This window comes from Engystomops pustulosus, chromosome 3 (genome assembly GCF_040894005.1).
Source record: "Engystomops pustulosus chromosome 3, aEngPut4.maternal, whole genome shotgun sequence".
Classification (NCBI taxonomy): domain Eukaryota; kingdom Metazoa; phylum Chordata; class Amphibia; order Anura; family Leptodactylidae; genus Engystomops; species Engystomops pustulosus.
In genome coordinates this window covers 87,278,301-87,350,389 of record NC_092413.1, presented here as the reverse complement: position 1 = coordinate 87,350,389, position 72,089 = coordinate 87,278,301, and the positions used below count along the sequence as shown (strand labels likewise).

Sequence of the window (72,089 nt, the reverse complement as noted above, 5' to 3'; positions counted from 1 at the left end):
ATTTGTTGTTCATTTTCTTGGCCTCAGTGCACACTGCATTGAGGGCTTGGTTGCCCTTTTCCAAGATGTCTTCTCAGCAGCCTTAGGGCTCCACTGCACATGTGCAGGTTGGATCCACAGACGCTAAGATTGTATCAGCTGTGGACCAGAAGCTTCCACCAAGAAAGTTCTCTCCAGAGCCTTTTGGGTAATTTTAACCTCTACTTTACACGCCAGTCTTTGCACTTGCACACTTTATGATTACACTTTGTACTGTATAATTGTACAGAGAACGACATTGTTATATACATGTACTTGAAACTGATGCACTTTATCTTTGAATGTATTTTTTTATATATATTTGTACAATGATGAATAACGCAATATTGCACAGGCACTTTAAGACACGCCTCTTTATGCCAATCACTTACCATGTTTTGCTATATATATCCCATGTGGGTCACTTGTTTGTTGCTTGATGAAGGTGTTACACACCGAAACGTCGCCACTTGTTCAATAAAGTTCACCTTTTATTTTGAAATTTTGAACCATGGAGTGCTGCCCGCTTTTTACTTTATTTATCTACAAGAGGATCAAGCCAGAACCTTTGGGGGCGCTGCACCCCTCCTTATTAGGAGTCCATAAGATTGTGCTGACTTGGATTTTACTTCTTCTATATATATATATATATATATATATATATATATATATGGCCACAGACTGCTGTCATATGTGCTGATTTGATGGAAAATTCACCGGCTTGATTCCATGTAACTTTGTTATTCAGTGAGCCCAACAATACACTGTGCCCTACATACCCCCTGCCGAATTGGATTCACCAATCCTTCATATTGCCCCTGTATGGCAGTAGTGTCCCTCACTGTATGACGGTAGTGTTCCATCACTGTATGGCAGTAGAGTTCCTCACTGTAAGGGTGTAGTATTCCTCACTGTATGGGTGTAGTATTCCTCACTGTATGGTGGTAGTGTCCCTCGCTGTATGGTGGTAGTGTCCCTCGCTGTATGGCTGCATTCTTCACTGTATGGCGGAAGTGTCCCTCACTGTAAGGGGGTAGAGTTCCTCACTGTATGGCTGCATTCTTCACTGTATGGGGGTAGTGTCCCTCACTGTATGGGGGTAGTGTTCCTCACTGTATGGCAGTAGTGTCCCTCACTGTATGGCTGTATTCTTCACTGTATGAGGGTGGTGTCCCTCACTGTATGGCTGTATTCTTTACTGTATGTGAGTAGTATTCCTCACTGTATAGCGGTAGTGTTTCTCACTGTATGGCTGTATTCTTCAATGTATGGTGGAAGTGTTCCTCACTGTGTGGTGCTATTGTCCCTCACTGTATGGCGGTAGTGTCCCTCACTGTATGGGGGTAGTGTTCCTCACTGTAAGGGGATAGTGTTCCTCACTGTATGGGGGTAGTGCTCCTCACTGTATGCAGTAGTGTCCCTCACTGTATGGGGGTAGAGTTCCTCACTGTATGGCTGTAGTGGCCCTCACTATATGGCAGTAGTATTCCTCACTGTATGGGGTGTGAGAAAGTGAGAGGTGTCGTGTGGGAAAACCGCTATCTGTCTTACAGGCAGATGAAGGGTGTGTGGTAAAAGCCCTGGGTTTGTCTGCAGTAACCCAAGGGTTAATGCAGACATGATAAGCAGGAATAGTCTGTTTTGTCTGTGTTGGCCTAGCTAACACAGACACATTTGTAATGTCCGTACTGGGCCTGCTTATTATGGAGTAGGGGTAGGCTGGTAGTGGGACTCCTACTCCACCCGGGCTTCGGTCCTGGGCTTTTGTATAGCCCACAGGTGCAGGTCACAGGTCTCCTTAGGGCCTGATTTAGTTTGCAGGCCAGAAGCAGTAGGAGAGGCAGTACCTGGAGAGCTGAAAGCGAGATTGCATTCTGACAGCAAAGGTAACTGAGGGTCTCCTGTCTTGCTGCTGGCCAAGAGCGGGTGCCAGGTAGCCTGGTACCCGGATAGCTAGGGTCCGTCAAATGTGTTAGACAGCGCCTAGCCGGGCAGGAATTACTTTTGTAACGTTTTTGCATGTGCCTAAGCCAAGGCTGAATTTATGTTCTGTTTTGCAAGTGTGAATAAAACACTTAAGTTGGACTTTAACCGGTTAAGGACCGGGCCCTTTCCCGTTTTTTCATTTCCATTTTTCACTCCCCACCTTCAAAAATCTATAACTTTTCTATTTTTACACATAAAAAGCTATGTGACGGCTCGTTTTTGCGTAACAAATTGCACTTCATAGTGATCGCATTGAATATTCAATGCCATGTACTGGGAAGCGGGAAAAAAATTCCAAATGCAGTGAAAATGGTGAAAAAACGCATTTGTGTCTGGATATTACGGCTTTCACTTCACGCCACTAATGACGCATCTAATTTATTCTTTGTGTCAGTACGATTACAGGGATACCAAATTTGTATAGGTTTTATAATGTTTTCATACATTTACAAAAATGAAAACCTCATGAACAAAATTTTTTTTTTTTATTTTCCCGTCTTCTTGTGCTTATAACTTTTCCATACTTCGTTGTATGGAGTTGAGGGTGGTGTCATCTTTTGCGACTTTTGATGATGTTTTCAATGATATTATTTTTAGGACTGTACGACCTTTTGATCACTTTTTATAGAATTTTAAATTTTTTTTTAAATGGCAAAAAAGTGCCAGTTTTGACTTTGGACGCGATTTTCCGTTACGGGGTTAAACGCAGTGAAAAACCGTTATTATATTTTGATCGGGCATTTTCGGACGCGGCGATACCTAATGTGTTTATGATTTTTACTGTTTATTTATATTTATATCAGTTCTAGGGAAAGGGGGGTGATTTGAATTTTTAGGTTTTTTTTTTATTATAATTTTTATTTATTTATTTTTTTTCAGACTCCCTAGGGTACTTTAACCCTAGGTTGTCTGATCGATCCTACCATATACTGCCATACTACATTATGGCAGTATATGGGGATTTTACTCCTCATACATTATAATGTGCTGATAGCACATTGTAATGAATGGGTTAACCCGAAGTAGCTACGGGTCTTCGTGAGACCCGAAGCTACCATGGCGACGGATCGCCACTCCCCGATGACGTCACGGGGAGCGGCGATCCTCGGAAAGATGGCGGCGCCGATCGCGGGTGTTACCGGTAAGCCTTTGCTTACCGGCTATGGAGAGGGCTCGGCCCGCGAGCCCTCTGCATGCATCGGAACACGACCGCCGCCGTGAATACACGGCGGGCGGTCGCGAACCGGTTAAACCGTCGTGTGCCCCTGCTTCCTGCATTGCTACCAGTCAACTACCAGAGCAATTCCCCACAGGGGGTAGTGTTCCTCACTGTATGGCGGTAGTGTTGCTCACTATGTAGCGGTAGTGTTCTTTACTGTATGGCAGAAGTGTTCCTCACTGTATGGAAGATAGTGTCCCTCGCTGTGTGGCGGCAGTGTCCCTCGCTGTGTGGCGGCAGTGTCCCTCGCTGTGTGGCGGCAGTGTCCCTCGCTATATTTTCTTCTGCTTTGTGATATAATTGGGGATGTTGGTCTTTTTTAAGTGGTCTGTTTATTATCAGTATGGTGGTATGTATCTTGTTGTACTGATAATGGTCATCATGTGGCAGTATTATATGTCCCTTATAGAGGGATATTGTTGGTAAGTTTAGGCTATATAGCCATGTTGGCACTTTGAGATGATAACATAGACTTTGGTTTGCAGTTTGGGCACTTGGTCTCTAAAATGAGATATAAAAATCAAATTTCACAATAAAAAAAGTGAAAAGCACCAAAAAACACTACATATTGGGTATTGCCACATCCGTAACAACCCGTACAATAAAATAAAATCGTTACTGAACCTGTATGGTGAACACCATAAAAAAAAAACATGCAAAAATTACGATATTTACTAATAACATCGCAGTAATGAATACACCACATATAGAAATATATACCAGGTGGGGGAAAAAAACTTCACATTAATATACAGCACCAAAAAATGACTGCCATAAGGCAGGTATAGACATCACTTACTGTATAACGCAGCCGTAGCTCCAGAGCTTCTACCTCTGATCCGCCCTGGTCTTCATCTTAGTGGTTCTTCATAAATGACAATTCTTCTCCATCAATTACAGAACTTTGATAACTTCTTTGGCAGTAATTCACCACAAGACATCTTCTGCTCTGGGCAGCACAGCCTGAAACGGTACCCCTTAAAATACCAGTCACTTACAGTATAATGTCACAGGGATAAAAACTGTGTCCTTATTACATACATACAAAGACCTGAGACTGTCTCGTTTTAACCGATTCATTTTAATGTGCCATTTGCACATTGTAATTAATGAGGAGGAAAATTCCCATGGTAGGATCAATCAGACAACCTCGGGTTAAAGTACCCTAAGGGGGTCTGAAAAATAGCAAAAAAATTAAATACCTAAAACTGATATAAATAAATAGTAAAAATCATAAACATGTTAGGCATCGCCGCATCAGGAAATGTCAGATCTATCAAAATATAAAAGTTTTTTCTCAACGTTTAACCCCGTAATGGAAAATAGCTCCCAAAGTGGAAAATGTCACTTTTTTGCCATTTTGAAAAATATCAACAATTCAATAAAGTGATCAAAAGGCTGTATAGTCCTTAAAATGGTAGCTATGAAAACGTCATCAAAAGTCGCAAAGAATGACACACACACACACACAGATCCGTACACCGAAGTATGCCCTCCTGCTGCTGATGGTTTACCTCATGAGTATGCCTTCCCCCATACCCTGCTGCTAATGTATGATAACAGGAAGATCTCATAAGGGAATGATACAGTATGTATGATGCCTCCTGTTGGGATATAACTACCCCCATAAATTATTGACCTATATAAAACAAAATTTACATACTAAAAAGACTGCTAGTCACCCCAACCTATATCACCAACTCCTATACAAATTCACAGGACTGCCAGATCCATGCCCACCGATAATCAACCCTTATATTAAACAATATTTTCATTATTTGACAGATGGATAGTGCTTGGCATAAAAAAATTTTTTTATATCTGTCCTGCATCTAATTTCAGAATAAAGTCAGAATGTATTGTCCAAAAAAATTACAAATTGTAAATTCCACCTTCACAATTCTAAGCCCCATTAAGCCGTATGTGTGCTGGGATTGTGTCACACGAAACAGATTTTTGGCTCTGCTGTCCTGGCTTCTATGCGACACAAATTGTGGGGCTTGTGGTCGGACGGTCCAACTGATCCGGACTGAGAGTGGTATTTTTGCATTCAAATGCCCAATGTTAAAGATGCACCACAAAAAAGATGGTGAACTCTGTCGGACCTGAGCAGGGAAGCGACACATTCATGATATCAGGCGCACAATCTTAGCGAAAGCCGCACGCTGCATTATAGACAGACAATGCACTTTCTGTGAACTCGAGTGACTGGGTAAGTGCATGTACCCCAATGTTTTCAATGTTGTTGACAATGCTGACAATGTTGTTGAAATGCCTTCTGATAAACAAGATTGAGCAGTGCCGTTCATGTTTTCTAGGGACAGTGGATAGCAGTGGATGTTATTTTGCCACATCTGCCTGAAAATTGAGAATTTTTATTTATAATTAAACGCAAAAAATATCATCCAAATTTTTCCAGTAATTTGAAGTACAATCTCCAAATTACCTGGCTATGTTAAAGCATTTTATAGGTTATAACCACTTATAGTGACAAAGGGCAGATTAAAACAGTTGTACTTGGTCTGAAAGTCCTAAAGTGGCTTGGTCCTTTAGGGGTTAAGGAGCACTATGGTGACAGTGATATTTTCAGGGACACAGTGTGGAGATGTGCTCCAAAGGCCAAAATCCCAAGGGTGATACGTCATGGCCAGGAGTAGTAGCAATTATGTTCTGTACCTGATGGCGAAGGGTTGTCAATTGTGAAGGTATATATTTAAATGTACAGTATTTTCGCTGGAAGTACATATTTTTGTGTGCTATATATACTGGAGGTAGGCCCTAATTGTAAATGACCTCATCACAGTTGGCCCATTTATTTATTATCTTTAATGGGGGAGGGAACCATTTCATTTTTATTCTCAAGATTTGCCCTGATTCCCTTCAGCTACTGTGCGGGTATCTGTGTTGATATCTGTGTGTGTGTGCGGGAAGGGGGTTGGGGGGTGGCGCAATTTTGTTTGCCAGCCTGTTGCAAAATATGGAGCAGATATTCAGTATTACATTTTTGCTTCCTGGATTCCTTTAGCTCAGAAAAATGCTTTGTATAATACACTTTTGTCATAACTCAATAACAAAGTATCTGAAAAGGGAGCCTGTAACCAGCCGCATGGCTGTTAAACACCCAAACATAACTTATAGGGTGTATTAAATGTTGTCCAGGCATGTCCTTATAATGATTCTAAGCCTGCCTCACGCTGAAATATCAACTTATATTAATGGGCAGGTACCAGTCAGTATGAAAACTACACCTACTACTCTCCGTTGAGCCGAATCCTGCCCTGCCTCCCACGCCTTCCTGCTCTTGTTTCAAATTTCGCCCGCGCTACCTTGTTTACATCATGGCAGTGGTACGGCCCACTAGTTTCCAGCACCTCAAGCTCCCGCTCTATTTAGTAGCAGGTAAAGACGTGTTGCCATAGTTTTCTTATCAATAGACAGCAATGGCTGAAATTAATACTATGAAATAATGGGTTTTTTAAAATGTATTTAATTTTTTTTTCATGGGGCTTATTTGAAGTAAAGTGTAAAGTAAAACACACCACCACTACCATCATCTTCTCTTCCCTTCCCTTAAGGTCATATGAATGATAGTAGCATACCTCCCAACTTTTTCAGATGAGAAAGAGGGACAAAAAGGCGATTTTTTTTTTTTTTTTTTTTTTTTTTTTTTAGCTATAAGCCACACCCTAGTCAAGCCCCTAACCTCACCCTGGCCATGCCCCAAATCTGCTGGGGTTCAGTCGGCAGTCATGAACTCCTTACACAGCACCTCAGGATGAGGAGGTCAGTAATAAGCACCTACCATCAATAATTCTGATGGTAGATGTCCTATAACCCCTTGCTGCAGCATAACATTCCCCAACGTCATGGTACAGCAGCCAGTGTATGATGCATAATGCAGCAAACGCCTACGATCCGTATTGGCACCGATTGCAGGTGTTAACCCTTTACACGCCACCGCCAAAGCTGTTGGTGGCATGTAACAGCTGGGGTACATGATGTCATCATGGAGCAATGGGGGTCTTAGTAGTATAGCAGAATATGGTAGGATCAACCAGTCAACCTAAAGTTTATAGGGGTCTAAAAAAGTGATATAAATCATAAAACATGTTAGGTATCGCCACCTCTTAGTAGTCTCGATCTATCAATATTAAAAACCGGTTATTCCTGTCGGTGAACTCTGTAATGGAGAATAGCGCCCAAATGTTTCAAGCACCACTGCTTTGCAATTTTAATTAAAAGCGATTTAAAAAAAGTAGGGCAGCACGGTGGCCGAGTGGGTAGCACTACAGCCTTGCAGCGCTGGGGTCCTGGGTCTTAATAGTCCACCCAGGTCAACGTCTGCAAAGAGTTTGTATGTTCTCTCCGTGTTTACGTGGGTTTCCTCTGGGTCCTCCGGTTTCCTCTCACACTCCAAAACATACTGGTAGGTTGTTTAGATTGTGAGCCCCATGGGGACAGGGACTGATTTGGATAGCTGTATGCAGCGCTGTGTAATCTGTAGGCGCTATATAAATAAAGAATTGATTATTATTATTATAAAATGTCGTACAGTCCCAAAAATGGTATTAATGTAAACGTCATCTCATACTGCAAAAAGGACACTTTAAACAGCTCTGTACACTGATAAAAAAAAAGTAATTGGTCTCAGAAGAAGGACATCTATCAGTGTTCTTTGGGTTTTATACTGTTCTCTAACTAATGCTTGTTACCTGTTCTCGCTTCTTTTCGCTAGTTTCCTGGCTCCTGCATCACGGCAAAAATGACTTTATAATCTTCACTGAGCTCAGTAAATTATGCAGTCCCCTGGGTACTCGCTATCATGATGTCATGCGGCTCCCCCAAAATCTTGCGCAGCCCACAGGTCACCACTGCAGCTGCGCAAGGGAACAAGAATACGTCAGAATTTAGCAAGGTTGGTTAGTATAATTTTTCCCCACTGTGCTCACTGCCCGTACCTCCAACGTATCCACTGCCACTAATGTATATACAGCAGCATATATACACACACATATATTGCTGTTTAACCCCATCACCAATGTATATTTATATATATAATTGGGGGGCATATTCCACTCCCCCTAGACAACAAGCATGCCCCCCCCAGACAACGAGCATGTCCCCCCCAACAACGAGCATGGCCCCACCATGTGGCTGCGTGCCCTTTTTTGTGTGTGTGTGTGTGTGTGGTTTTTTTTGTCTTCCAGGACTGTGCCTGCAGTGGATTACTTTGGATCCGAAGGATTACGTTGATGACCTACATTTCTAACAAATAAAATGGTCAATGAGGGTGTGTCTGCGTTTTTTGTTCAATAAAATTTTCTACTTGTTAAAAACAGTGTGATTTTTTTTTTTTTTTGCAACACTCTTCATAGTTTGCCATAGTAAAATTCACAATAGCGCCCATACCATTACCTCGGTACCCAACGCCACCAGGGGTTCCGGGAAGAGCCGGGTACAAACCAGTACCTGACCGTCTATAGATGGGCAGGTAGTGGGGCGGCCGCAGGCTGTTATTGTTGCGCTGGAATGGCCCCCTAACAGTGGCCTATCCCAGCTCAGTAATGGCAGGCTGCTGCTGCTGCTGCTTTATTGTGTCTGGCTGATTTGCACCATAACCCCCCATTTTTGGAAAAAAAAAAACACGTAGGGTCCCCCCTTTTAATGGGGGGACCTCTCGCCGTTTTCCCATTTTTACAAAAAAATGGGGAAAAAAACGGCGTGGGGTACTCCCTATTCTCCAATTCAGCCAGATACAATAAAGCAGCGGCAGCCTGCCATTACTAAGCTGGGATAGGCCACTGTTAGGGGGCTATTCCAGCGCAACAATAACAGCCAGTGGCCGCCCCACTACCTGCCCATCTATAGACCCCTGGTGGCGGTGGGTACCGGGGTAATGGTATGGGCGTTAGTGTGAATATGCCAAAAAAATAAAGGCAAACACTAAGGCCAGCCCTTAGTAATGAGCACCGTCATCTAGCCGGCACCACTACTATGGCAAACTATGAAGAGTGTCGCAAAAAAATAAATCACACCGTTTTTCAGCAAATAGAAAATTTTATTGGACAAAAAATGCAGACACACCCTCGTTGACCATTTTATTTGTTAGAAATGTTGGTTGGTCATCGACGTAATCCTTCGAATCCGAAGTAGTCCACAGCAGGCACGGTCCTGGAGGACAAAAATAAAAAAAACCCACAGACAAAAAAGGGGAGGACATGCTTATTGTCTAGGGGGGGGGCATGCTCGTTGTCTGAGGAGGGGGAGACATGCTCGTTGTCTAGGGGGGGGAAGACATGCTCATTGTCTAGGGGAAGGGGAAGACATGCTTGTTGTGTAGGGGGAGTGGAATATGCCCCCCAATTATATACATAAATATACATTGGTGGCAGGAGGGTTAAACAGCAATATATGTGTGTATATATATGCTGCTGTATATACATTGGTAGCAGTGGATGCGTTGGAGGTACGAGCAGTGAGCACAGTGGGGAAGAATCATACTTACCAGCGCACACCCCAATACAATAAACTCCGACGTCCTCCGAAGATCGCCGGCTGACGTCTTTGTTTCCCTTGCGCAGCTGCAGTGGTGACTGCGGGGGCTGCGCAAGTGAAAAGATCTCCTGCGTGGGCGAGATTTGGGGGAGCCGCATGATATCCGGGGGGGGAGGGGGGATTTGTCTGGAAATTGGAACGGAGACAATATGAATAGCAAGCAGCTAGGGGGCCACATCATTTACTGAACCAAGGAGTTCAGTGACGTCACCCTGAGCGCCTCCATATTTGCAAATATTATAAAATCAATTTTGCTGCAAGCCAGGAAACTAGCGGAAAGAAGTGGGAACATCCCCTGCAGGTAACGAGCGTTAGTTAGAGGACAGTATGAAACCCAAAAAATGGTGATAGATGTTTTTTAATTTTTTAAATCTACTTAAACGTATTGCTGTGATTGTACCAAACTAAAGAGTAAAGGGGAGGGGTCCTATGGAGCGCAGTAAAGGGGAGGGGTCCTATGGAGCGCAGTAAAGGGGAGGGGTCCTATGGAGCGCAGTAAAGGGGAGGGGTCCTATGGAGCAGGCAGTGAGAGCCATAAAAAACACATTTGATATTTTCCTTCCCGCTTCCCAGTACAGGACCTGGAATATTTAATACAATCACTAGGAAGTACAATTTGTTACGCAGAAACAGGCCGCACACAGCTCTGTACATGGAAAAATAAAAAAGTTATTGATTTTTGAAAGTGGGGAGTGAAATATGGAAACGCAAAAATTAAAAAGGGCTGTGTCCTTATAGGGGTTTTCCTGCAAATACAAATTAGGCCCTATCCACAGGACAGAGACTAACTTGATGATAAGTGGGGGTCTCAGTGATGAGACCCTCACAGATCATGAAAACGAGGGATCCCACGTACCTCCATCGGACCCCTCATTGCTCCAGTAATGGAGTAATGGAGCAGGCGACCGCACATGACCGTTCTGCTCCATTAATCTCTATGGAGCTGGCGGAGATCGCCTAGCGCTGCCTCTGGACATTTTCATTTCAATCTCCGCCAGCTCCATAGAGATTCATGGAGCAGAATGGTCATGCATGGCCGTCTGCTCCATTACACCTGAGGTACATGGGACCCCAAGAGACCCCTCGTTTTCATGATCTGTGGGGGTCTCATCTCTGAAACCCCCACACATCAGCAGGTTAAGCCCTATCCTATGGATAGGGCCTAACTTGTATTTGTGGGAAAACCCCTTTAAGGGATTAAGTATATGGTACAATAAAAACAGAATAGAAGGGCACTGGGGGGATTAGGGACGGGACAGGGGGTCTATGGGCGAAAGTGAAGTGTTTAACCCTTTAGCTGCTGCCTCCAGGCAATGTAGAGTACCTGTCATCACACTGCAGCAGCTGCACACACTCTGCTCTGCTTCATCAGACGAACTTCAGTGAGTAGCAGGAGGAGGAGGAGGTGGGGTCAGGGAGCTGCTGCTGCTTCTGCATGGAGGGGATGATGTAGCAGGGCTGGAGAGCTCCTGCCTGCACCGAGGCTGATGATCCCCTGGGGCTGCTGTGCAGGGGCAGTGCATATCACACTCTGCACTGCTGCTCCATCCATCCATCCATTCATGTGGACAGACACTGGAGCTCAGCACAGGATGCAGCCACATGGTAGCACTGACCTGTGGGGGCCATGGCAGCCTGAGGAGAGGGAGGGCTCTGCCTCCCAGGGGAGGGGATGGGGGAGGTGCCGGCCCTGCTACAGACAACCCGGAAGCTGGAGAGGAGGAGAACGCTGCACCCCGGACAAGCCAGAATAATCCGTGACAGCGCAGAAATAACCGGGACAATCTCTTACCGGCCCGTGGGTGCGGGGCAGGGGTTAAAAAGTGGGACTGTCCCGCCCAAAACGGGACGGTTGGGAGGTATGATAGTAGTAGTAGTTTAGATTAACTCCCAAAAATCAAGTTAGGTGTGGTTGTATTTACAACACCCATATCCAGCGGATAGGAGTTTTAGTAAACCGTGCATCGCCTATATATTCAGGATAGGAATTGTACTACACTGCGCATTGCCCATATATTCTGGATAGGAGTAGCACCATCTAGCATCTATCACATACTCTGGGTAGGTTTTAGGGGGTACAGATACATAAAGAAAGCTAAAATATAGCTACATTTGGTACAACAACATTGTTTAGTAAGTATTTTTTTGGCGAAAAATTGTAAAAAAAAAAAAGAGAATGTTGTGGTGAGGTGGACACTTCAACTCTACTGCTCTACAGTCCCCCTCTCAAATGTAACAGTCCCCCTCGTGTCAAAAGCGGTGTTCATGTGCCCTCGATATACACTCACCGGCCACTTTATTAGGTACACCATGCTAGTAACGGGTTGGACCCCCTTTTGACTTCAAAACTGCCTCAATTCTTCGTGGCATAGATTCAACCATGTGCTGAAAGCATTCCTCAGAGATTTTGGTCCATATTGACATGATGGCATCACACAGTTGCCGCAGATTTGTCGGCTGCACATCCATGATGCGAATCTCCCGTTCCACCACATCCCAAAGATGCTCTATTGGATTGAGATCTGGTGACTGTGGAGGCCATTTAAGTACAGTGAACTCATTGTCATGTTCAAGAAACCAGTCTGAGATGATTCCAGGTGTATGACATGTGTATTATCCTGCTGAAAGTAGCCATCAGATGTTGGGTACATTGTGGTCATAAAGGGATGGACATGGTCAGCAACAATACTCAGGTAGGCTGTGGCGTTGCAACGATGCTCAATTGGTACCAAGGGGCCCAAAGAGTGCCAAGAAAATATTCCCCACACCATGACACCACCACCACCAGCCTGAACCGTTGATACAAGGCAGGATGGATCCATGCTTTCATGTTGTTGACGCCAAATTCTGACCCTACCATCCGAATGTCGCAGCAGAAATCGAGACTCCTCAGACTAGGCAACGTTTTTCCAATCTTCTACTGTCCAATTTCGATGAGCTTGTGCAAATTGTAGCCTCAGTTTCCTGTTCTTAGCTGAAAGGAGTGGCACCCGGTGTGGTCTTCTGCTGCTGTAGCCCATCTGCCTCAAAGTTCGACGTACTGTGCATTCAGAGATGCTCTTCTGCCTACCTTGATTGTAACGGGTGGCGATTTGAGTCACTGTTGCCTTTCTATCAGCTCGAACCAGTCTGCCCATTCTCCTCTGACCTCTGGCATCAACAAGGCATTTCCGCCCACAGAACTGCCGCTCACTGGATGTTTTTTCTTTTTCGGACCATTCTCTGTAAACCCTAGAGATGGTTGTGCGTGAAAATCCCAGTAGATCAGCAGTTCCTGAAATACTCAGACCAGCCCTTCTGGCACCAACAACCATGCCACGTTCAAAGGCACTCAAATCACCTTTCTTCCCCATACTGATGCTCGGTTTGAACTGCAGGAGATTGTCTTGACCATGTCTACATGCCTAAATGCACTGAGTTGCCGCCATGTGATTGGCTGATTAGAAATTAAGTGTTAACGAGCAGTTGGACAGGTGTACCTAATAAAGTGGCCGGTAAGTGTATATGTAACTAAAGGCTTTTTCAGGCCTAAACATTAAGGAGTAAATGTTAATTGCTGTTACTTATCTATTTGCCAGGTAAAGTTTGAGAAATTTACCGAAACATTTAGGATAATGTTAACATTGGCTCAACCCATCATCAGAATTTAACTTCTCTTATCTTTCTTTACTTTTTACAAATATTGCAACCATATAGGAACTGTTACTAAACAATGTGACCAATAGATGGTGCCAAACCCAAGTGATACAGTACCAATGAAAGAAAATCCATGCATTGTCTATGTTACATATTGGATGAAAAATTAGTTTGGGTGTGATTATAGTTTAAAACATTGTTAGTATATGAAGAAATGCAAAGGGATCCTATCGCATGCATCCAGTGTATATACAAATTGGGGAGGCTTAGGAGTTGTATAACATTATGTTGTGATATTTACACCATAGTAAATGTTTCAATTGTGATGTATTTAGGCAATCTAATAAGGTTTATAACTTCTTTGAATACAAGTCTTGAATTACAAGTCTTGTGGGACTATATTTCAGGATGTTTCATGTGTATGTTAGATTATTTTTGGATTGATATGTGGTACCAGGCCTTTTTGGATATCTATTAAATTTTTAATGTTTGATTCAGATGGTTTACTAATATGCTAAAGAGGTTTTTAACTGGACCACTGCAGTCACCAGGTTATTGAGGTTATCAGACAAGCAGGTTGATTACTCAAATTGTATAGGGTATAAAGCAAAGTTAGAAGGACGCGCTACCCACAAACTTTTTGACATAGTAGATTTGATCATGAGGTTTCTTTTATTTTTGTAAGAATTGGACAACGCGTTTTGGGGGTGGATCACCCCTTTTCTCAGGTCTGTAAAATACACTCTAAAAATAATTACAAAGTACCGTACAGGTAAAAGTTGGTCAGGATAAGGTAGGAGTAAAAAAGATAAAAAAAATGAAAAATTGGGAATAGAAGAAGTTTCATATCTCATAGCACATGATTGTAGTTTCATATAATTTTTATAGTTCATTTCTCATGGTGCATAGTTGTGATAGATAAAAATTGGTAAAAAGGTCTAATTGGTTGTGTGAACATAACATTGATACATAAATAAAATGGAATATACCATAGATGCATAAACAAATTGAATATAGTATTAACCTGAGTATAAAAAATATATGTATAATCCATAATTGATAGATATAAATATAACATAAATTATTTGATTACAAAAAAATAGGTGTTATATTAAATGCATAAGCAAATGCATGCATGGTAAAGGCCCATGCGATCAATTGGATAACACCTGTGATCGGTTCTACCACGATCGCTGGTGTTACGGGTAAGTCTTTGCTGTTAAGGGGGTTAAAGAGGACCTTTCAATACATCACACATTCCATTAACATACCATCACAAATTCAGAAACACTTAGAATTTTCTTTGTAACCCCCACATTTGGGTATATATCTGCATCTGTATCTGACCATTGTAATCTTTTCAACTATCAGCGGGAGGTGTTAAAAAAGAGGCAGGGGAATGTGTTATGCTAATCTTACTGTCCAATCAACAGCAGGTAGTGTCAGAGAAGCTACTATGAACATTCACAGTGTAATCTCTTTATGCTCATCTAGAGGTTCTGTTCACTGATTGCATTTACTTTCTAGTAATATTCTGTTAACAATGAGTTTACAAAAACACAGTGTTTCGAAAAATGATGTTAACAGCATGTGCACACAAAGTGAACACTACCGAGATGTGAACACAATAACAAATGCAAAGTTAATGTGACGTAAATGCAAATGAAATATAAACGCAGTGTAAATGCTAACAAGATGTAAACGTGAATTAAATGCAAAGAAAATGTTACCGCAAAAGAATGTATAAGTAAGTGCAAAGGTGCCTTTGCATTCACATCGCGTTTGTGTCTTCATCAAGTTAACAGCGCATTTACATTGAAGTTATATTGCATTCGCGTTAACATGTTTACATCGCAGTTGTATATGCATTAACATCGCATTTAGATAGTGGTTGCATTTATAATGATCAGATACTGGGCGTGATATCTCTGCAACTCTGGGGGCTAGAGAGAAAATCCCAAGTGCCCCTGAACCTGTGTAGCAGTCCCTACAGAATGGTATGCTAATCTACACATGGGTAAAGTGGTGAAAATTCCTCTTTAACCAGTTCTTGACAACTGCCATACTATTACAGCACAGGGTCAGGTCAGATGTAGGAAGAGGGCTCCTGGTCTGAGTGTTCCCTATACATGGCGAATTGCAGTAAACACCCATCGTTAAAACCAATCATCGATGCGAGCACTGTTCATGGGGGTTAACCCTTTGCATGCAGCTGGCAAAGCTGATCTGTCGCCATGACTGCCTCGTGTCTTTGTAAAACCTGAAGATAATTATTTCTGAAGATCTTTTACAATGTGCCTATTTCACATTGTAATAGATCATTTGCAAAATCCCCATATAAGATAAGATAATCCTTTATTAGTCCCACAGTGGGGAGATTCACAGTGTTACAGCAGAAGAGAGAGAATACAGAGTGCAGTACATACAATGACAGAACAATAATATTAGGGATAAATGAACAAAAGAAAAAAAGGGATAAAAAGACAATAAAATGAAAAGTAATGATAAGCAGTTTGGTATTCAGTCTGTGGATGGGACCTGCAGGGACTAGTTAGGTGGGGGCACTGGTTACTTCTGTTTGGGCCTTGCTTGTTGAACAGCCTGATTGCAGCGTGGAGCAGCGGCACAATCACAATGTCAGCAGACTGTGCTGCATTTCCGTACCCGGTCCAACCGCCGCCCATTCCCTGCTATACGGCACATTAAGGTAAACGATCAATCCCATGGCCTGTCTCCCTCTTTGTCCCGCCCTGCACCGCTGCTCCCGGCCAGCATGCTGCTCCCACAGGTGCCCGCCCCTCCTCCACACTGCTCCCGCGGCTGCCCAGCCAACATGATGCTCTCGCGGTCACTCTGCCAGTACACTAGTCCCGCAGCTGCCCGCCAGTCCTCAATGCTACTCTCGCAGGTGCCCGGCAGGCATGCTGCTCCTGTGGCCGCCCGGCCATTACCTCGGTCCCGCGCCGTATTTGCTGTATGTGTGTATATGCTGTATTTGCTGTGTGTGTGTATATGCTGTATATATTGTATGTATGTATGTATATACTGCATGTATATGCAGTATGTGTGTAAACGCTGTATATACTATGTGTATATATCTGTGTTTGCTGTATGTATATGCATTTTGTGTGTATATACTGTATATAGATTCAGTATGTGTGTATATGGTGTCTAAATACTGCATGTTTGTGTATACACATTGGTTGTATACCAAATGTAAAAGAATATGATGTATGTATGTTATATGTATGTATATAAACAGTATGCATGCAACTTTGATGCATATATACTGCATGTACATACAGTGAGTTTGTATATACTGTATGTATACTGTATGTATTAGTGTATAAATGTATATATGAGTACATAAATTTGTGCATACGAGTGTATACGTATGTGTGGACGAGTATATAAAAGTGAGTGTGGAATGTTATTTTGTGTATTTAAGTGTATAAATGTGTGTGATTGTATAAACGTGTGTGTATGTATGAATATTTTTAAGGGGTGCCCCCATGCAAAAATCTGCTATGGGGCCCTGCCTCTCCTAGTTACACCACTGGCTAGGAGGAATGACTTACGATAACACTCCCTCTCACACTTGGGCTGAAGCAGTCGGTCACAGAAGGTGCTCCCCAATGCCACCACAGTCTCATGCATGGGATGGGAGCTATTCTCCAGAATAGATTTCAACTTACACGGTATCCTCCTCTCAGCTACCACCTGCACTGTGTCAGAGCTGGCTTTCCTTATTAGTTTGTCCAGTCTGCTCCTCTCTGTAAAGACACAATATTAGAACAGGGAAGATGGGATCATTACAGTATTGTTTAACACTAGTGTGGATCCCTAGATGTTGCACCTAAAGTTGTGGCTAAATAGCTATGCATGAAACCAATTGTCCTCAAAGGGAAAGTCCCTATCAGGAAAAGAAAGCCAAACTGAGAAGTATATGCAGATGTAGAAAACTTTATTACATACAATACATTAAAACTTTAAAACATCAAGGTGATGGCAGAGGAGGAAACAGGGCATCACCGGACAGAATATGGAGGATAGTGGGTACATATATAAAGGGGTATAGACTTAACTTGAGTGTGGGCAATCAGTATAATAATGTCACATACAAGGTTAAGTACAAGTGTCCAGCCGAACAAATGCCCATCACAGAGTTACAATGTTGTACATGTCTTACCCTAGTATTAGAAGTCACTCTCCACTGTCTGGGATGGCACCTTCCCCGACGTGCGTTTCGGCTCGTCTGGGCGTCATCCGGGTCAGGGGTTGCAATTTATGGGCACTTTAGACCAATCAGGGTTATTGTAGCGATCACAACATTAGACACCATAGGAAAAGAGATCGAACAAGCACGTACACTATTGAACACACTGATGACCCAAGACGAAATAAGAAATTTCGAGCAATCACTCGAGCCAGAATTCGTAACAGTATGGAGATCAAAAAATCTCAGAGACCTGCTAGTCAGGAGCCATTATGACTCCCGTAAACCGAAGACAATTTTTGGAGCTAACCCTCCACCATGGGGCTGCAGACCCTGCGGCAAATGCATTGCATGCCCGAATGTTGAATCCACAGACACATTTACAAACTCAACAGGTACAAAAACCTACACGATCACCCAGAGCATAACATGTAACACGCGAGGTGTGATTTACTACGCAACAACCCCCCAAAATAAAATATAGATCGGCCTCACAAGCCGAGAAATGAAAATCCGCGTTAGAGAACATGTACGGGACATCATTGCCTCTAAAAATATTGATTATAACATTGAAGGAAAACCAGTAGCAGCACACTTTAGAGACAAACATGATTCAGACCCAAAGGGCCTAAAAGTACGCGGTATTGACAGAATATTGCTAGGCATCAGAGGTGGACCGATCCAGAAAAGACTGGCTCAAACCGAAACACGGTGGATATGGACCTTAAATACACTTTCCCCAAAGGGATTAAACGAATCATTGAGTTTCGCTCCATTTCTCTAGTTAAATAAGCCTCCTATTCTCTCCGATCGTTTGACCCAATTTTGGTATATGATCTCTGAGCTATGCACGCTAACTTTACTGGTGTCAATCCAGTCACTGTATTGTTTTAAGTGTTTTTAACTAATTATTTTCTTTCTCTTTCTTCATATCTTTTTTAGCATGCACACTTTCTGGACCGTGAAACATGGATCTAAGAACCAAACAACATTCCTATTAACTTTTAAGATCATCATATTTACATTCCTATCGGCGTTTGGTATTATTATATTATCTTTATATATTTTTTATATATGGTGTTCTTTGGACCAATCGTTATATCACTGCATATTTTACTGTATTGCATATATCGATCTTCATATTTATTTGTTTTCTTGATATAATATGATAGCCTTACCAAAGATATAAACGATTCAACAATCCGTTCAAATCATATAGATTTTATTATAGAAAATCATAGAAAATGTAAGATACAATTGCCGTTTAATATTATCAATGTTTATTATATCCTATATATATTATTTGTAGAAGTCACTCCGCCTGGTTCACACTATCTCCTTTCCTCACTTCTTACCTTCACTCGCCCACTTCACACCCCCCCTCCATCCCACACTTCTGGTCCCCCATCCTCCTTCTCACTCCCTTGCACGTTGTTATCATTAATTTTTTCACCAATTATTATTGTATGTTTTCCATTAGTCCACATTAGTGGACCTTATATATTTCATAATAGGTATGTCAGCAGATTTACATCCGTATTGACATAATTGTCATAATAGATAAGTTTAAGGTAACACACTTTATACTGTTTATAGATGTACTTGCATACAATAGCGTCATATACTCTATCAAAGTTATACTAATAAGAATTGTGTAAAACAATCTTTATGAATCTATGCATATTGCACTTTATTTGCATCATGTTTTTCATTTTTATTTTCAATATATCAGTTTTGTAAAAAATGTATTTTCACTTTATTGGTTATAGATGTATCTGTATGTAACAGTACCATATACACTCCACTATGTAAGAGAAAGTTGGGCAGGATAATTCTTATGAATTTATGCATACTGTTTCTGAATTTTATTATGTCTTATTCCTTTCATATTGTATACATCAGCTTTGCACGTTGTGAATTTACAGGCATATATTGAGTGTTGATTTTATATGTAGGGATGGGTTACTTACACAAGTTGATGTGGCTTTTTCTAGATCCATGGGGGTAGATAGTCCTTAGATGCGCATCTTTGAGTAAGTGCCACTCTTTACTCTGACACTGAAGTTCGGGCGCCGAAGCACTGTTGTGTTTATCTAAATATATCTAATAAAATATCTAATTTTATCTAAGTACTAATGATTGGCCCACCGCGTACACGCCTACTCCCCGAGCGGGTTCTAATATGCGCATGCGTCAGCTTGACATCATTCGCGCATGCGCACAAATTGCGATCATGTGATCGCTACAATAACCCTGATTGGTCTAAAGTGTGCATAAATTGCAACCCTGACCCGGATGATGCCACCCGCAGACGAAGGCTCAATCGAGCCGAAACGCGCGTCGGGGAAGGTGCCATCCCGGACAGTGGAGAGTGACTTCTAATACTAGGGTAAGACATGTACAACATTGTAACTCTGTGATGGGCATTTGTTCGGCTGGACACTTGTACTTAACCTTGTATGTGACATTATTATACTGATTGCCCACACTCAAGTTTAGTCTATACCCCTTTATATATGTACCCACTATCCTCCATATTCTGTCTGGTGATGCCGTTTCCTACTCTGCCATCACCTTGATGTTTTAAAATTTGAATGTATTGTATGTAATAAAGTTTTCTACATCTGCATATACTTCTCAGTTTGGCTTTCTTTTCCTGAAAGGGACTTTCCCTTTGAGGACAATTGGTTTCATGCTCCTCTCTGTAGCTGAGATGCTGCTTCCCCAACAGACTACACCAAAGAAGATGGCTGATGCCACTACAGAGTTGAAGAAGGTCTTAAGAAGTGCCCCCTGCATTCCAAATGCCTTCTGCCTCCTTAGCAGGTATAACACATTTATGTTTTATGCTCACACCAGTTTATTGTTAAGGAGGACTTCACTGCCTCAATGTGTGTCCCCTCGAGGAGGAGGACTTTGCTTACGGAAGTCCACCACCATCTCCTTGGTCTTCCCAGACGAAGGCTCATTCCAAGCAGAAACGCGTGTCAGGGACGTTGTCATCCCGGACGGTGGAGCTTTAACCTTTACATTTAGGAAAGACCCTCAATCTTGTGGTGCGACACATTTATCACTCTGCAATACAATGTCTGTAGTATGTGGTTATATAGATGCATAACTTTATAGTGTCCCATCAGTGCAATATGTTCCTCTTTTCCTTCTACATTTATACAGGATTCTCCATCTTGTGTCTGGTGATGACCCCTTCTTATCTTGCCATCACCACTTGTATGTTCTTACATGTATTGTCAACAAAGTTTTTTCTATTTTTTTTTCAAAATGTTCTTAGAGTCTGGCTTTTTCTCCTGAGGGTATCCCTAGAGGTACAATTGGATATACATTTTGTTATATTTAGCCTGAGACCAAAGGGTGCAATAATAGTATGGGGTAACATGCTTAGTCAATAGTAGGACCACAACCCCATCTTTCCTGATTCCATGATATTTTCATACTATAGATGTGGCAGATCTTACCAATTCCATCTTGAATCGCATTTAGGAGATGAACTGGTTGAGATTCTTCAGGTTGAAGATTAAACGATATGCTCATCTTTGTTTTCTTAGAAGCCCAGGTTGCTTTGATAGCAGCCTTCAGCTCATCTGCATTGTTGAAATTGTTGTCAACATGACCAGATGTATTCTGTATTTTTACTGTTTGTATCTGTATTTGTGATTATGCAGATGGAGGTGTTATTGTTGTGACACTACAACTTCCCCTGTGGGGACAATAAAGTATTCTATTCCATCTTTCTCTTAGATTCTCTATGGGGTTAACCTCAGGCAAGTTTGTTGGCCAATCAAGTACGGCGATACAGTGGTTGTTAAACCAGGTATGGGTACTTTTGGGAGTGTTGACAGGTGCCAAGTCCTGCTGGAAAATGAAAATTCCATCTCCAAAAAGTTGGTGGATTGGCTTTGGCCTAATCACGTATGCGTTTCTATGGAAACGCAAGCAATTGTCATCCAGAACCCAATGTCTTGCATTGTTTTAATGCAAAACACCAGGTTCTGGTTACCAATCGATAGAAACGCATACACAATCAGGCTTGTTACCTTTACAAACAATTAGGAAGAGATCATGACTTGTGGGTTTTCCTGTTTGTAATGACTTTATAATATCTAAGTTTCACTTTTTGAATTGAATTACTGAAAAGAAAAAAACTTTTTGCTGATATTCTTATTTATAACTTGGGCATTTTGGGTGTCTATTATATAATTTAGAATAATATGATTTACATAGGGGGCACAGCATTGTGGTGTCAGATATTATACTATAAGCAATTATGGCATTTTTAAAGGCACAGTGTGGAGACGTTGAGCAAGAAGCCACAAACATTAGATAGTGAATGAATTCTGCAAAGATAAGTCATGCCTGGAAGAAGATCTTGTGAAGTTCCGTATCCTGTGGCATATAATAATCCACAATGAGGAGATGCTGGAAGACATAACATCCTTATGCAGATGATTGTTACACTTAGAGTGGTTTCACACTGGCATTTTTTTTCACTTGGATTTCTCTTTCTGGCTTCAGTACTTGTTCACTGATGCCATACTGACCCAGTGTTTGCAATGGGCATTTTCACACTTCAGTTTTTTTTTCACCCCATTAAAGAAAATGGTTCAGTAAGGTATCAGTGGGAAAAAAAAAAATCATTGAAGCCAGAAAGAGAAACCCAATATGTATGTGTCCATAAGCCAAAATTGGTTCAGTGAAACCCCAAGTAACCCCAAGTAACAAAGCATTAATTCCTTTGTAAACTAACAATTTTTCTCAGTGTGTACTTACAGAACTTGGGCGCGTTTAAAAAATAAAAATAAAAAACCCCGCCATCCTAGTGTTGTCACGGAAGTTTTTCACGGATGTAGCTCAGAGCAATGAAGTTCAGTTGTGTTAATTAATGTGGGTATAGTGGGGGAAAAAAAAATATTGAATGCTTTTTTTCCCCCTTGAATGCTTCTTTAACCTCTTACCAACGTGCTGCATACTGCTGCAAACACCCACTGGTAACCCCCGCAATCAGTGCTAGCACTGATTGTGGGTGTTAACTCTGTTGTTGGCACCGCCATATTTCCTTAGTTCTTCGCTGCTTGTGCAAGGAGCAACAATCCGTCACTGACAGCCTCAGGTCTTTAACCGGTTAAGGACCGGGCCCTTTCCTGTTTTTTTCATTTCCATTTTTCACTCCCCACCTTCAAAAATCTATAACTTTTATTTTTACATGTAAAAAGCTATGTGATGGCTCGTTTTTTGCGTAACAAACTGCACTTCATAGTGATCGCATTGAATATTCCATGCCATGTACTGGGAAGCGGGAAAAAAATTCCAAATGCATTGAAAATGGTGAAAAAACGCATTTGTGTCGTATTCTTGTGGGCTTGGATATTACGGCTTTCACTTCACGCCACAAATGACGCATCTAATTTATTCTTTGGGTCTGTACGATTACAGGGATACCAAATTTGTATAGGTTTAAGGACTGTACGACCTTTTGATCACTTTTTATGGAATTAATTTTTTTTTAAATGGCAAAAAAGTGCAAGTTTTGACTTTGGACGCGATTTTCCGTTACGGGGTTAAACGCAGTGATTGATCAGGCATTTTCGGACGCGGCAATACCTAATGTGTGTATGATTTTTACTGTTTATTTATATCAGTTATAGGGAAAGAGGGGTGATTTGAATTTTTATGTTTTTTTACTATAATTTTTTTTTTTAACTTTTTTAAAATTTTTACTATTTTTCAGACTCCCTAGGGTACTTTAACCCTAGGTTGTCTGATCGATCCTACCATATACTGCCATACTACAGTATGGCAGTATATGGGGATTTTACTCCTCATACATTACAATGTGCTGATAGCACATTGTAATGAATGGGTTAACCCGAAGTAGCTTCGGGTCTTCGTGAGACCCGAAGCTACCATGGCGACGGATCGCCGCTCCCCGATGATGTCACGGGGAGCGGCGATCCTCGGAAAGATGCCGGCGCCCATGCATTGGAACGCGACCGCCGTCGTGAATACACCGGTTAAAAGACCCGAATTGGTGTTATTTCTGAAGATCTGTTACAATGTGACAGTAGCACATTGTAACAGACCATGTACAAAATCCACATATACTGCCATGGCAGCATATAGTAGGATAGACAACACAAAATGTAGCGGCTACCCTCTTACAATGGTCCCTGAAAAATAAAATTGTATGCCCTGCAAACAGTACATATCTAACCCCAACCCATATAATGTGCCATTTCCTGCAGCCCTGGTCTAAAATGCACCCTGTCCTGCAGCTGCCCTTTTTTGTAGCCCCCCCTCTAAAGTGCTCCTTTTTCTTTAGCCCCCTTTTAATGTCTTCATAAGAAGACATCGACAGAAAAGGGGACCCCTTTTTCTATAGAAACCCTCACACACATATAATGGGCCCCTTGTCTTTGGGCTTTTCAAAGTGAAGAAAAAAAAAAAAAATACAACATATACGCAATTATAAACCGAGGAACCCCCCCCCCCCCAATTTTACCACAAAATAATAATAATAATAATAATTTAAAAAAAAAAAAAAGCTTGGCCTCTAGTATAGGCCTGAGTTGGGAAATACTGTTTAAATAAAATGTCCCAGGCAGCGTCCCCCCCCCCCCAATAAAACATCCCCAGCAATGCTGCCCCATAAAATGCTCCCAGGGGTGCTCCCCCCAATAATGAAATATCCACAGAGGAGGCCCAATAAAAATATTGAAAACGCATACCTCCGGTGCTTCTCTTCAGGCCACGGCTCAGAGTTAATCTCTCCTCAAATTCCCGGCAGTGCGGGCAGAAGCAAGTCTACGCTCTCTGCCATCACGCACTAGCCATGATGTGGCCCTGTCACTGCTTGATGAAATCATCAGAGCGGGTGTACGCGGGCAGAGTGTATAGACGTATCTCTGCCCGTATTGCTGGGAATCTGAGATCAGAAGAAGCCAGAGCCGAGGATGAAGAGGAGCGCCAGAGGCGAGTACCGTCTTATAGCAGCCCGGGATCGGGAGTTCCAGGCTCAGTGGTAAAAAAGCAAAACAAATAAAAAGTTCAAATCGCTCCCCTTTTTCAATAACTAACAAACAAATCATAAAAACATGTAAAGTATCACCACGTCCCAAAATGTCAGATCAAAATATAAATGGCTATTCCCAAAGAACCCCGTAATGGGGTTTAATATTTGAGTAAAAAAGTTACACAGTCCCCAAAACGGTAGCAAAGAAAATGTCAAATTGTCTCGCAAAAAAAAAAAAAATTACAACTCACGCAACTCTGTACACAGAAGTTTGAAAACATTTTTGGCGCCAGAAGATGGCGTAATAATGTTTTTTTGTACAGGGTTTTTTTTTTTCCTCTTTAAATGTATTAAAACACAATCCCTACATAAATTTGGTATCCCTGTGATTGTACTGGGCGGGGGTGTTTCCGGAGCCCCTCAGTGATTTCTTACTTACCCAGCTACTTGGCACCTAACTTAGCTCCACCCCCTCTCCAGCTCCCCAGGGCTGATTGCACCATCTATGTGAAGTGATCGGTCGGGATCCAGAAGTGAGGTGGCAGACACTGTCCTGCATTATAAATATATATAATAAATGTGTCAGTGCCTCCGATGTAGCGAACCCTTCCTGATGCACTGTCTGCCAGAGATTGCCCTCCAGGAGGGTCTTACAGCTAGAGGTTGGGAGAACCCCGCTGTTCCCGATTCCAGCTCCCTACTCAGCCCTCCAGACACTACACATCTGCAGCGCCGGGACCCAGGTAGTGTGCAATCGCATGCTCCTGAACCATGGCATTGGCGAAGCAGCATTCCACATATACAAAGGGACCCTCTTATTCTGCTCCACATTGTTTCCTGACCCTTGGAGGCAGGAAATCCCTACCCATCAGTGCCGTTGGAGGCTGTGACTTCAGACAAGAGCACAGGAAAGAAAATTATACTAATGGAAAGTTTTCCACCTCATTACCTTTTTGCATAATAATTCCCAACCATGAAGTTTGTGAATACATTCCTAAAGCATCACAAGGACCAATGGTAAAAAGCACTACTGTAATATAATTTTCCTTTCATTATTTCAATCTCAATATACATACAATTCAGCGAGTACACTGCCTCTTCACTTCAGATTGGTCGTGTATTCAAGCCCTCTTATAATAACATGCTTTTCTATCGTCTCGAGGTGGATCAGCATCTCTGTCCTGTCCTTTTTGGGTGTAGTAATATGTGGGCGAATGTGCAGTACAATATAGGGGTCTGGTGCCAGGGCTTATGGAGCATATATTAATCTTCCATGGTATAATAGAGAACATTTAAAATCTCCAGGAGATGGCAGGCCAGGCAGGGTTGGTAGTGGTCAGGTGGCAAAAGAAGCGATGCAAGCACAAAAACGCATGTAGTCAAACTCTGTTTTTAGACATTTTGAGGTTTTGTTGAAACTGCCCAAGCCTATGAGTATTCTTAAAAAAAGATATGCTACACTTCAGTAGAAGGTAATCACAATGTACTATTTTATATTGTTCAAACTTTCTTTTATGCTACTAAAAATGCAGTGCTTTCTCGTGTTAAAATAAACAAATTCACAAACCAAAAGAAGTATTTAGAATATATATTTTTTAATTTTTATAAATAACTTATCTGTTACAAAGACTGTTTACCCAGCTAAAATCACAAAACCATCAGCTCAAGATATCCAAATTAGGTTTTATTATTAAAACTAGTAAAAAATTTTCAAATCTTCACAGAAAACTGCGGATGAAGCTGAAATGGTCTTTTACTTGTAAGCATTGTTTGTAAGTGCTTTGGTTCTGCCATTTAGCCCAATTACAGTGCTGGAAGGCCCAAAAACATACCAAGCCTTTGCAACACTTTGGTTACCTAGAAATATATTCTGCGACACAATGAATAGCCTCAGGAAACAAGGCTCATCACATTTTAGTTTCTGGTACAAAAACCTTAAAAACAATGTATGATGTCGAGTCATTTACAGTGGATGTCTTTACAAAACCAATGGCTACTTAAATATCAAAGCCTAAAAGAAAAGGTAAGCCACTGACTGTTACTATTTTTACCTCTTAATACTTAAATAAAAGCAGCAATAATGCACATTTCTTTAAGATGCCAAGCAGTGTATCAGTTTAGTTCTTAACAGTGATTTGCTTACGAAATGCGTGGTACGTCTTGAAGACAAGGATTTTTCTTTTTAATATGGCCACTCTTTGTTGGTTGGGAATGAAGAAATGAGAATTACCCAGATTTATGTTGACATAGGAGCATCCGTTTTAAGATACAACAGTCTCAAACAGGAAAGTCACAGATTTGAGACCAATGTAACAAAAGAACATGGACCCATGTGCATACAAAAAAGAAAAGAAAAAGGAAAAAAAAAGAAAAGTTAAAACAGAGTCTCTTACGCAACTTTAGGGTATTAACCAAGGTTTTCTCATTCTTAAATTTTGACAAATACAGTACTTGCGTATTGCTGAACATATACCGATTTGGAAACGGACTTCTTTTGCCATACCATTATTATGCCACTTACATTTCTAAGACTTAGAACAGGCATTAGACATTTGGCACATTCAGGAAAATAGGGCACGTCTTTATGAAAGTCAGTATGAAAGCCACCCACTGTAAATTCATATATGTCTGCAGAAAAAGATGGTAGAACATTGTGCCTTTTCATGATTTTCACAGGACATCAAGATATGCAAGATAAATAGGTTTTGTGGTGGAGAGATGACCAACAAAACCATTTCTATACACAATACTTTACTCCTTTCCACCACCCAGTTACAAGGCACCAAATTTTTGATAAAAGATCTAAAAAGGGACACTGTGGCAAAAAAAAAAGAAAAAAGAAAATTTTAAACAAAAAAAAAAACAAAAAACACTATTACACTATACATACAGGAGAACATGACATTAATAAAGGTGAGAAGGGAATAAGGTCACTTGGAGCAGGCTTTAGGGTTATTTACAACTGGAAAAAAAGCTTTAGGTAATTTCACTGTATCATACAGAGACAACACATGCAGTTTTTCATCATTGTTGCACTTGATTGTATGGATGTTGGTTTCACAAGCCATGGGAGGTTCCCGAGAGGCACTTAAAACACATGAACCGCACAGTCCTTCCTCCGTTCATGTGACAGCAACAACTCGCAGCAAGTTGCAAATCCTGTGTGTTTTTAGTGTTTGTGTATGGGTTGCTGGTTTGGTTTATGGAGAACTTAAAAGCCAATGAAATTTCTTGCGTTGCTTCTTCTCCAAGTAGCCAAAAACAATCCAGTAACTTTCACTGAGAAAAAGAAGTAAGGACCCAAAACTCTGGGTACAGTGAGAAATCTTCTTTAAGGGCTAATACTGTACATGGTACAGGCGGTCAGCTGGGAACCAGACTTATCAGTACTACACTGATAGAGAATTTAAGAAAAGGGCAAAAACCCAACTGCGCACAATACAACATTGAGGTATTATTCTGTGGGTTAATGTTTACTATTTGTAAACAACCACAAGGCCATTTTTTTCCTATCATTGAAAAATGTGGTTATTGACGATTTTACGCGGATTTCCATTGACAAAATTGACCTACTGGCTCAGTAATTCCTCGGCATATCGCACTGTTCACATCGGTTTAAGAGAGGGTGGTTCAGAAAAGTACATGCAGTGCAATTCCACTGAGCTCCCTCATCTTCCTCCGTGTCAGGGACCTTTGTTGACGTTTTGACAGTGGACCGTTGATCTAAATGGGGACACAACGTTAAATAATACGGTTACATTTATTTGACCCAAAAATAATAATTTTCAATGAAAAGAGAATGCAACATATGGATAAAAAAAAAGGAAAAAAAAAAAAAAATTAATGAATTGTATTGTCCGGTATTTGTACTACTAGTATTTTTACCAATAATAATTTACCATATAAAACAGTGCAAAATGTTTATAAATATTGGTATCAATTAGAGAATAAAAAATAATGATTTAGTAGAATTGTGTTTCACTTTGAGAAACACGATAAGATGTACAAAACATTTCCTAGTGCAGCTTTTACACTGGAGTTTATTTATTGCATAAACAATATAACATATGGAGTTGTCTACTTCGAGCAAATAATGGATATTGTTTGTGTAATGAAAAGCTATACATAAACTTAGAATACAATAAGCTTAGAATACAAAACTGCAGCTTTTTTTCAGCTATTTTTAGGAGGTTTTGCATGAACTTAGGGGCAGCACAGTGGCTTAGTGGTTAGCATTTCAGCCCTGCAGCGCTGGGGTCCTGGGTTTCATATCCAATCAAGGTCAACATCTCAAAGAGTTCCCTCTGTGTGCGTTTCCTCCCACACTCGAAAACATACTGGTAGGTTGATTAGATTGTGATGCCCATGGGGACAGGGACCGATTCAGCAAACTGTGTAGTGCTGCGTAATCTGTGTTTGCTATGTAAGAATTATTATTATTTAACTTACCAACAGATTGCGTACCTCTTGGCTTTGGGGGGACAGGGCCTAAAAATCCAATGTTATCATAGAAATTATGAATAGCGCTGGGATCAAAATGAGGCCCTAAATAAAACAAGAACAATATAATAAACAATAGCCTTGTTTCAAATAAAAAAAAAAAATAGCAAAAATGCACTGCAAATCTGACATTTTTTTTTAGAAATATTGTATAACACTAAAGAGTAGTTTTACTATTATGATGAATTAAGGAACTCTAGGAAAAATATGTTTGACAACAGTAGGCACAACAAAAACCCCTTCATGATTGAGGGTCATTGATTGGTGCCTGCATTGCCCAGGTAAATTTTTGCAGTTCTGTTAAAGGGGTTGTCCGAGAGTTCCGAAAAAAAAACCCCACACTATTAGGTGGCCGGGAGCGGGCTGCTTAAAACAATAAAGATGTACTTACCTTCCTGTGCCCTCCGGTATCAAGCGCTGCTGTTGCTCCTGGCGCCATGTAAACAAACATGGCCGCCGGAGCACCACTGCATTCAGCTTCCGGCCGGCCATGGCCGGGTACGCCTATCCGTCCCTATTCACATTGTGAATGCGGGCCAGAAGGTTGTCAGGTCCGTCCAGAAGCTGAATGCAGCGCTGCTCCGGTGGCCATGTTTGTTTACATGGCGCCCGGACCGTAGCCACAGAAGCGCTTGATACCGGAGGGCACCGGAAGGTAAGTACATCTTTATTGTTTTAAGCAGCCCGCTCCCGGCCACCTATAGTTTTTTTTTCAAAACTCTGACAACCCCTTTAACCCCTTAACGCTCTGCGCCGTAGCTCTACGGCGCAGAGGTATAAGGGATGTATGAAGAGGGCTCACGGGCTGAGTCCTCTTCATACAAAGGTGGGGGTTTTTGCAAAATGCATAAAACCCCCACCGCTAATAACCGCGGTCGGTGCTAGCACCGATCGCGGCTATTAACCCCCCCCGTTGCCGCCGGCAAAGTCGCCGGCGGCATTTAAAAGACGGCGGCGCGCGGGCGCCGCCATCTTTTTTTCGATCGCCACGCCCCCGAACGTCATCGGGGGGGCGGCGATCGGTTGCCATGGTAGCCTCGTGTCTTCTTTTGACACGAGGCTATCTGGCAGCTGCAGATTCGTTACAATGAGCCAGTGGCTCATTGTAATGAATGTGCTGCAAAAATGCCATATATTGCAATACAGAAGTATTGCAGTATATGGTAGCAGCGATCTGACCATCTAGGGTTAATGTACCCTAGATGGTCTAAAAGATAGTGAAAAAAAAAATAAAAAAAAAAGTTTAAAAAATAAAAAAAATTAATAAAATATTAAAAGTTCAAATCACCCCCCTTTCCCTAGAACGGATATAAAACATAATAAACAGTGAAAATCACAAACATATTAGGTATCGCCGCGTCCCAAAATGCCCGATCTATCAAAATATAAAAACGGTTACGGCCGGCGGTGACCTCCGAGGCGGGAAATGGCGCCCAAATGTCCGAAATGCGACTTTTACACCTTTTTACATAACATAAAAAATGAAATAAAAAATGATCAAAATATCGCACAGACCTCAAAATGGAAGCAATGAAAACGTCGCCTCATTTCGCAAAAAATGACACCTCACACATCTCCGTGCGCCAAAGTATGAAAAAGTTATTAGCGTCAGAAGATGGCAAAAATTTTTTTTTCTTTTTTGTACACATTCGTTTAATTTTTGAAAATGTATTAAAACACAATAAAACCTAGATAAATTTGGTATCACCGCGATCGCACCGAACCAAAGAATAAAGTAGGCATGTTATTTGGAGCGAAGAGTGAAAGTCGTAAAAACTGAGCCCACAAGAACGTGACGCACGTGACGTTTTTTTTCAATTTTTCCACATTTGGAATTTTTTTTCAGCTACGCAGTACACGGCATGTTAAAATAAATAACATCACGGGAAAGTAAAATTTGTTACGCACAAAATAAGCCCTCACACAGCTCTGTACACGAAAAAATGAAAAAGTTATGGATTTTTGAAGTTGGAGAGCGAGAAATCGGCCGAAAAACCCTGCGTCCTTAAGGGGTTAAATTACAATATCTTTAGAACCTCTTTTCATATACAGGCAGCCACCGGGTTACGTACAGGATAGGTTCTTTAGGTTTGTTCTTAAGTTGAATTGGTATGCAAGTCAGAAGCATATATTTTACAATTGTAGCTCCAGACAATTTTTGTTTTTATCCTACTGACAATTGGCTTTTCAAAATTTTTGGCTGTAATGGAACAAAGGATCATCAATAAAGCTTCATTACAGACACCTTACAGCTGAGCAATGAAGCATGGGACTATGGTACAGTATGCATAGGTCACAGTCAGGTGTCCTTAAACGGGTATTCCCATCTGGGCATTTACATTTAATTTCATTCATTTGCCATATGTAATCATTTCTTCAATTGGATATTACCGTATATACTCGTGTATAAGCCGAGATTTTCAGCACAAAAAATGTGCTGAAAAACCTCACCTCGGCTTATACACGAGTCAACTAAAAAAAACCTCACCCTCCGGTGTCCGGATCCTCGGCGGCAGCTCCCGATTCTCGGCAGCGGCTCTGCTCCTCTCTTATCGTCGTCGGAGGGTGAGTATTAAGTTTGTTTTTTTTAATAGCTTGGCCTACAGGGGGGACAGGCTGGCTGTATACTACACACTCGGCTTATACTCGAGTCAATAGGTTTTTCCAGTTTTTGGTGGTAAAATTAGGGGTCTCGGGTTATACTCGGGTCGGCTTATACTCAAGTATGTACGGTATTTAAAAAAAAATGTTCCCATGTGAAGATAATTTCTCATAAATGTAGTCATGTTGTCCCTCAGAAACGAGATATCTTCCTCGGATACGACCACCTGACATTTTGGCAGCACTGTTAAAATTATTGTCAGAAAAGAAAACCTGTACAGGCAGGCTCCGGGTTACGTACAAGTTCTGTAGCTTTGTTCTTAAGTTGAATTTGTATGCAAGTCAGAACTGTATATCGTATTTTCCGGGCCATTAGGCGCACCAGAATATAAGGCGCATTAGTCCGATGCGCCTTATGTAATAATTCCATATATAAGGCGCATCGGACTATAAGGCGCAGGGTCCGGGGGCGTGGCGGAGGTCCAAGGAAGGAGCGGAGACCCGACGGGACGAGACGCGACGGGGAACGCGGGGAAGGTGAGGGGGAGGTGGAGGAGGGCAGCGGACCATACTTACATAGGTCCCCGCTACCGGAGACAGCAGATCTCCAGCGGGAACTGCAGACCACGCGGCAGAAGTTGTTCGTGCCGCGTGGTCTGCAGTTCCCGCTGGAGATCTGCTGTCTCCGGTCTCCGGTAGCGGGGACCTATGTAAGTATGGTCCGCTGCCCTGTGCCATACATAGGGCGCACCGGACTATAAGGCGCACTTTGGATTTCCAAGGAAATCCAAGGCTTTTAAGTGCGCCTTATAGTCCGGAAAATACGGTATTCTATATTTGTAACTCCATTTCTTTTTGGTCTCTGACAATAAAATTTTCAAAAATGTTGGATTGTTATAAGAACCAGTATTAACAATTATTAAAGATGCTTTTTATTGTTACATCTGTTTATTGTAGCCTAGGGCTAAATTACAGTAAATTACCAACATAACTAGGGGTCATCTGCAAGGTGAGGACCAAATAAATAAATATCTGTGCGGAGCATGTGCATATGGGATATATAGCTATATTGCAATCGCGAAGGAAAGTGCAATTTAAAAAAAAAACAAAAAACATTCACCTCTTGCCTGAAAAAGATCTATTTCTTTGGTGAGACAGTCTATATCAATTTGTAACTGCCTGTTAGAACTTCGCAATTGCTGCATTTCTTCCAGCTTGAAACATAAAATAAAGCAAAAAATGGTTATATGGTTATATACACTTAGCAGTGAAACTAGAAGAGAACATTGCATTTTGTACATTGCATTGAGCTAGACAAACCATTTAGCACCACTTCGATAACAATCGTAACAGCCACAGTCTCTTGAAAAACATTTACAGGGATTGTCTACTTTCAGTAAATATTGGATTTAAGAAATCTAACCACAGTCTTGTGATGTCACACAGGTAGATGGCTCATAAGTGCCAGAGTGATCATAGATGCTGTACTGGGTCATAAGACGCAATCTAGAAAACCGTGATGAATTGATAGAGAAAGGATATCAGAAATAACACAATCTAACTTAATGTTACAGCATATCCCACCATAGATCTTCTGACAATGGTCTGGCAGGGCAGATTCTTCCCCTGAATAGCTTCTCCTGTCTGTACCATGCAGTGCTCTCTGCCTCCTGCCCCTCTCCCCTCCATACCGCTCTGTGCACAGGAAAAAGATAGGATCTTTCCCCATGTTACAGGCCGTATGTAATGCATTGCAATGGAGATGGGATGGTCACCCCTCCTCCTCTCCATCATGGCTGACGTATGCCGACCCGGCCGCAGCAGAGCGGGCATACAACAGTGTGAATGCAGCCCAAGACACTTCCTGCCGGAAAGCAGCAGCATGCGAATAATTACTCTTCAAGCTACAGATAAAATAAGATCTTTAAAGCAGGGGAAGGAGATACACCAGCTGACTGTGTTATAGCCAATATGTAGCAGAGCTGAGTGTCATTATGTTTTATATACAATCTCATGGATCTCATCAGCTCTCATCTATCTTTTTCTATGTGTCAGACAGTAGCAAAAGTTCAGAAGCTAAATGAAAGTGTATATAAACCTGTACCCAGATGATCTAAGCACATTATCAGCACACAGTATTTCATAGCATTAGAGGGATCACAAAGTGTCTGCAAAGAGTCCCCGTCCACACTCTGGAATTTGCTACTGACCACTAACTTATAGAAGCTAAAACAGCAATAAAACTGAGAAAAACTGTAAAGTAAGGGGGTTAAAAATTATCTTTATTATGTAAACATCACTAGGGGATTAAAATTTGAGTACTTTCTTTCATGACCAAACCCCCTTTTGACCAAATATAAGTTACTAGGTAAACTGTGTAGTGCGGCCACCTCAGCTGTCATTAGATGTTCATCAATAGGGATTAGAAAAGCCGTACCAACAGTATATAAATTGTGTAAAACGTAAAAATTTACAATAGTTTAATAAACTTTATAATGAGAATCTCAATAATAAAGTAAGCTAAATATAATAAATTTTCACATGAATACAATTATTCATATTAACATTACTTTTGAAAGTCTCGCATCTATACTGAATTTTGAAAGCATCAGAGAGCTAAGCAACAAGCTACAGCATACACTTACTGATGGAATTTGTGAAACTGAATTCGACCTATTTAAGCGCCTCTGGGTGAGATTGTTTTCCATTTCATTGACCTCGGTTTTAAGTTTGTCCAGCTTTTTCTTCTGTACTTCTAGTTCTCGATGAAGACGCTCCATTCTTGCTTTCTGATGTATCAGCAAAGCTTAAAAAAAAAAAAAAAAGTTTTAACCAACTTATTTTTTATTGTTAAGTATAAATGGCCAATATTTCTTAAAGTTAAAAAAAGATACCATTAAGGCTTTCTACTGCTTGGATTAGGGGAAACTATTTGGGTTAGTAAATGGCTTAGTGATAGAAAACAGAGGGCGGTCATTAACCCCTTATCACCGACACTAGTTTTCAGCTCAATGACCAGACTCGATTTTTCAAATCTGACATGTCTCACGATAATTGGTTATAACTTCGGAACGCTTTAACATATCCGGGTGATTTTGAGAATGTTTTCTCGTGACACATTGTACTTCATGTTAGTTATAAAATTTAAGTGATAAGTTTTGCATTTCGTTCTGAAAAAAAGTGAAAATTTGGCAAAAGTTTGTAAAAATTCTTCATTTTCCAAGTTTGAAATGTTCTGCTTTCCAGACAGGAAGTAAAACTACCCAAAAAGTTTGATAAATTACATTTACGGAATGTCTGCTTTATGTTGAGATGATATTTTATGCATCCTGTCATTTTTCTAGGATGTTATGAGGTGCAGAACTTTAGGTGCGATTTTTCTCATTTTCATGAAAATTGCCAAAACTCACATTTTGAGGGAAAACTCAGCTTCCAAGTGACTTTGAAAGGCCTAAATAATAGTAAAACCCCATAAATGACCCCACTATAGAAACTTCACCCCTCAACGTATGTAAAACAACTTCTATTAAGTCCATTAACCCTTTAAGTGTTTCACATGGGTTAAAACAATATGGACCTGCGATTTAGAAACTATGGAATTTTTTTGGAAAATACATTCATTTAGGCCAAAACTGACATTTTCAGAATAAATTAAATGATGAAACGCACGGCAACGTTTGATGCCCAATTCCTCCCGAGTGTACTGATACCCCATATGTGGTGGTAAACTGCTGTACGGGCGCACGGCCAAGTATAGAATGAATGGAGGCGCCATTCACAGCAGATTTGTTTTGTCACATTGTACTACCTATACATTTTTATTTTTTTTTGGTAATGCGAACATATGAGGGCTTATTTTTTACGGAATGAGATACAATGTATAGATAATTCATTTAGGGGGTCTATAGCTTATTCATGAGATTTTATTAACTATTTCAAGGGGGACACAAACAAAATCATCAATTTTTATTTAGGATTTTTAGCATTTTTTTCCCCCGCTCACCGTAACGTAAAAATAATATTTTATCTGTATTCTCTGGTTCACTACGATTGCGGTGATACCTCATTTATATAGTTTTTCTTATCTTTGCTCAATTTTCCTGAGCAAAACCAATATTGGAGAATATCGCATTGTTTTTACTATTGACAACTTTTTAGGGCCATAACTTCTGTATTTTTCTGTTGTCAGACCTGGTTGAGGGCTTATTTTTTGAGAAAAGAGTTGTTCTTCTCAGTCATATCATATTAGGGAACGTAACTTTTTTTGATCACTTTTTAGAACATTTTTTGTGATGTGTTTGATGAAAAATTGTATATTACGGGAAGTTTTTCGTAGTTTTTTTTCATCGTTCACCGAGCGGGTTCAATATTGATTTAGATTTATTGTACAGATTAATACGGACGCGGTGATACCAAATATGTACATTTTTCGTGTGTTTTTGTGTTTTATATACTGTATTTGCATTATATGTGTAACTGGGGAGATTATGGGACTTTATTTTATTTATTTAATTGTTATTATAAAATGATTTAATCTTTTTTTTTTTACTTTCACATATTTTCCACCTTTTGGCTTGAACAAGCGATCATCTGATCACTTATTCAAGCCTTTACACTGCAATACACTTGTATTGCAGTGCATAGTGTAAGTAACTGAGCATGCCACGCATGCTCAGTTACTTACAGCAGGGTCCTGCCAGGACCCGGCGAGAAGAGGAGCCGACAGCCTCGGGTCACTCGTCGGGACCCGGTGCAGCGGCAGGAGGGATCGGATCCCCCGGTAAAGGGGGGGGGGTCCAATCCACGGGGGACACACTTGCACGCCGCGGTCATTTTCCCAATCCCGGGTGTTAGTGCCGGGTCTGGGCTGTGATATCACAGCCCGACAACGGCACTATACTGACCCGATGTCCCGAAATCTTCTTCTGACGCGGCGCCGTAGAAAGGCGTCGCATCAGAAGAAGTACCCTTAGTGACTGACGTAGATTCCCGATAGGGAGGTCATAAAGGGGTTAATGGCACATTGTCAGATTGGGTTGAAGTTATGAGTGCCACAGGGGTCACTTTTTAATATTTTTATCATTTAACTCATTGAGAGTTTACAATGTAGAGTTTCAATATCTGCAGATACTAAAGTACATAATTACTATAGAAATTAATACATAAGATGACAGTATATTACAGAGGGATTTGTGGAAGCTGGAGGAATGGGTCAAGAAGTGATAAACCCCATGGTAAAACTGATGAAGAAAAATAATAGGAACTATAGCAAGCTCAATTTTACTGATAATTGCCAAAACAAATGATATGAGAATACCTGAGTGAAGTTGGCCCCCCCCATCTTGTTGAGATCAAAACTTGTGCCGAACAATTCTGCTACGTTTGTGCTGCTCAAACTTTTGTTTGTGCTACTTTTGAATAGATGAACAAAAAATTTTAAAAAGCAGCCCCCCCCCCCAATTAACCGAGTTGAACAAAAATGGTGTCAAGCGTTAGTGCAGCAAAAATTTTCATTTGTGCCGCTATCATTTTTAATATATTCACACTTTTTTTTTCCAGAGGTCATCAGAGTTAATTTCTGCCAAAGTACAATGTGTTTGCTGGCTCCCCCTGGTGATCAAACCAGGGAAGTGTCACTAGGTTCAATTTTTACCAGTTCATCCTAAACACCTTTAACCTATGCAAACACCTGTACATACCTTAAAAATGATAGCGTCACTAACGAAAATTTTTGCTGCACAAATGTTTGACACCAATTTTGTTTGATTTGAACAAGGTGGGGGGGGGGGGGGCAACTTCACTCAGGTTAAGAGAATCTATTCCTCTCTTGATGTCTCACAAGGACATATAGTTTTACCCTTACACAAAATCACTGGAGAGGCCACAAATGGAATATTGTGTACAGTTTTGGGCACCAGTGTATAAAAAGGACCAACCAAGATTATTAGGGGAATGGGGGAACTTAAATACAATGATAAATTACTAAACTTGGGGTTATTCAGCTAAAAAATAAAAAGACCACCACTCCAAAAAGACAATTACTTGGTAGAACTAAGGCCGCATCCACATGTCCATAGGGGGACCAAGTACAGCCGCAAGCTTGTGGCTGTACATACGTCCCTCCTAGACGGGCAATGGCTGCATATGTGGCACCGTACCTCTCTGTACACGAGGAAAAGATAGGACATGTCCCATCTTTCCCCTGTTACGGACCATGCGCCCTGGAACACTATAGAGAGGGGTCACACCTCCTCCTCTCCATCACGGCTGACGTGTACCCGCCCAGCCATAGCCATGCAGACATACGTCAGTCTGCACGCGGCCTAAAGCTGAAAAAAAAAAAACTTAAGGCAAATAAAGTTATGGGAAGCATAGATTCCCGTGATAAGGACATAGTTTGGCCTTATACAAATCACAAATGGAATATTGTGTACAGTGGTGGGCACCAGTATATAAAATGGGTGCAGAGGTGAGAAACCAAGCTTATTTATGAAGCTGTACTTCAGTCCTTCCATCCTTTAATTACATAGTCTCCCACATTCAATCGGGCCATAAGAAATCATATGAAAATATTTATTTTATCATAAACAAGTGAGCATAATAGACACAAGGAGAGTGCAATGTGTACCTATTCAGCATATAAATGCTTTTAAACTCTTACAGGTCAAGGATTCAAGAAACTGGTCCTATTCAACATGGTGTAAGCAGAATGATATATTGGTCCTGTATGCTCACGAAAAAATACAATAAACAGAGTGAATGCAGCATGAATATCAAACTCTGTTGAACAGAGAAGTAATTTCCTTATATTGGGGTTTAGCAACTACTTCTATACACCTCTATATCATGCAAAAGTAGTTATCCCTTAACAGAAAGCCTAAGTTAAAGTCAAGGGTCCACTTTACAGTGGACACCAGCCATGTATGAGGAGCGCTCAGCAACCCCCCCCCCAAAAGAAAGTATACTTCATATACTTTAATTAAAACCAAAAAATGTTTTATATGGATTCCCAATTATGTTACAGTTGCTTTAACTCTTCTGCCATGGAAGTATCTCATACATCTGTACGGCCACAGACGTGACACGTCCTCTTTTCAGAGGGCTATAACTCCGGACCTGTGGCACCTATATATTCGATTCTTCATCTAAAAGAAGAATCCCCTTTTCCATATGAATCTAAAATTTCTAGGTGTCATGGAACCTGAGATATTGATATTTATATTGAGCATTTTGGTTCATATCTCTGGTTCCCTGGCACTTAGAAACATAAAGTTAAATTTACATGAAAAGAGGAGAATCAGCCCTTTCCTAGAAGTGAAATTATATAAGCCACAGCTCCGTGGTTATAGCCCTCTGGCTAGTGGTTATTAGCCAGAAGGGACAATTTGGAGGAGGCTACGTATATTTTCATTGATTTTAAAATAACTTGTTTTCGCCACAAAGTTGCATGGTGGTGGTACAGGTCAAGTGCAAATGCAAATTTGCTTGCTTAAAAAAAAAAATATATATATAATTATAATATAATATAAAATATAATACAATATATATACACACATCCTCATCTCGGCTTATACACGAGTTAATAAAAAAAAAAAATTAATACTCACCCTCCGGCTCCCGGTCCTCCGGCTTCTCTCTTCTATCTTCACGTGCCAGCAGTCGCGTCTATGCGACTTGCCAGCGGGTGCACAATATGATGCGCGGTGTAGCACTGTGCGACTGCCGGCACATGAAGATAGAAGCCGCCGCCGAGGATCGGGAGCCGCCGCCGAGGACCGGGAGCCCCCACTAAGCATCAAAGTTGAGTATCGTCGGAGGGTGAGTATAACGTTTATTTTTTTATTATTCGCTAGGCATACTGAGGGCAGGCTGTATACTTTTTGGGGACAGGCTGATTGTATACTACTTCGGACAGGCTGTATACTACACCCTCGGCTTATACTCGAGTCAATAGGTTTTCCCATTATTTTTTTTGTGGTAAAATTAGGGGTCTCGGCTTATACTCTCTATATATATATATATATACACACATATATACATATACACACGTTTTATGGGCATCTTTACTTTTTAATCTGTTTTATTGCTATATTTTGCTGGTTGTGATTTTTGGTTCTCAGTTTTAGTGATATTATGATGATTTATTCATGTGAATATATGACTGAGGTACTTGCAATAGTAGACAGAGAATGACACTCACCCCTTAGTATTATCTTCCTTGTGTTATGTTGTTCTCTCTCCACCATGTATATTGCCTGTAGGAGTACGATCTACAAATGTCACAAATTAAAATACTAAGGGGCGAGTGCCATTCTCTTTGTGTAGTATTATTGGATTCTACTTTAACCGGTTAAGAACCGGGCCCTTTCCCGTTTTTTCATTTCCATTTTTCACTCCCCACCTTCAAAAATCTATAACTTTTTTTTATATTTCCACGTAAAAAGCTATGTGACGGCTTGTTTTTTGCGTAACAAATTGCACTTCATAGTGATCTCATTGAATATTCCCTGCCATGTACTGGAAAGCGGGAAAAAAAATTCCAAATGATAGATTTTAGGGCTTTCACTTCATGCCACAAATGACATGTCTACTTTATTCTTTGGGTCAATACCATTACAGGGATACCAAATTTGTATAGTTTTTATGTTTTCATACATTTACAAAAATTAAAACGCTAATAACTTTTTCATACTTCGTTGTACGGAGTTGTGGGTGGAGTCATCTTTTGCGACTTTTGCTGATGTTTTCAAAGATATTTTTAGGACTGTACGACCTTTTGATCACTTTTTATAGAATTAATTTTTTTTTTAAATGGCAAAAAAGTGCCACTTTTGACTTTGGACACGATTTTCCGTTACGGGGTTAAACGCAGTGAAAAACAGTTATTATATTTTGATAGATCAGGCATTTTCGGACGCGGTGATACCTAATGTGTTTATGATTTTTACTGTTTTTATTACATTATATTTTTTTTAATTTTTTTTTATTTTTACTTTATTTTTCAGACTCCCTAGGGTACTTTAACCCTAGGTTGTCTGATCGATCCTACCATATACTGCCATACTATAGTATGGCAGTATATGGGGATTTTACTCATACATTACAGCAGTGGTGGCGAACCTATGGCACGGCTGCCAGAGGTGTCACTCATAGCCCTTTCTATGGGCACCCGCGCCATCACCCCAGCGCAGAGTTTGCGCGACATTACTCAAGGCCTCTTACAGTCTCAAGAACACTAGAATGAAGCTACAATGATAACCAAAGCTTTTTCTCCTTTCTACTTTATTTGTGTCCTCAGGTGCCTATACAATTTAAACATGTGACAGAGCAGGGAGTAATAAGCTGTCTGCACTTTGCGAAAAATATGTGGGTTTTGGATGTAGTTTGGGCACTCGGCGTCTATAAGGTTTGCCATCACTGCATTACAGTGTGCTGATAGCTCTGTGCAGGGGGTGGGGCTACAGGCTCAGAGCAGAAAAAGACAAATCTCATCTGCACGATCTTACACAGAAATCCAAGAAGGTGGCCGCCCGACCTCATGTCAGATGTTAGAGGGTTGTGTCTAGGGGCTACTGAAATTGTTTGCAGCAGGACTGAGAGACTGGTTGAAATTATAGCTGTGAAATGCTGTATTTTTGTTAATAACAGTGAATTAGAGAATGTGTTATTTTGATGTCCCGAGTACATATAAGAAACTTGTCTTCGTGGGAATATCCCTTTAAGTCATTTTATTAAGCACGTGTTTTATCATCCTTTAGCACAATGTGTTTGCAATACATTACAGGGTAACTTCCCCACATTAGAGCAGCTTTTGGCCAGGAGAGAGACAGGGGGGCTTGGCTGCAGGACAGCTGCATAGGAATTGTCCAATCTACAAGGACTTCCATTAGCAGCAAAGTGGATGGTATGAGCACTGGGCTCAGTCATTGGCATCTCACCAGCACATAGTCCCGTTTCCACGGACCAAGCAAATTTGTGAGCTGCTGCCACATTACTACAAATTTCATTCTTTTCCTTCAGTAAAAATACTCATCACATTTTTAGTTGTCAAGGCTTAATTCAGATTGCTCCATGACAGGTCTGGGAGTCTCAGGGAGCCTATTGGCTATTATAGCAAAGGATCTAGAAGTCTAATTAAGCTACGAAGAGGAAGGGGGTGGGTTGGCGCAATACGAATCAATATTGCCTTGCCAGTACCATTTAAATAAATTAGCCAAAATCAGCATCATCCATTAAAGCAAAAGCCTGCCTCCCATCAAGGACCTTATTTAGTCTTTGTAGTCTAGTACGTATATCATAGGCAGACATTTTACAGTCCATATTGCTCTGTAGTAGTGTGTTGGCTTACAGACTGACATAAATAGGGATAAATCACAGCATGCTGGCAGTTTCAAGTGACTGCTGGCAGGAGAGTACTGGAGGAAAGCCTACCAGCCTTGTATTAACATTGCACAAAAATATTCTATAAATCAGGATGTCAAAATATGGAGAACCACAAGGAAGGGAAAAGCAGAGGCACAAAAAGGAAGGAGATATGAGGCAGAGGAGAAGTCTTCATTTGGGACAAGGAGGGAAAATAGCCCCTAGACTTGTCACCTTTGAAATAAAATTTAAAGAAACATTCAATACGAATAGTTACCTTGTGTATAAGCTGCATCATCTGAACCAACGCTTAACTTCCTTGCATCATTCATTCTATCATGTGCTAATACAGGATCTGTTATATGGATGCCTTCTGGCTCTGCAAATGGAAGAAGATTTGTCGGCTCAAAGGTTGGGGACACAACACCCGGAGAAACTGAAGGTGGTTTGTTTGGGGATACAGTTATTTTAAAAGTATATTTTGTATTGGGCTGAGTCACTACAACACGTGGCGACGTGGCAGATATGTTGTTTCCAAGAGGTCGGCTTTTGGGTGGATGATGATGTATGAAAGCAGGTCCCATGCTTACTTGCCCAGAGACATTTCTGGCTGTACTGGCTGCACCAGGATTAGCGGAAATAAAAAGTGTTGGCTGATTTCTAACCATCTGGTCATCACCACTAGGAGCTGAAATATAGACCTTAGGCTGGCTACGGCCCAAGCTTTCATCTGTGCTTTGAGGACCGGCAATGTAAACAGTAGGCTGGTTCCTTGACTGGTTGTTCAAAACAGAAGGGTTAGTGGAACTTCGAGAACTTGATGAACGCAGCATTGAGTTACTTCTTTGGGGTGGTTCAAGTTTAATTTCTATTTGGTTTTTCCTGGGACCAGTTGAGATATTTTGAATGTTGTACTGGGTTGAAGGCTGGGAACCACCTGATGAATGAAGCATTGGTGCTTGAGGAGTGGTGGGTGAGCTAATAGGCATGTACACATGAGAGGTCTGGTGACCTTGCTGATTCGGCTGTGCTGAGGTATGTGATTGAGTGTAAGATGAAGGAAGGGTTGTCCAAGGATTTTGCTGCGATGAATGATAAGCTTGCTGTTGAGTGGGATTTGGAGACATCCAGCCTGATTGCTGAGGGGTTTGTCTTGTTGTGCCACCTTGAGAAGTGATATAAGGTCTAATATATATTGAATTTCCATGAGGACTGTTAAGTACAGGTGGCGGACCACCATGTATGTGCAAAGATGTAGGGGTATTACGATTAGACTGGATATTTGGAGCCAAGGTAACCATGATAGGATTGAACCTAGTTTGCAAGCCAGAGGAGCTTTTGCTGCCCAACTGAAGTCCAAATTGATGACCCGAGTTTGAAGCATTAATAACATTTGTCATCCCAAAGACATTAAAGTTAGAAGGCACAACAGGCGCCGTTTGTGGCTCCTGTGGATACAATTCATTGTTTGTTTGACCTCCCTGAAGGTGTCCATCACTTATACTGTGACTTAAAGTCCTGCTGTTTCCATTTATTCTGTTTCCATCCCTGCCCTCATGGTATTGAGACTGCAAATCCAAATTAAGGGAAGTCATGTGATTTCTTAAGCCTGCAATGCTCGATTCTTCAGGAGACACGTCACCTTCACCATACAGATATTTTGTACTTTCTTGAGAGAGGACTGCGCAGCAAGCATCCAGATTGTTGTTGTGCTAGAAAAAAAAAAAACAGAATTAATAAAAAAGGAGAAGAGTTGCAAAAAAAATAATAATAATAAGATCTATTTTCTATACAGTGTACAGACACAGTCCCAGGGTTACATACAACATAGGTTCTTTAGGTGTGTTCTTAAAGCAGTTTTTCCACAAACAAACTTGCTGATTGCTGGAAGCGGCAGTGAGGAGACCCCAACAAATCATTAGAACAGGGGGGTTCGAAGGAGTCGCTATGCTTGCCAATCTCATCAGCTCTTCTGCTCCTCTCATCTTGAGCAGCGGCAAGTAGTCTGGCGGAGATGCCTCATCAGAGACCACACCAATAAGTTAGGCCCTTGCCTGTGGATAGAACCTAACTTGTTTCATGGGAAAACCCGTTTAAGTTGAATTTGTACACACAAAAAATGTATTAGTTTGCTCCCCTGACAATGGATTTTCAAAATTTTTTGGTACTATGGGAACAAGGATTATTAAAAATAAAACTTCATTACAGACACCTTACAGCTGATCATTGCAGATTACTAAACTAAAACATCCAGAGAGCTTCACCAGAGGTCACAGTAATCAGAGAGGTCCGTCTAAGTCGGGCACCACCTGTATTACATTCCCTTGTGAGGAGTTCCTTTGGGACTGTTTGCAGTTGTGGGTAATTATTGATAAAAAAAAATTATAATTTGTACTCAATGCTTCAACAATTCCACCAGAGGTGCCTAACAAATAAGGCAGCTTTATGCCCTTAGCAAATAGTCATGGCTGTTATTGGTCAGATGTGGCCACCAGGTGTCCAGCTAGCCAATCAATGCCATGCCTAGTCCAAGTTGGGTGGAGATGCCGAAACTAAAGTTCAGTTCCGCTCATCTCTAGTTATGACAATCCTTGCTTGGTCTATGAATTCCTATGAAGTTTCCAAGGTTGCAGAAAAGAGGGAAATTCCTTACTAACCTACATCAATGGCCTCTCACCTATACTGATAAGATATAATGACATGGAAACACCACATTTTATGGTTGGGAGTCAATTATTTTTGGAAAAGTCTTACTGATTTGGCAATTATCCCACATCTTAATACTAGGCTTCTTAGAAGTCAGACATTGAAGTAGAATCTATAAAGATAATGCCTTAACCCCTTAGCGCTCTGCGCCGTAGCTGTACTGCGCTGAGTCCCGCGAATAGCGCTCAGCGCAGTACAGCTACTGCGCAGAGACGATGCCGGTTCAGCGCTGTATAGCAGCCGAACCGGCATCGTTAGCCGCGGGATTTCAACGGTAATCTACCGTTGACATCCCCGGCTAACACCCGCGGTCGGAGTGGGCTCCGATCGCGGGTGTTTAACCCGTTAAATGCCGCGGTCAACGCGACCGCGGCATTTAACATGCCTTCTGGGGGTCTTTACATCACAATCGGCCCCCCCGCACCGTTTTCGGGGGGGCCGATTGCCGTTTTGCCACCTCTGGGGTCCGATCGGGACCCCAGAGAAGCCTGGAGGGTTTACCTTTAAGATGGCGTCTGTGACGTCATCTTAAAGGCAAAGTGTCAGCCTATGCATCTGCATAGGCTGGCACTGATAATACCCTGCAATACATTAGTATTGCAGAGTATTATCAAGAACAAGCAATCAGATGATTGCTTGTTCATATCCCATGGTGGATCATGTAAAAAAATGTAAAAAAAATGTTTTTCAATAAAAAATTACTTTATAAATCACTAAAAATGCCCATAAGCCCCAAAACATATAAAGAGACATATAACACTCAAAAAAGTCTAAATCATAACACAAACCCCACATATATAGTATCATCGCGTCCGTAACAATCCATAGAATAAAACTAAATAACTATTGAACCCATAAGATGAACGCCGTAAAAAAAAAAACGTTAAAAACCCGCCAAAAATTATGATTTTTACCTATTATATCCCACTAAAAATGCAATAAAAAGTGATCAACAAAACATATGTACTCCAGAATGATATTGCTGCAAAGAACAACATGTCCCGCAAAAAACAAGCCATCAACCAGCTCTGTAGCCAAAAACGTAACAATGTTATGCCACTTGGAAGACGGCGATGCAAAAATGATAGATTTTTCCCCACATTAGGGTTTTATTTGGCAAATTTAGTAAAACATAAGAAAAAATATTCATGTCTGGTATCCCCGTAATCGTATCGACCCATAGAATAAAGATAACAGGATTACTAGGCTATACGGTGAACACAAAAAAAAAAAAAAAAGTAAAAAATCCAGTACAGAATTGATGCTTTTCTACTCATGACCTCAAAAAAAGTTCCAAAATTTTCAACAATAGGTGATACCAACCCCAAAATGGTAACACTGGAAAAAGCATCTCGTCCCGCAAAAAAAATGCCGTCACATGGCCCAAATAACGGAAAAGCGAAAATGTTATAGCCTTCAAAAGGGGGCAACGAGGAAACTAAAATCCTGGCAGCTGCAGGGTGCTCCTTCCCTTCTGCGCCTTGCTGTGCCCCCATAACACAAGTAATGGCCACATGTGGGGGGTCGCTGCACTCAGGAGAAATTGTAGAACAAATTTTATGGTGAGTTTTCTCTTTTTATCTTTTGGAAATGTGTAAATTTTAGGGCTAGATGAACGTATAACCGACAAAATTTGACCATTCTAAATTTCACCGCCATTTTGATTCAATTACTATGAAGATCTCAAGGGGTTAACAATCTTTGTAAATGCTGTTTCTGATAGTTTGAGGGGTGCAGATTTGAAAATGGGTTGGTTATATAGGGGGTTTTGTTGCTAAATATGTAAAATTTGATTTCAAACAGTATTTATCCCCAAAATAGTCAATTCCGAAAATACGGAAAATCGCTATTCGATTTGTAGGCCGCGTGACGTCAAAATAAATTATCCAAACATTTCAAAAATTATGAAAATGTAAAGTAGACAAATGGGAAATGTTATTCGGCAAGTTATTTAGGTGGTAAATCTATCTGCCTGAAAACGCGGTGATTTTGAATTTCGAAAATGGCAAATTTTTCTAAAAATTCATCACTTTTTTCTTTTTTTTGTAAATAAACGCAAAACGTATCAGCCAAAATTTACCACTAAAATGAAGTACAACATGTGGGGAAAAAACAATATCAGAATCGCTTTGATAAGTAACAGTGTTCAAAAGTTATAACCATATAAAGAGACGCAGGTCAAATTTCAAAAAAAAGTTGTGAGCCTTAACCTGCAAACAGGCTGCGTCCTTAAGGGGTTAAAGAGATTGCCCCAGATTTCTTATTTCCTATTCATATGACTGCCACCAATCACAACAATGGGGGGTCCATGGGAGTGCTAAAAATAGGACATTTGGCCATCAACATTACCTTGATAGAGAATAATAGAGTATTTCTAATACTTGCATAGACAAGCTTGACCAGCTACTCCACAATTAGAGGGAACATGACCCCCATTCTAGGGATATGTGGGGTCCTAGTGTTTGAACCACCATGGACATGAATGTTATCCTGTGAAGTTGTTTTTTTAAGTTAAATTTTTATATATTCAAGTTTATTATATATTTCTCACTCTGCTCCTTACACCAGTGATTTTCAACTAGTGTGCCGCTACACATGGTCAGATGTGCCACGGGGAAAGTTCCCCAAACTATGGTGCCCCCTGTGTTTTGTTTCCCGGCAATGCACAGTCACGGCTTCTTACAATGTAGGAGACGTGTACAATAACACATGCGCAAGCTTTGAACCTCGCGCGACAAAATGACATCACCGAGGCCGGCGCATCATCCTGAGAGCAGAGAGACTCTCGCATTTGCCCACCGCCAAGGTAATGCCCACTAATAATGCTGACTATATGAGCTTTTGCCTGAGTATATTAACTGTTGGCAGCATATGAGCTGGAACTTTTAGTACTCCAGCAGTATACTGCATATAACAATGAGAAATGTAAAATGAGAAATACGATAGTCATGAGGCTGGAGTACTACAAGTACCAGCTCATATGCTGAGTATACGAGCTGGCACTTGTACTCTGGCCTCATTGTACCCCTTTATATTGCAGTATATGAGCCACATAATAATCAGCACCATATACTGTGACGCTGTACAGTGCATATCACCACAGTATATGATACTGATAATTATGTGCTCATATATACGTGGGACTGTATTTATGAGGTTACATGGGATTGAATATATGAGGGGGTTATCCTTTTTTTATTAGAATCTATATTATTAACTATATGTATAATATGACTGTTTTAGTGTCATTTTGTGCTATTTTGGTTGGTTGTGTCCCAGGATTTTCTAAGTATAAAAAGTGTGCCGCGGCTCAAAAAAGATTGAAAATCACTGCCGTAAGTTTTAGATTTTTCATATGCAAAGCTAGAGGAGGGCTTCTTGTCCGAGAGAAATTATATTTTCTAGTGGCACCATTCAATATTCTGTGCCGTGTACTTTATTTTTATGACTTTCAATCTGCACCTCTTTTTAGAATTTTTTGGGCAATTTTCTATATTGAGTGTGGTGGTGTGCATAGATTATGAGATGCTAGAGCCAGGAGACGCTCTAGTGGCAAAAGCCAGAGTACCTCAGTTTAATTTGCATTTTTACGAGAATGCGGCTGTTCCAAACCTAATCAAAAACAGTGATAATTTGAGAATGTGCACATAAATTAGAACAGTTTACCAGTCAGTAAAACCACTAGTCCAAAAAGTAAATACCCACCTGCTGCATGCACCGGGAAACAACAACTTCAGGCACCTCTGGGAATTTCTGCCGCAGGTCATTTAAAACCTTAAAGTCCACTTGCGAGCTTCCTTGGGCCATTCGTATAGTGCCTGTGCAGAACTGTTCTCAACAGTACAGTTCTAGGCCTTGGTGGAACCCGACTTCATCCCTTTATAAGCATTTTCTGCAAGTAAACAAGTAATAAAATGAGAACACAAAAATAACAATTATACCTGGCACTACTGGAATAGTCACGAGATTCCCTTATGAGGGGTTGTCAGGATAATTAACTTGCAAAGAGAAGGGGCTGATGTTGTCTGCTAAGAAAATGAAGTTGCAGATCACTTCCTGCAACAATTGCCTATGCTCCCTTTTCTCTTCCACTCCTGCAGCATTGTTTGCAAGTTTGCTCTTGTTTCAAACAAAATTATTCAGCCTGGTCAACCCATTACTTCCAGGTTAATTAACTCAACTTCCCACCTGCACCTCCAGAACTCCTTCCGAGCAACACCAATTGTCTGGAATGCCCTACACATTCCCAAATTGCATGTTTTTGAATTTCTATTTTCTAGTCCACACCTTCAAAAATCTAAACTTTTCATATATTTCCACGTGCACAGAGCTGTGAAAAGATTTTTATTATTATTCCAAGCCATGTACTGGGAAGAAAGAAATAATTCCAGATGCAGAAAAATTGGTGAAAACAGTTTAGTGAGGCCTCTGTTTTTACAGTTCTCACTGTGCGCTCATAGCACACATCTCATTTATTCTTTAGGTCAGTGTAAATCACTGTACAGGCGGTCCCCTACTTAAGGACAACCTCTAGTTATAGACGGACCTCTCTGACCACTGTGACCTCTGTCAAAGCTCTTTGGATGCAATAATCAGCTGTAAAGTGTCTATAATGAAGCACTGGGGCAAAAAAAAATAAAATAAATTATCTGGAACTACAATTATAAAAATACAGTTTTGAGTTGCATACAAGTTCAACTTAAGAACAAACCTATGGGGCCCATCAGTTACATAATCCAGGGACTGGCTGTAATACCAAATTTATACAGGTTTTATTGTGATTTAATAAATGTTAAAAAATTAAATACTGATGCAAATAACTTTTTCATACTTAGGTGTACAGAGCTGTGTAAGGTGTCCTTGTTTTGGGAGATGAACTGAAGTTTACATTTCTTCTATTTTGAGTACTGTATGCACTTTCATACTTTCATTTTCAAAACATACGTTTGGGTATTTTGAGCTTCAGTATATGGAGAATTTGCTACAGGTGTGTAACAATGTGCCACTGGCACATAGTTACAGATCTTCAGCAATGTCAGGACTTGGAGTCTAACACTCCAAGCTATTGTGGTGACCGATAGCCACTCTCCGATGTCACAGGGAACAACAAAGCTAAGATAGCAGCAGGTTACTGCAGCATTATTTATAAGTGAGCAGGTTCCTCTATCCTATTGATTCATTTAACGGTTTTGTTACTCAGTAATGCCATGTTCCGTGAAAAGATTCAGAACATAAAAAGGCATATTCTAATTCTAGTTTTTATAAAAATTAGTTTGAGTTTTCTACTAGTTTCATTTTATTAAAAAAAAAAAAACCCAAAAAAACACAACTGGCCTCACTATTATGTACAAGTGTAATAAAGGGCTGTAAAAAATGTGCTGAAAAACCTCACCTTGGCTTATACACTAGTCAAAAAAAAAACAAACAAACACTTACATTCCGGCAGCCCCGATGCTCGGCGTGGTTCCTCTTCTGTCTTCTTTGCAATACCCCGGTCCCCGCAGCTCCTCTTCTGTAACAATCGGCAGAGACACAGCCATGCCCTCTGCCGGCTGTTAAAGCAGACAGAAGAGGAGCCGAGGGGGAGCCAAACATCAGAACCACCCGAGTGCTAGGCTAATTGGGGGCGGACTGGCTGTATACTACAGGGGATGGCTGGCTATATACTGGGAAGCTGTGACCAATGCATTTCCCATCCTCAGCTTATACTCGAGTCTATAGGTTTTCCAAGTTTTTAGTGTTAAATTAGCAATGTCGGCTTAAACGCGGGTCGGCTTAAACTCGAGTATATACGGTACATTTATTCACTGTTTAATCTTCCATCATATATTTTCAGTTCAACCTCAGCAAAAAGGGGTTAACTGCTTAGAAAAATGTATGCACTATGCTTTGTTACTACTGCTGAGGGGATTTTTTGTCAATACTTGCTTTCATTTACATTAACTATATCAAATGTGCCTCGGAGGGACGTATGTACTTTGTTCAAATTTTTTTACTTAAGGAAGATTCAAGAATCTGCTGACTACAGGTAAGCTCTTTGTTACTTCCCTTTGGTGATTGTTTAACAGGATGTCAAATTAACACTATGGGGTACTGCAAAAGTGACTACAACATGTTACACAAAACCAGTTGGCTCAAAAATAAATAGCATATTCACAAACCTCACCTAGATCATCCTTTTCTATGCTTCTCAGTGCATACTTTTTTCGTTTTGGCTGTCTATTATTTTTTTTTAATACAAAGTTTTAAAGTTTAAGCAACAAACCAGTTCTCAAAACAAAATTTAAAAAGTTATGAAGACGGGAATCGAAAAATAGAAATGCAAAATGGAAAAAGGGCAAGGGGTTAAAACAAACAATAACAAAAAAACAATTGTTATAAGAAAACGTACAATTCAGATAACCCACAAAAATCTAGAGATTAGGGGTACTTTATTAGGCACTTGAGCATTAAAGTTGTACAGCATTTAAAGCATAACTGTAAAGTTGTAGTGATTTTACCAAATTATTATATGCAATTCTCCCTTGGAAAACAAACAGAACGATGCCTACTTTGTACTGCTCACCATTTTCTTCCAAAAGTTAGGGAAATTTCTGCTCTGAAAGTGTTTGACAAAAATCTCTCACTAATATCTGTCTGTCTATACCCTCGAGCTGAGGCCAGTTAGCTTGCCCATAGATGCCATGTTGCCTTGTGTTCTCTCGCAAAGTAATGAATTAAATCCATTTACTTTTCCACAAGTAAATCCACTAAAAACGGCACAGTGCACATACAGGATGTATATGGTGACCAGCCTGGCAGCTTCCATCACATCGAGGATCAGGGAACATGTAATAAGTGGAAGAAAGTACACCATTACATGAAGTCTATAGCATATGTTGTGTGAGCACTAAGGGTTAATAGCTCATTTCCACAGAGCTGACAAGGTGGGGGAAGTGAGCTGCATGAAGAGAGGGACAAAGAGAGTTCTGTAGAATCACAGACTGAGATGGAGAAACTGATAAGGAACAGGGGAGAACTTTTACCTCACTATTCTGTGTAGGAGATATCTGTATTCACTGTCTTGGACACATACAGCCCTGCTACATTCACCGTCACAGGATCTCCTCCCTGTGACCATGGAGCAGCAGCTCCCCTCCTCCCATGTAACAGACTAAGAAACAAAGTATAAACAAAGTACAGATACACAGGGCTTATCAGCACATGGAGAGGAAGCAGCTATTGCAGTTCTGAGGTTATCTGAGGGGTAGAGCAAAGGAACTGCTGCATATAGGCATCAAAGATAATAGGTAAAGTTGTTTTACATCCCAAGACCTATTGATTTGTGAAGAAAAAAAAAAACAACAAACCTTTACAGTTACTCTTTAAGCGAAAAAAAAATTGATGTAGAAAGAGACTTTAAACTACTAATACTGACACACTGGGAAAATATAATCCAACCAAACTGAATCTATTTAGAAAAAATAAAAAAATAACCACGTAATTAACAGATTGGTCCCCATGCCTGCAGCCCCTTCATAAACCTTGTACTTATGTTGGTGCAGTGTGCCCTTGATTCCATTTTATTGTGGAATAAGGCAATCATACAAAGCCCCTAATATTAGGGCTCTTGCAGAATGATGCTTCTGCATTTATGCAGATGGGGAATGCTGTAACATCAATAAGGACATCACAGGGAATTCCTGTGCAAAGGGGAGACGTGGTGTATGTGGTGGCAGGTATACCATTTATGTATTTGAGTGGAAAACCCATTTAAGTTACATTCTTTTAAAGTGTTCTCTATATGCAAGAAGCTCTAAATTTAGAAATATTGAAGTCCTTTTATTATGGGAACTCTAAGGAAGTATAGTTGCCAAAGAGCATACATAGCTTAAAGAAATGTACAAGTAGTTTGGGAATGAAGCCAAGTGTATAACAAATGAGCATTTCTCACCAACAATATTTAGGTTACAGGAGTTACCTCATGTGCCCTTGTAGACTTTTAGATCCGTGCCCTCACCGCATTTTCTGCAAGGATAAAAATTAAAAAAGCACTGATTGGTCAAATAATTTTCCACGCACATGAATTAACAGATTTTTTTCATACAAATGTACCCATGTACATGTACAGAAACTTGCCATAATGACAGAAGAGCTTAGACTTAAAAAGTAAGAGTTCAGATTTTTACAATTTATTATGTTACCTAAACCCAATTTAGATAAACTAAAGAGCACAGGACGGAATAAACACCATTTGTTTCACTTGAATTGGAATGCTGCAGTTTTTCTTCTGATATAGATATATATCCATTTCTTTCTAATTTAACAAACACTACTAAATCATTCATTTACAAAAAAAAAAGCCAATGCATTTATAATATAATACATAGGGGATAAGAAACCAATCTAATTCATAAAATAACTAGAACATAGTTAGCTGTCTGTGGTTTATTCTATTATGGAATAGAATCTGTTCCCTTTCACTTGCATATAAGCAAATATCTCTAGTTATTTATGACGGAAAAAATAGCCATACAGCCAGCATTAGTTTTAACATGACAAAAAATGAATTTGACAACAGACACCACTATCAATGGTGTGAATTGGGCCTTACAAAAGGTTTTTTCTTGCAGAGATCCCAATGCTGTTTTGTGGCACATGTATAAAACGGAGAAGGCAGACAATCACATTCTGATTGGTGGAAATAGAAGTAAACAAGTTGTACACTGTTAAACTGGCCCCCCTTGTTCAGACATGCCACTGTTCCTGAATAAACATCACAGGGCTGTGACACTCATATCAGCAGTGTGGTCCTGTTATTCCACTTATAGGTGGGTGTGGGAGGAAGGCATGTTAGACCCCAAATGCAATTAATGTGCTTTCCCAGAAAACTTGTTTAACTGGTAAATCTTGCGGTAGGATTAGACTCATCTGGAGAAGATTTTCACACAAAAAAAAAAAAAACAAAAAAAACAAAAAAAAAAAAAACACTATATTCACTTTGCCCACTTCATCAAATATTTTAGGGAACAAGAGACTTTTAGTTTCCTAATTTCTAATGCCACCTTATGAGTTCACTGCCAAAAGGGCCTACTGAAACCTGGAGCTGACCCTGGGGTCACTCTTTGGGGGTTTCTATTGTTTGGGCATCTCAGAGGCTTCTTAAATGTGACATACAATCTAAAATCCGTTGGCAAACCTTCCCCTCTGGGCTCCACTGGGCGCCAGTACAACAGTTTGATATTTATATAGCGCACACAGATCACGCAGCGCTGCACAAAGCATGTCAAATTGGTCCCTGTCCACAGGGGGCTCACAGTCTAAACAACCTAACAGTATGTTTTGGAGTGTGGGAGGAAACCGAAGTACCCGGAGGAAACCAACGCAAACACGGAGAGAACATACAAAAACTCTTTGCAGATGTTGACCTGGGTGGGATTCGAATCCAGGACCCCAGCCCTGCAAGGCAGAAGTGCTACCCACTCAGCCAACGTGCAACCACATAAGAGTTGATTCTGTATTCGGGATAACAGACTAGGACAAGTTCTTCTATGTAACACACCTGCTTGCACCAGGGAGGAGTCAATAGACTTTACTCTCCACATTCAAATGGATGAGAGTTTTCCAGCTCAAAACATTCAAGCTGGGTTCACATGATATTTTCAAAGCACTTGGTAAGCACAAACACAAGGCAAGCACATGCATTTACTAAACGGGCACATTTTGCCTTTTTAAGTGAATGGAAGTGAATAAGAAAACCCAAGTATTAGAAATGGGGTTAAACGAGGCAGGAAGTAAAGAATTCAAAGAATTTTAAGAGTATAAAGCTTTGTATACCAGCAAGGCATTCATCTACACATTTATGTCGGTGTTTGGGTATGAAACATTAAAAAGCTGGAAGACCCCGGGTTATGTAAAAGCCGGAACTGACATTTTTATAATTGTAGCTCCAGACAAACTTTTTTTGGTCCCAGTGACCATTGGATTTTCAAAATTTTGTGCAGTCATGGGAACACGGTTTATCAATAAAGCTTTATTACTGATCATTGCAGCCTGGAAAGTAAAGCATCCAGAGAGCTTTACCAGAGGTCACAGAGGTACGTCCGTTATTATGGTTCCGTTGTAATCAAAACAAAAAAAATTGTCCTATTGGGACACGTGAACCCATTGGTCACTAAAATTTTACTTTTATCATTTTTGTTAAAAGACGGATCAACTTCGTCCAATATTACGTTTAAAAGTTTACGGAGTGCAAGGACTATAGTTCACACCATAACTGGGAGATCAAAGTTTATCAGGCAGCATTCATCAACCCCTGAGGACGCCACGGCATGTGGCGAAACATGTCGCGGGGGCTAATATGTTAGTTTTTTAATTCAGAGGCAGTGGACAGCTAGACACCTAGGGCGCAAGTAAAATATATCAGAAATACAGCTATTTAGCCCCAGCATAGATCAACCAGACCATCATACAGAAGATACTGGCAAGAGGTGCATAGCACCGTAATAATTCTGAGGATCATACCTGTAGTTCTGGGGGCAGTATAACACAGAAGTGGGTGCAATAACCCAGTGTGAATTATACCTAATAAAGGAATACGTACCTCCACCGCAGTTACAGCTCTGTGACCCCATGCTCGGTGTCTGTGCACATTACTAGTCCCCTTTAACCAGTCGTAGTTGATGAATGCTGCCTGATAAACTTTGATCTCCCAGTTATGGTGTGAACTATAGCCCTTGCACTCCGTAAACTTTTAAAGTTAATATTGGACCAAGTTGATCCATCTTTTAACAAAAATGATAAAAGTTAAATTTTAGTGACTAATGGGTTCACGTGTCCCAATAGGACAATTTTTTTTGTGTTATATTCAAATTTAAACCCAGTTACAATGTGGTCTAAATATAAAAAAATTCCTTTGGTGATTGTGCGTTGTAATCAAAACACACAGCAAGTCCCTTAACCCCTTCACGCTCTGCGGCGGATATATCCGCCAAAAGGCTATGAAGGGTGTATATTAAGAGGGCTTACGGGGTTTCTTGAGGTTGTCGCGGCGATCGGTCTTCATCAGACCCGAGGTGCATGGATTCAGGAGATTTGTTACAATGAGCCAGTGGCTCATTGTAATGAACCATATGCCAAAACGCCATATACTGCAATACAGTAGTATTGCAGTATATGGTAGGAACGATTGGACCATCGTGCCTAGGATCATCGCTCCAATGTGCTGATAGCACATTGTAATGAAAGAGGAAGAAAATCCCCATATACTGCCATACTGTAGTATGGCAGTATATGATAGGATCGATTCGTCCGAAAATGCCTGATCAAAATATAGTAACGGTTTTTCAATGTGTTTAACCCCGTAACGGAAAATAGCGCCCAAAGTCGAAAATGGCACTTTGCCATTTTGAAAAATATTTTTAAAAAAAAATCTAAAAAGTGATCAAAAGGTCTTACAGTCCTAAAAATGATATAATTGAAAATAATATCAAATGTCACAAAAAAATGACACCACCCACAGCTCCGTACAACAAAGTATAAAAAAAAAGTTATTAGCTCCAGAAGATGGCAAAAAAATTAAAAAAAATAAATAATTTTGTACAGGAGGTTTTAATTATTGTAAATGTATGAAAACATAAAACCTATACAAAATTGGTATCCCCGTAATCGTACCAACCCAAAGAATAGAGTAGATAGTAGCGGTTTTTCGCCATTTTCAGAGCATTTGGAATTTTTTTCCTGCTTCCCAGTACATGGCATGGAATATTCAATGATATCACTATGAAGTGCAATCTGTTAAGCAGAAAATAAGCAGTCACACAGCTCTTTACGTGTAAAAATAAAAAAAAAAAGTTATAGATTTTTGAAGGTGGGAGTGAAAAATGGAAATGAAAAAACAGGAAAGGGTCGCTGGGATGCTGGAGGAACGCTTTGTCACCGGCTGTGGTCTAGCCACTGAAGACCACTGGTATATAAAACCCCACAAAAACGGTACTTCGCTCTGGCACTCCTCCTCACCCCACAGCCCCAAATACTTCAAGCCTCAGATTCCTGGCAGTGCAGGCAGAGGCACGTGTATGCTCTCAGCTCCTATGAGGTCATAAGCAGGTGACATGGTAGCGTCATAGCAGGTGCGCGTGGCAGATAGTATAGACATGCTTCTGCCCGCACTGCTGGGAATCTGAGCATAGAAGAAACCGGAGCCATGGGGTGAAGAGGAACGCTGGATGCAAGCGTTTTTTAAAATTATTTTTATGGGGCCTCTTCTGCGGACATTTCATTAATGGCAAGGAGGTTGTTGCTGGACATTTTATTAATGAAGGGAAGCCGCTATTAGTTATTTGAGGGAGGCTGCTCCTGCATTTCCCATCCTAGGTCCATACTAGGTGCGGTTTTGAAAGTTTTTTTTGTGGTAAAATTAGGTACCTTGGTTTACATTCATGTATATGTGGTATGTACATTTTTTTCCCTCTGAGTGAAAAGCCCAAAGACAAAGTAGCAGTCTTCTTCGGCAGCTGCAAAAAAGGGGGCATTTTAAACCAGGGGTTGTAGGAAATGGCACATTCTATGGGTTGGGGTTCGCGGAACACACATTATTTACCAGGGACCATAGTAAGAATGTTAACCGACTGGATGCAGCCGGTCCCCAGTTCTAAAAAGGTTGGGGAATGCTGCTTTAAGAAAATGTTAGTCCTTAAAAAGCATTACCATGATTTGAAGCTGCTATGATTACATTTTCCAATATACTCATTTATAAATCGGCTCTGGGTTTGTATGTGTGAAGTGGTATGCACAGTAAATATCTTCTCTAGCCATATTCTTCAAAATTTAAGATACTTTACTTATAAAAGGGAGGAAGTTGATCACACTGCTCCAAGCAACCATCTCCTTGTGATACACTCCGATAAAAGAATCAAAGAAATAGGCAAGAAAAAAAAAAGTCCTGTAATATCCCAATGAAGCACATGGGAAAATGTTTCTTGCCAAAGTGTCCCTTTAAATGCCATTAAATCATTTTAAAAGGACTATTCCAATAATAAATACTAACAGATCAACAGGATCTCACTGACCTAGAAAACAGAGGTGCATGAGCTTGGCCACCAATCTATTATCTACTTCAAGACTGACAGATGGCCGTTTTAGAAACCCATTTCACCTCTAGATTGGGACCACTAAGGCCATTTTCTGCCACTATGGTCACATGACAACAAAGTGAGAGTAGAAGCTATGCTGCTAGAATGGGAAGCTGGAGCAGGGTAATTACACCTCATTTTATTTTTCAACCCCTATTTACTCATCAGTAAAGAACAAACTATTGTAATTGTTTGCCAAAAAACTAGTAGCACATGCCTACTAAACGGATAGAGAAACACTTCACACATACAGGCTGCCAGAATCCTTCAAAAAGCTGTGACAGTGATTTACTGGATTGCAGGGATGGGTAACCAAGTAGACAAAGTTGAGCAATAACAAGATCAACTAAAGTTCAAGGTGAATGGAATATTACAGGCTTAACTACAAATGAGCTTCTGATAACAAATACAAAATATTTAAAAGTTATATTTCACTACAATTAGGGATAAACCCTGCACAGGAAATTTTTGAGCACTTCAGATACGCAATGTTAGGGCTTATTCACACGCCCGTGTGGCACCGTTCACCCGGAAAAGATAGAGCATGCACTCTTTTCCTGCGTGTGTGGCCATGCTCTGCTGTATTCTATGGAGGGGTCACTTCCTCCACCGCACGGCGGCATACCGTGAATGTGCCCTTAGACAGAAAATAAAAGTTATATAGATTATACTGTTGAAAAAAAAGACATGTGCATCAAGTTCAACCAAGGGCAAGACAGGGATTGGGATGAGGAAGGGATTTAGGGGAAACAATTCTTTGTAACATAACCGTCAATGTTAGTACATGTAAAATGGCTTCTAGACCCTTCTTGAAGCTCTCTTTCCCTGCTGTGACCAGCGCCTGAGGCAGGCTATTCCACAGATTGACAGTTCTCACAGTAAAGAAGCCCTGTCACCTCTGGTGATTAAATCTTGTTTTCTCCAGATGGACAGTGTCCCCTCGTCTTTTGATTTAATTTAACCTGGAACAACTTTCCACCATATTTTTGTATGGACCATTCATATATTTGTATAAATTTATCATGTGCCATCTTAGTCATCTCTCTTCCAGACTAAATAAATCTAGTTGTATTAATCTTTCCTCATAAATGAGACCCTCCATACGCCTTATTTTTGTGGCTCTCCATTGTACCCTCGCCAACTCCAGGGCATCCTTTTTATGGACAGGCACCCAGAACTGAACAGCATGTAATATTACATGCCTATCCCAAGAGTACATACCTCTTTGGATAAATGACAAGATCTTGCTGGCTTTAGAGGCAGCTTATTGACAGCAGACCCAACTGCGGCAGCAACACCCCCTTTCTCAACTGCCCTGTTGTAACCAAGCCTCCTGTACAGGGGTATGATTGATATATTTAGGAGTTGTGTTTATCAGAGGAGGAAGGTGGTAATTCACAGGATCACAATGCAGATGGGGGGTGGGGGGTCATATCAATATAACAAACTAAACCTAGAATACATGCTATATTATCATATTGTTAAAATTTAAATTGGCTATATTTTCCTAGCTTTCAAAAAAAACTATATTATAGTCATATTATGATGGAAAAATTGCACATCAATTGCCAAAATGACATGGTGAGGTCCCACATGAGCAAAAGTGTTCCGTGTGCTCTAATGCAGACTGTGATTAACCAGTGAAGGTGAAACTCGTTAAAGAAGTGGTGAGTAACAAAGGGGTGGTTTCTTTTTAATCTTATACTGATTCAATTATGTAATTTTTTAACCCTACTTTGGGGTTTCTAAGTAGCAGAAGAATATAAAAATACATTATATTCCAGGATTGTAGCTAGACTTGTAGCACAGGGGCAGTCTCCGCATACTTTTGTGTTCTTTAATCTCTGCAGTCAGAGATGAGGGATGTGATTTAAGATCACACACACCCCAAGTCCAGATCTGTATACATTCATCACAGTTTTAATGATTCTAATACCACACACAAAAGGTATGGTTACACAGCTACCTAACATGGTCTGCAGCTTGGTATGGTCAAAACTGCTGCTAGACTCCCTTTAAATCTTTAAGTTTACAAGTTTATGCATGTTATCAATGTAATTGAATTTTTTATGCTTTATAACTTTTTGAACAATAGGTTTTTATTGTTCAGTCATTGTAACAACTAGGGTTGCATAATATATCGAAACCTTGATACTTGTTCAATACTTTCATACTCAGAACGGTTCAATGCTGGGTTTCTTCGGTGCTGTCCCACTATTGCACACTGTATTGTGATCTATTGATGGCTTCTGCAATGCATTGGTATATTGATTATATCAGTGCATTATAAACAGTTTTTACGGTTTTGAGTTTTTTTCAATGCAAATTAGTGATTCACTGTGTATACTTAAATATACAATGGACTCGTGAGACCACATTAATGTCGTTTATCCTAAAAATAAGAAAAAAAAAAAAAAAAAAGGCAAAACCGAGCGTATTAAAAAAATGTTAACTTCAATAATGCTTTGTGGAAGGTTTAGTGAAAACGTCTAAATCTGCTCTGTAGGCCCTTTACTTGGGATTCTGTGGGTCCCCGAGGTTGGATATAAGAATGCTAGTCATTTATTGGGGGAAAAAACATACAAAAATTTCAAAATCTAGTTCATGACAGAACAATGTTATATCTCAGGGTATTCCAGTTTCTATTCAGCACAGTCAGAAGGTCTGCAGGCTATAGCACCGGTAACTACATGTCAAATGATGCCTCAGCCTGCCATCACATAGATGTGATCTTCTTATTTTTTCAAACAAAACAAAGACATGCATACAATAGACGAACATCAGTCATTTATACATTCCCTTCTATTGGATTGAATTAAGGCCAGCTTCACATTATTCTGTGATCAGTCTATGACGAGTGCCGTGCCATGGACTGATCACTATGCTGGGGATTAAACTCGCGGAATTATAAAGATATTTTTTCTTATTTCCTCAATATGAAGCAGAGCAGACTGCCATCATATGTATAATTGTTCACCAAGGTGAAATGTCACTATGTAGTTGCATCCTAGATGCAAATTATGTGGGGGGGGGGGGGGGAGGAAAAATAAACTGGAATGTTAAACTATGTCAATTAAAGCATAATGCCAATGTTATAATCAAAATTGTGGTTTGTGATGTCCCCTTTAAAACTTCAAAATAGAGAGGATTTTTTCCCCCCGATATGGAGGAACATGAAGCATGTAATATATAGTAGAAACCAGCAGTGAAACAGTTACATCAAGTGTATAGTCTGTGCCCATTGTTAAACCATTCTGTAAACAATTCTACAGTGGCATAATCAGCACAGCCAGGGGAACCGGCTACTTCAGCATATATGAGGAGCGGCAAAGAAACTGCAGCAAAGTTGTTCTACATCCGAAGAGCTATTAAGAGTACTATAAATGGAAAAAAAAAGCCTTTTCCACTTTTAACCCCAAATAAGAGTAAAAATTTTAAATCTTTAACCCATTAACGACTTGGCCACCTTACAGACGTAGCCCTGTGCTTTCACATCTCCAGTTAATTTTGAGATTTTTTTTGGGTGACACATTGTACTTCATGTTAGTTCACAAATATAACATATTGCTTAGTATATATTTATGAAACTGAAATTTTCATATTACCAAAATAACTTGATAAAGCAGACATATAAACAATGTTAGTTGACTTGGCAGCCAAACATCCGTTCCTTTTTTTCTTTTTACGGATGTTAGGAGGCTTATAACGTTAGGTGCGATTTTTCAGATTTTCACAAAAATCATCAAAATCTAATTTTGGAGGGCCAATTTAGTTAGAGGTGACTTTATAAAGATAGATAACCCCCACAAATGGCACTGCACCACACAAAATATTCAAAACAACCTTTGGGAAGTTTGCTAACCCTATAAGCGTTTCATGGGGGTAAAAAAAATATAAATGAATGAAAGTGAAATTACAGAAATGTAATTTTATTAAAAAAAAAAAAAAAAGTAAAATTGTTAAATATATTCATTGAACACCAAAATGTGCACCTTCACAAGGGGTTAAAAAGGAAAAACCATTGTACAATTTTTAGTGCAAGTCCTCCTGAGTATGCCAATACCCATTTTGTCACTGTACACTGCTGTACGGTCACAGGGTGGAACTTGGAAGGGAAAGAGCATTTAGTTTAAGACAGATATGGCTGAAAAAGTTTTCATGTGTCAGGATGCATTTAGAGTGGTACCAAAACCGAGGGATACCCCAACAATTTTGGACACCACTTTGGAAAGTGCACCCCTTTGCCCCACACGTGTATATTAAATGTTGTATTGGTGCGCAGTAGGGCTCAGAAGGGAAAGAAGGATGTTGGCCTTTTAGAAGCCAGAAATCCTTTTCATGTCTCAGGATGCATTTAGAGAGACCTAGAGGTACAAAATTGAGGAGAACCCCAACAAGTAACACCATTTTTGTAATTACACCCCTTGGAAAATTTTGCATTGTGTATTATGTGTATTTGCCCTAACAGGTGCGGTTAAATTAGGCCCCAAAAAGGGGAAAAAAAAAAAAAATTATCCCCAAAAAATTCACAATTACCCTTAAAAGAAAAATGTAATAACCCCCCCAAAAAAGTGTACAACTATTTCTCCCGAGTGTAGAAGTACCCCACATGTGCATATAAAATGTTGTATTGGCGCACAGTAGAAGGCAAGAGGAATGTTTGCCTTTTAGAAGCCAAATTTGACAGAAATCCTTCATGCTTCAGGATGCATTTTGGAGAGCCCTAGTGGTACAAAACAGAGCAGAACCAAAAATACAAGCCAACAAGTAACCCTAGTTTGAAAACTAAATCCCTGAAGGAAATAATGGAGGCGTATAGTGAGAATTGTAACAACTGTTAGGTCAAAATAATTCCTTTTACCTAAATGAATAATAATTAAAAAATAATAAATGTGGACATAAATTTTGAATGCGTTTGGTATAAGGAGGTGGAATATACCAGGGGACCAACTAAAATGTTGTCACTCTGGAGTTCTCGAAGGTTTCGTAGTAGTACATAGGTGGCTATTCTAACTCCTCTTTTGGAACAGACTCTTTACCGAGTCCTTCCTTTAGAAGACGACTTGAGGAATTCACCGGAATAGTATTGTACTGGCAAAACAGGGGAATATTTAATCTAGAGGTACTGGGGCCTTGTCCTTCTTGACATATATTAGTTCCCTAATATCCGCCTCTTAAAAATGGAGAAAACACGGCACGGCCTGCATGTTGGAACACGTAAGAGTTGTGCAACATCATCTGTACAACGGCCGGCATTTTGTACCAAATCTTCGTTTTCAGTAGAACGCTGAACGAATTCAGCACAAGATCCAACTCACCCATGTATTTATTGTGAGCCAGGATGCAGTGGTGGTGGTACCTCATACAGGGGCGAGTCCCTACGAATTGTGGCCAGAACAATCCCTTTTGCCCTTATACTTGACCAACATGATTACAGAGTGCCTTGATGCCCTCCTTTCTAAGTGGCTGTCTAAGAAGGGTTCCAGGGAGACCAATGGAACTGAGGGACTGGAATAGTGGAACGCTGGGATAAAAGTTATCCACATACAAGTGGTAACCCTTCTCCAGTAGTGGGTGCACAGATTGGTCAAAACTCTGGGAGATGGCATGAAGCCACCAGACATAGCCCCTTTCACTGATGATTAGTGCTGCCCTAGAAAGCAGCAATTATCGCCATGTTGTTCCCATTAACCCCAGTGATGCCCAGTGTGACAAATATTGCTGCTATTGGCTGGTCTGGATCTACCAGCCAATAGCAGCAAACACTGACAGAAGGGCAAAAACCCCTCTAGACCTTGAGGCAAAATCGCATTTGTTTTTGCAGGGGCACAACTTATTTTTTTGGTGATGGAGCTGATTTGGGCTTAATTTTTGTGGGACAAGTTTTTCAGTGGTACCATTTTGGTGCTTGTCATCAGTTAAAATATTTTTTGTAAAGGAAATTGAGGAGAATGTGCATTTTTGGCAAGTTTTTCAGTTAACAGCATTCACCGAATGGGTCCAATTATAATAATTGGGGGTTTGTACATTATTAGATGTGTATAGAGAATGGTGGTATTGGGACATTCACTTTATTTCATTTTTAAAAACTTTGCTTATGGTTTTAAAAACAGTTGTATTACACAGTGCCAAGTAATACGCTGAGCATGCTCCGGGACAAGATCGTGCAGCCCTGGCACTGGCAGACGAACAGATGATCGGACCAACCCAGCAAGCGTCGTGGAGGGGGTATGATCCACGTCAGAAGCCCCTAATGTGTAAGGGGTAACCCCCGCAATCAGGAGAATCTCCGGTTGTGGGTGTTATAGCAGGTTGCTAGCTGCAATATGCAGCCAAAACCCGGCCTTTTTCTAGCCGCACCATACTTTTATAGCGTGAGCACGGGGAAGGGGTTAAACTTTGATTATGTTTTCACTAGTTCTATGAGTAAAAAAAAAAAAAAAAACAAAAAAAAACACACTGCAAAAATTAAGGTAGCATGCAAAAAAAGAAAAAAAAGTTATGCCCCTTAACAACCTGTCCCTTTTTAGTTTCATTTTCCATTTTACTGCCTTCACTGTGCTCCACATATGACATGTCTACTTAATTCTTTGGGTCGGTACGATCACGGCGATACCAAACTTGTATAGGTTTTTAAATGTTTTCATACATTTACAAAAATTAAAACCTCCGGTACAATTTTTTTTTTTTTTATTGTGCCATCTTTCAATAACTTTTTCATACTTTGGTGTACGGAGCTGTGGGTGGTGTCTTGCAACTTTTGATGGCGTTTTCATTGCTATAATTTTTTGGACTGTGCGACCTTCTGATCACTTTAAATTGATTTAATATTTTTCAAAATGGCAAAAAAAGTGCCATTTTAGACTTTGGGTGCTATTTTCCATTACGGAGTTAAACGCAGTGAAAAACCGTTATTACCTAATGTGTTAGATTTTTACTGTTTGTTAATATTTATATCAGTTATAGGGAAAGGGGGGTGATTTGAATTTTTAGGTTTTTATATTATTTTATAAACTTTTTATTTTTACTTCTACTATTTTTGAGACTCCCTAGGGTACTTTAACCCTAGGTTGTCTGATCGATCCTATCATATACTGCCATACTACAGTATGACAGTATACGGGGATTTTCCTCCTCATTCTTTACAATGTGCAATTAGCACATTGTAATGAATGGGTTAAAACGAGAGCCTCGGGTCTTCGTAAGACCCGAGGATGTCATGGCGACAGATAGCCACTCCCCAATGAAGTCACGGGGAGCGACAATGGCGCCATCATCATTTTGAAGCATTGCCGGCGGCAATTAGAGGGAAAACTTTGCTAGCACCGATCGCGGGTGTTACCGGTAAGCCTTTTCTGCTGGAAATTTGCTAAAAATGCCTGGTCACTAGAGCCTTTTCAGGCCTCATATAGTATATACACATGTAGTGCAAAATGCAGAAGAGGATATTTCTTCTAGTGTTAGACTTCAGTAGAATACTTGAAAATCATACAATATCTCAGCCTTTTGGAGAGGCCAGGAGTAGAGACCCCGAGCTTGCACACTAGAATTCAACACCAGTTAAAGGTGTTTTCCCGCCTAGCCTGCTGATCGATGGGGGTACCTCAGACCCCATGTTCTCAAGATCTGTGGGAGTTTCATTGCCCAAAACCCCACCGATCCGCAAGTAAGCTATCCTGTGGTTAGGGCCTAACTTGTTTGGTGGGAAAACCCCTTTTTTTGTCAATTTTTGCAGGAGCTACATAAAGACAAAGGACAATATTGTAATTTTTTTTTACTTTGATGTACATGCCATAACTTGCATAAAGGTGGAAGCATGAAGCTGGCTTGCAAACTGAGCCGCAACTTAGGCTGCATGCTAGTTGCATGCACCTGCCAAGTAGCAAAACTGAGGGTGCGGTCACACGTCGCGTTTACTGCATGCGTTTAAAAACGCATTGCTACAGCTGAAGGGAGATTTGCCCAATTAAACAGCTGTTAACACTTGCATTTACAAAACGCATGCGTTAATCGTGATGTTAACAATGCGTTAACACTTGCATTTTGTAAACGCAAGCGTTAACAGCTGTTTAATTAGGCAAATCTCCCTTCAGCTGTAGCAATGTATTTTTAAACGCATGCAGTAAACGCAACGTGTGACCACACCCTTAGCGCAGGTCCTATTTTTCAACATGGGCAGTCTCTTGTACTTTAGACAGCGTGTGACAGGTGTGCAATATTCAGATGGGCTTTATTTCAATGTGTGGTAAAGAGGCCATCTCTCGTTTATTGTTTGTATAAGTACAAATACAGAAATACCAAATTGATAACATTCAGTTATGTGTTGTGTAATGTGTTTTTATATTTTGACAGATCGAACAATTTGGGATGTGGTGATACCCAATAGGTTTAGGATTTTACTTATTTTATAGGTGTTCTAGGGAAAGTGGGTCAATTTGAATTTTTATCCTTTTCATTTATTTTATTATTTCCGCCACCCCCCTCAGGGTACTTGAACCCTAGGAGGTCTGATTACTTACACAAAATATTGAAATGAACTGAAGAGGCTGAAAAACCAAGTGTGACGTTTTCAAAGCAATGTTAACGCTTCAGTGTTTTTGTGGACACAGACAAAACTGATGCATCATGGAGACAAAACAGAAGAAAAACAGGGGACACAACGGAGACAAAATGCAATGGATACCCAACTGAAGCTGAACATAAACACCAATGTGAAAACCCTCAGGATAGGTCATTACTGTTACTAAATCCCTTACAATCAGTGGATGGCATCAGTACCTCTACAAAATAGAATAGAGAAAATGTAAGTCATTATACAACCGCCTACTTCCAGCTATGTCCAGTGTGTAGCAGCACCAAAGAAATCAGCTAACTTTGATTTTTGCAGTTATACATACAAGGCCAACAGAGGCCACAACCAGTGGTGGCATCCGTTGCTAATATAATAATGTAGCTCACTGGGGTGTGAAGGCACTTCATGATATGTGCTGGAAATCTTTCCTGGGACCAGGGATGGAGGGTATAAAACACACAATATGAAGATGGTCCTATTGTCACATCCATAAGCATTGAGTGACTCTCCACTTTGAGGCCATTATTACACCGACACTACAAAAGCTAAAATGAATGGACACCATTGGGACCAACAACTAGATACATGTGACAGGTCTCCAGAAGAACAGAGAACGTGACACAATTATCCCCGATATAAGGGATATCCAGTGAATCAAGAGGGCAGTAACCATTCTAAGCCAGGGTGACCTCACGTACCGGGCGGGCAGCTGAGGTGCACCCGCACAGCCAGAGGTGGAGGCCGGGAGTGCGGATAGCTCGGCTCAGGTAATGGCACGTATGACAGACACAGGAGGCCTGTCTGCCGCACACAAGTGTCAGTGACAGGCCTAGAGCCGGGGCCTACAGCCCTATCACCGCCCACCTTCCCCTCCTCCGCTCAGGCCTGGGCCCACTTCTCCGCCAGGCACAAAAAGCTGCACTACTTCTCCTGCTCACCTCACAGCCTTCTCCTCCGCCGCCAGCTCGGACAAGGGACCGGCGCGACGCCCGCGACACCTCTCCGTCAGCCTTCTAGCGGAGCTCCCTCAGTCCAGCGGGGGGGAGGGGGACGAGCGTCGCCTCTGCTGCCCCGGCCCGGCAATCTCACCGCCACCTCCCCCCCTCCGCCGCAATGCTACGTCCCGGCCTCAAAATCCTGTCAGGCCCAGTGCACAACGTCCCGCGCTCCGCCAGCGGAACCAAGCGCCTCTGACGTCACGGCTCCCGGAACGTAACGGTCCCTCCTCTAGATGCAGTTCTGTCTATGACTTCTCGGCTTCCAGGCAGGAGGCGAAACCAAAATACTAGCAGGGCGAAATATGGCGGATGAGAGCCAGGCGAGATCCCGCGAGAGGATGATGGCTCAGTCCTGCTGTGGTGACGCGACCACGTCCCCTCCTGCCCGCTGTTGCCAGAGACGCTGTAGGATGGGGCGGGGTGACTGCAAGCTGCTCTGTTATACTTCACACTGTAACGGAACAGCAGCTCTATACAGTGAGGGAACAACAGATCCATACCTGTCAGTTGTGTAATTACTCATTCACAAACCTTTCTGAGCAAGGACATCTTTTTCAAGTGGTTAACCTTTTCCCTGCCAGGCATTTCTGGATATTTTTTCGCGTTATTGGCCTAAGCAATTTCTACAATTTTTACGCTTACAAATAGAACCGATATTACATGAAACAGAATTATACTAAACACCCCCAAAAACCATATGATGGAGTGATTTTTGTTTAAAGTCCAGGGTGTCCGTTTTGTGGGATCTGTATACCCCAAATTTCAATTCTTTTTTGTTGCAAAAGTTGATATCAAGAAATCTGTGTCAAATCAACATGGTTGTGGAGTGATTTTTTTCTCAAAGTCCAGGGTGTCAGTTTGGGGTTCTGTATTCCCCAAATTTCAATGCTCTTTTGTTGCTAAAGTAGATATCAAGAAATCCGTGTCAAATCCATATAGTTGGTGGAGTGATTTTTTCCAGGGTGTCAGTTGTGACAGGGTGTCAATCTGTGATTGTGTCACTCTCTGACCTCCTGCTGCTGCCGCCACCTCCACACTTTGTCATTGTGCCACTTTTTTTTCCTACTTTGTTGCTGCCACCACCATAATTTGTCATTGTACCACTCTCTTACCTCAAGCTGCTGCCTCCAGTTCCACACGCTGTCATTGTGCCACACTGTGGCCTACCATGTTGCTGCCACCACCATAATTTGTCATTGTGCCACTCTTTGACCTCATGCTGCTGCCTCCAGTTCCAAACTCTGTCATTGTGCCACACTGTGGCCTACCATGTTGCCGCCACCTCCAGAATTTGTCATTGTGCCACTCTCTGACCTCATGATGCTGCTGCCGCCACCTGCACGCTCTGTCATTCTGCCACTCTGTGGCCTATGATGTTGCTGCCACCTTCATTAATTGTCATTGTGCCACTTTGCGGCCTACTCATGCTTTTGCCAACTGACCGCTGTCTCCCTGGATCACCCTGTGATTTCCATAATGCTGTATTCACCCTCCACTACTCTATGACGTTGCCACTATGTTTGGTTTTCCCCTTCATTTCATCTGTCAGAAGGAATTAACAGCTTCAGGATTGATAGCCAAAAGCAGGAGTGGATACAGAATGCAGAGGACATGCAAATATCCAATTTACTGGTCATCTCTGTTTTGGATCAACTCCAGTTTGTTTTTGGTTTTAGCAATACTGATGGATTATTGACCGTATGCATATTTGAGCATGGCACAACGTTCTACAACACCGTACAGGCTCTCTGCAGCCAGGAAATACCTGTTTTTAACGTGATTTGCCATGATTCGATTCAACCCAGGAATAAATATTAATACTGATGGGTACAAGGAACTTGATTTTTTTTTTTTTTTTTTTTTACAGAGGAATTTGTAGACCTAATGGTTGCACAGACAAATCTGTATGCAGAACAGTTTCTGGCCAATCACCTCATATCATATTATGCTAGAAGCCAGAGTTGGCACCCCACTAATGCCACAGAATTAAAAATATTCTGTAGGCTCTTTCTTAATATGGAACTTATTAAAAAGCCTAGCGTCCGGTCATATTAGTCCAGTGACGTTTTTTACCACACACCGATGTTCAGGGCTGTAATGACAAGACCACATTTTGAGGCGCTGTTAAAATTTCTGCATTACAGCCATAATAGTCAGTGTCCTGCTGCTGGTGACCATGCCCAAGACCGATTATATAAAATTAAGCCAGTAGTGATTCATTTTAATGAGAAATTTATGGAGGCTTACACCCCACAAAAAATATAGCCATCAACAAGTGACTTGTACTCTTTAGAGGTAGGCTTAAATTTCGGCAATATTTGCCAAGCAAAAGAGCTAGGTACAGGATCAAAGTTTACAGGCTCTGTGAAAGTGAAAGCGGATACACCTACAAATTCCGTATCTACAGTGCCTACAAGTAGTATTCAACCCCCTGCAGATTTAGCAGGTTTGATAAGAAGCAAATAAGTTAGAGCCTTCAAACTTCAAACAAGAGCAGGATTTATTAACAGATGCATACATCTTACAAAACCAAAAAGTTATGTTGCTCAGTTCAATTTTAATAAATTTTAAACATAAAAGTATAGGTCAATTATTATTCAACCCCTCAAACCACCAGAATTCTGTTTGGTTCCCCTAAAGTATTAAGAAGTAGTTCAGGCACAAAGAACAATGAGCTTCACATGTTTGGATTAATTATCTGTTTTTCCAGCCTTTTCTGACTATTTTAAGACCCTCCTCAAACTTGTGAACAGCCCTCATACATGGTCAACATGGGAAAGACAAAGGAGCATTCCAAGGCCATTAGAGACAAGATCTGGAGGGTCACAAGGCTGGCAAGGGGTACAAAACCCTTTCCAAGGAGTTGGGCCTACCTGTCTCCACAGTTGGGAGCATCATCCGGAAGTGGAAGGCTTATGGAACTACTGTTAGCCTTCCACTACCTGGACAGCCTTTGAAAGTTTCCTCACGTGCCGAGACCAGGCTTGTCCGTAGAGTCAAGGCTAACCCAAGGACAACAAGGAAGGAGCTCTGGGAAGATCTCATGGCAGTGAGGAAATTGGTTTCAGTCAATACCATAAGTAACGTACTCCACCTCAATGGTCTCCATTCCAGACGAGCACGTAAGGTACCTTTACTTTCAAAGCGTCATGTCAAGGCTCGTTTACAGTTTGCTCATGATCACTTGGAGGACTCTGAGGTTCTCTGGTCTGATGAGACCAAGATCGAGATCTTTGGTGCCAACCACACACGTGACGTTTGGAGACTGGATGGCACTGCATATGACCCCAAGAATACCATCCCTACAGTCAAGCGTGGTGGTGGCAGCATCAAGCTGTGGGGCTGCTTCTCAGCCAAGGGGCCTGGCCATCTGGTCCGCATCCATGGGAAGATGGATAGCAAGAACCTCCGCTCCTCCATCAAGGATCTTAAGATGCGTCGTCATTTCATCTTCCAACAAGACAACGACCCAAAGCACACAGCCAAGAAAACCAAGGCCTTGTTCAAGAGGGAAAAAATGCAGTGGCCAAGTCAGTCTCCTGACCTTAACCCAATTGAAAACTTGTGGAAGGAGCTCAAGATTAAAGTCCACATGAGACACCCAAAAAACCTAAATAACTTGGAGAAGATCTGCATGGAGGAGTGGGCCAAGATAACTCTAGAGACCTGTGCCGGCGTGATCAGGTCTTATAAAAGACGATTATTATAAAAGACGATTATTATTATTATGTAATTGCAAACAAGGGTTATTCCACAAAATATTAAACCTCGGGGTTGAATAATAATTGAGCCACACTTTTGTGTTTAAAATTTATTAAAAAATAACTAAGCAACATAACTTTTTGGTTTGTAAGAGTTATGCATCTGTTAATAAATCCTGCTCTTGTTTGAAGTTTGAAGGCTCTAACTTATTTGCTTCTTATCAAACCTGCTAAATCTGCAAGGGGTTGAATACTACTTGTAGGCACTGTACGAGGGAAAGGACTTCCAGATCTGTCTACCTGAATGCCACCCTGTCCCAACCACAACTGGATTAATTGTGTGGGATCTTTAATTCCCCCTGTTGGGTAAAGGCTATCACCTTTACATAAATCATTTCTATACAAGTGTCCCTCTCTTTTAGTGCCTCCTTGAAAAAGGATCAGTGTCCGGTGGAACCATAAGGAGAAATCAAAGAGGCCTCCCAAAAAATCTGGTGGACCTTAAATTGAGATGGAGTGAAAGCAAGTCCTTGTGTCAGAGTAATGCTGACAAAATAGAGAGAGAGAGATGTGTTTGTCTGTCACGGGCACCCCACGATCCATACCACGAATCGCGGGTGCACCCGTGCCCCTCTCCGCTGCCCCGGTCCCGCTCCCATGCTCTCACCTCTCCTGGCTCCCGCCCGGACTAGGTCTCCAGATTTAGGTAGTGTCTCCAGATTTAAAGGGCCAGCGCACAGGTGATTGGCGCTGTCCACTTCCTGTGCTATATTTAATCCAATGGCTCCCATCATTCCCTGCCGGATCTTTGTGTGTACTCCATGGTGAAAGCTCACCTGCGATATTCCTGCGTTCCTGTGTTTCCTGCGTTACCAGAGTCCCT

The 72,089-nt window shown here is 40.9% G+C and overlaps 1 protein-coding gene across 4 annotated transcripts; it reads right to left on the bottom strand.

Annotated features, from left to right (window-relative positions):
* Nucleotides 1-26,230: 26,230 nt before the first annotated feature.
* On the bottom strand, nt 26,231-67,866 carry TAB2 (TGF-beta activated kinase 1 (MAP3K7) binding protein 2). Of its 4 annotated transcripts, none has more exons than XM_072141328.1 (8): nt 67,446-67,866; nt 52,784-52,830; nt 48,529-48,715; nt 42,395-43,829; nt 34,401-34,561; nt 32,876-32,969; nt 29,119-29,199; nt 26,231-28,377 (listed from the first exon to the last, which is right to left on the bottom strand). In XM_072141328.1, exons 3-8 carry the CDS (start codon nt 48,628-48,630, stop codon nt 28,232-28,234), a joined length of 2,019 nt encoding a protein of 672 aa, XP_071997429.1. In that variant the 5' UTR covers nt 48,631-48,715; nt 52,784-52,830; nt 67,446-67,866; the 3' UTR covers nt 26,231-28,231. The 4 variants fall into 4 exon arrangements, with proteins under 4 accessions (XP_071997429.1, XP_071997427.1, XP_071997426.1 ...); XM_072141326.1 differs by having other exon boundaries at nt 29,104-29,199; nt 52,757-52,830; nt 67,446-67,863; XM_072141325.1 differs by having other exon boundaries at nt 29,104-29,199; nt 67,446-67,863.
* Between the last annotated feature and the right edge of the window lie 4,223 nt (nt 67,867-72,089).

Bases quoted from the DNA above. Each gene is read 5' to 3' on its own strand.
- TAB2 (XM_072141326.1), bottom strand. From the start codon at position 48,630: ATGGCCCAAGGAAGCTCGCAAGTGGACTTTAAGGTTTTAAATGACCTG. The intron at 43,830-48,528 runs GTGGGTATTTAC...TTTTTTTTCTAG, and splicing joins TTTCCCGGTGCATGCAGCAG to CACAACAACAATCTGGATGC. The intron at 34,562-42,394 runs GTAACTATTCGT...TTTTTTTTTAAG, and splicing joins TGATGCAGCTTATACACAAG to CTTTGCTGATACATCAGAAA.